Source organism: Melitaea cinxia, chromosome 9, assembly GCF_905220565.1.
Source record: "Melitaea cinxia chromosome 9, ilMelCinx1.1, whole genome shotgun sequence".
Classification (NCBI taxonomy): Eukaryota; Metazoa; Arthropoda; class Insecta; order Lepidoptera; family Nymphalidae; genus Melitaea; species Melitaea cinxia.
Genome location: NC_059402.1, coordinates 3690516 through 3762604, shown reverse-complemented (window position 1 = coordinate 3762604; position 72089 = coordinate 3690516).

Below are 72089 nucleotides of genomic sequence, written 5' to 3'. Positions count from 1 at the left end.
TATCCCAATGCTCTAGGCCTCTTACCCCATGTAGGAGACGGATCAGAGCTTAATCCACTACGCTGCTCCAATGCGGGTGTGCGAATATATTCCTGACTATGAGTAGCGATCGCTATCAGGTTTATGATAGCAAACGGGACCGATTAAATATTATGTCATAAACTAATTAGAATAATAAGATTGAACAGTTTTCTGTAAGTATAATAAATAATATTGGCTTTTGAAAAAGAGTTCTTATACAATGTAATCATTTTGGACAAAGTTACTGAAGTATATAAAATGTGTATTGTTAATTATGTTACAGCAAAAGCATTGTTACTTTTGAATAAATAATGTGAAAAACAGCGGTTAGTGTAAATGTTAAACAAAGCGCTACCTTGTGGCACTCCCGTCATCCTTACTAACGTCCTCGTTTTACCCGCAATTACAGTTTTTCATATTATTTGACGTTAATAGCCTCTGCTTTACTTTTACAGCTGTTAATTTATTAGAACCTTCAAGCTCATTTAAAACAAGTATATTAAACCGCAAATATAGGTTTACGATTTTGCAGTGTAAAGTTGTCTTATCATACTGTCATATGTGTGTTTTAAACATTAAGAGCCATTTCACAATTTTACGCTCTGCAAGTTTAGGTAAATTTGGTCGCATCGCGCGAGTCGTACGAGCCGCGCGATCTTTGTGCTAGTACGTATAGTGTGACAACCAAAAGACCATCGTGATCATTTTCTGATGTATAATAAAAATTATAACTATGGTATAAAATGTTTTTTACATAATTAATTTGTTAAAAATTTCAAGTATGTTATATAACAACAGTCAATAAATTTAAAATAAAATTAAAAAAATCAATTTTATGAAACAATTTTTTTAAATTGATTTAGTTTTTTCAATTTACGAATGAATCTAATATTTACGATATGAATAAAAAAGCATTTAATGACATCGACACCGACAAACATATTAATTAACAAATAACAAGACAAACAGATTGAAATGCCTATTTGTATTGATAGTGTGAGAAAAGAAAATTAAACTATCCATCTGTTTACAGAAATTATCATTATATTATTTTACAGTCATTTTCGTAATATGTTTATTTTATTTATATTTTATTATGAAAGTATCAAATGCGTTTTATCCGCTATAACAACAGGCGCTTGGCGCGTGTGAGCGAAAGAGACGGCTGCGCAGAATTTGGCGTGGACCTTACCTTTAAGAGCGCTAGCGCTCGACTGATTTACCGGGCTTGATGCGTGGCAATATATACTATCTTTTTATTATTTAATATAAAATGTATTAAAAATAATTACCTCTTTTAATTATTTTTTTTGTATTCCTTAATGATGTAAGTTTACTTTGATGAAGATAGTTCGTTAAAATTTCTTAGTTTTCTAAGAGAAATATCGCTTTTAAAATTGTACTTATTTGGAAAATATTCGTAACTTTAATTTTTTTTTATCGTTTAATAGAGATACAAATGGAATAAAAATCTATGATAGTGGACAACAAAATTATATTCCACATATTATGATATTTTTTTAAAATGGTTTCAACGTAGAGGTTATTGAAAAGTAGGACTTCAAAGTATACATTGCGACCGTTTACCCAGGGAGGAGGCTGATGAAAAGGTTAATAATTTTATACACATAATATAAATCAAAATTCTGATCTGACTATGGACTACAACAAAGGTTGCTCTATTATATTTCAAGAATATAAATTACATTATTGCATCCAACACTGAGATTAACGACGTCAAAATATTACAATTTCGCGGATTGTTACCGATTTTTGTGAAATGGCTCTTAATATATGTAGTCATAAAATATGATACACTATAGCTAACCTAGCTAACTTTATACCGTCATATTTTTTTACAAACCTTGTCTTGGTTATAACGAACACAAAAAAGGCTAGTTTAGACATTCGGAAATATTCATACGCACGTTTCAGAGACTCATTTTTATTATCATAAGATCATAAGATAATATAATAAAATGGTAGGAAAGTCAAAACTGTACATTGAATATTATTTTAAAAGAATACTTGGGGTGTGATCTATCGATACCGAAGCCAAAAATATAGTTTTTAGAATTTTTGTCTGTTTGTCTGTTTTTCTGTATGTATGTCCGCGATAAACTCAAAAAGTACTGCATGGATTTACTTCAAATTTGGCACGAATATTATTAAGAAGTCGGGTCAACATATAGGCTACATATTATCACGCTATCACCTACGGGGAACGAGCAGTAACAGAGCGTAATCTAACGACGCATATTTGAATGTTGTTGTTATTATGTTAATAACCCTGCTATAAGCTAGCTTCACACTATATATAAAGACATTTTGTAGTATATTTAGTATCAGCATTGCACCCGTGCGAATCCGGGGCGGGTCGCTAGTACATAATATAATTATAATGGAGTCATACCGTGTTTGGTGTATTTCTTATGATAAAACGGTAAATGTTGTTTGATTTGCACTGTGAATACAAATGCGTGCAATTTGCCCTTGACCTTTACAAAGCTTCCAACAAGGACGACATGAGCTCTTTAACATAGTCTGTATGCATACTTCCAAAGTAATATTCCATGTAATTGTCTTTCAGTTACATCAATGACAACATTTTGAAAGTGATACTAAATTACAATATAATACAATATAAATTACAATATATAGCTAAAATATTACAAACAATATTTGAATGTGTACAGTATTATATTGTATTTTGAACCCACTTCAAATGTGTGCATATTTTTTTTACTGAGTCTACCGATTTCGATGATTTCTTTTTTAATCGAAAGATAATACTCCTTGTGTATTCTCATTTAAATTTAAGCTATTTTATTTTATTCACTCGATTTCAATTTAATAATGCGTATTTATTTGATTATTTTTTCGACTATCTACGTTATATCACTTGTCGATCTAAGTCGAAGTAGTTTTCTTCGTTTGCGAGCAAACACAATTATAAATGTTTGCTGCTGTGTCTACGGTCTTCAAAATTCTATTAAGGTTGTCTCCACAGCGTCGATCAATGTCTTTCGTGTTTACGTGTTTTTTTTTCGTTATACAACTCGGTCGGCATCGGCAAACAAGCCTACGGGTCACCTGATGGTAAGCGATTATCGTAGTTTATAGACGCCTGTAACAGAAGCATCGCGAACATCGGGGTCTTATACATTAGGTTTGAGCTAAAAGGAAGCATTAAGCTTTCAAAATCTTTCTAAATTTCAAAGCTTTTTGTCTTTTAAGAGAGCTGTTGAGTGACATTTCGGAAATATTCATCTTAGACTAGAACATTTTTCCTATAAAAAGTAACCAAAGTTTCAGGTATTAAAATATAAAAGTAACCAAAGTTTCAGGTATTATTAATATAAATAAACGAGATCAAGTTGCTTGTACCTGCACTATGAGGCCAGACTCTTTGAGGTGAAACATATAGACACATCTGTTTGTAAAAATCATCCTCATTTCCAAATCCTGCAACGGCCTTAATTAAAATTTACAACCACAACTTCACTAAAGTTTTGACTACTAAAGTTTCCATTCAAATCTTTAGGACACTAAATGTTTCATTAAAACTTTATCGTTGTTAGCGATTGCGTAACTAACACATTTTTATTTAAGTCTTTTTTTATATTTAAAATAACGTTACGTTTTGTTTACAAACGGCTTAATTTTAAATGTTCTATGTTCGGTTTTTGGGAAACCGAACGGTTTAGACGAATAATTAACTAACAACTTTGCATTGGTGTGTGAAAGTGTGAATAAGTGTGTGAATTCATCCTATCGTAGTTCACTGCTGGACATAGGCCTCCCCTCGCGCCAAACATCCTGGTTTTCAGAAATCCCCATCCAGTCACCACGGGCAATCTTATGTAAATCGTTGACAGTGGGCCGGAGCAAGTCCCAGACTACGTTTGCCATTACGCGGTCTCCACTGCAGGACCCGTCTGCTCTAGCGGTCATTAGTCCTGCGACACAGGTGATCAGTCCACTGCCATTTCACCTTGGTTATTCCGATAAGAAATGACTCGTTTAAAACTAAATATTTGAATATTCAAATAACGATTTGTTTTACTTACGAACTGTTGAATTCCGAACCTTTTTTGTTCAGTTCGCGAGCTAAAAAACTAGTCGTTTTTAATATAGGCATCGGGATTAGAGTAGAAGCAAAATAGCATATTAATAAACTCTGGAAGAACGGCGCGTAATTCATAAAGTTTTATTCCCTCTAATGAGTTGTAGATATGTGTTTGTCGTTTGTCACACTCAATTAAAGATTGTTTGCTTGAAGACATGGTAATGGATACAGTAAGTTTTTGATTGTAAATGTTTAAAGCTGCGAGTTAATTATTCATCTCTGATTTCAAATGAAATCCTGCGTCCTTGTAGTTAAATGAGTGTTTATAAGATAACTAAATATTCAGTATAATGAGAAAAGATTGTTAAGGTGGATTAACCTTCTTACCAATTTGCTCTTTCTCATAAGAGTTGGTATGTTTGACAAACGAGTTGAAAATTCTAGATAGTTTTTTTTTTATAATTAAAATTGAATAAATATCGTTTAAGGTAATAAAAGCATCACACGCAACGGCCTTCAAAATTAGGTATCTGAAAATACAGACACTAAAATCAACTGAATAGAAAAATTTGTCATATGTCGGATCGAATGCATGTCCGTTCAGCAAATTGCTATGACTGCTGCGAAATCGAACATCGGGTCGGGTCGGTCGAAGTTTTGTCTTAGCATTATTTGGCAAATTAATCTACTTAAGTAAAGAAGTGTATCTTTGATCGTTTGGGTTTAATAATTACATCAACATCAAATTAATTTAAAAGATCTAGTTGAAAAAGGATTTCAAACTCTTTTAAAAGTTGCTTTTAAAATTAAAACGAGTTTGAAATCTTACCTGAAATGGTTTCAGCGAGAGTTTAATATAAAATATATTGAGTCATTTTTTTCAACCCGCTTTAGTGGTCAAATTTAAAACTTGGCCTTGTATTTGAATCAAAATCAAAGCCATCCTATTACATTTATTAAGACAAATGCTTTACCATACTTTTTGCTTTAAAAAACCCTTACAAAACCCTTGACGATTCGATCTTCAGAATCGATGAAGTTTTTTTTTTAAATAAAAATATAATAAGGATATTATGTGTTAAATCAATCTCAATGTAACCTTATTTTACAAATTATTAAACTTATTTTACAAGTTTAATTATTTAGAAATAATTAGAATAGTGTTGTAATTAACAGCACGATATACCATCCCATTTTATTAATAATTATTAAGCATTAATTCTATTAAATGTAGGTTTTAGTCATAATATTTTCAAATGTGTATATTTAAAACAGAATTATCGGAATAGTACTGGCAGTATAAAAGTAAATTATGAACGCACCTTGTTTATGACTCATATTTTCTACAGGTTGTTACGTTATTGATTCATATTTCTTACTTATGATGATAAAAATAATTATAATAAAGTGTTAACGAAAGTAATCATAGGGTATTCCTGAAAGTACGCGTAGTTAAGAAATAATAACAGATGCACATCGTCTGGCGGAGAAGATATTTAAATAGCTTAGTTTTATTATGTTACAATTTTTTACTATCTGTACCATAATAACAAGTCTCTAAATCTGTGTTATAAATGGGATTCCCCAACAAGTGTCCATGACCGCTTACTGGGAAGACTCAACCATTATGTATTGTATTTTTTATATTAATAAAAATATAACAAAAGCAAGTACCTGGTTTTTCTATATGACACCATTTATTTGTATTTTGACGTATATAAAATTGAACAAAATCTCACTCGCGTTTAGTATGCTTATAAATTTTCAATAAATAAATATACTCCAAAAAAACCAAAACAGTTAAAATTTGTAACGAAACAGATATATCTGTAAATATTTATAGAATATTTAGTACGAGCTAACGTCATAAAAGCAGGTGCAAATGGATTAAAACATTTAACTTTTTACCGATGTACGGTAAAAACAAACCCATAATAGCAGTAAAAGCTTTTAACAGCGATCCACAGCCGTGTTCACATTGAATGTAAAATAAAATACACACGTTTCTTCTTTGTAAATGTTAACCTTTTATTAAAATAATTATAACTAGATATAATTTTTTTAACAATTTCCTTATTATTTTATGACATCTATACTAATATTATAAAGCTGAAGAGTTTGTTTGTTTTTTTTTTAGCTTGAACGCGCTCATAATCTCGGGAACTACTCACCACTTCGCAGTAGCCTTTCGCAGTCCACTACTGGATATAGGGCTCCACAAGTTCACGCCAAAAATGGCGTGACGAAGACACAGGCCGAAGACGCTGCTGCATGTCTTCGGCCTGTGTATTTCAAACCCAGCAGTTGGATGCTTATCCCGCCATCGGTAGGCTTTTTAAGTGCCAAGGTAGTAGTGGAATTGTATTATCCCTTAGTCGCCTCTTACGACACCCACAGGAAGAAAGGGGGTGGCTATATTCTTTAATGCCGTAACCACACACTAGTACACTACTAACTAGTAGCACTACTAGTCCGGTTAAAAAAAAAACAGTGTTAGAATGGCCCATTTATCGAGAAAGGATATAAGCTATATATCATCACGCTAAGACCATTAGGAGCGGAGCACCAATGAAGAATCTTTCAAAATCGAGAGTGTTATTCAACAGTTAAAGTTTCGCAAAAACCATGTATGACAGAACTGTTCCCCTTTAAACGTTTCACGCGGACGATGTCGCGGGCAGCAGCTAGTCTTTTCATATAAATACTGATTATAGTTTCAGATTTCTGTAGGGTTAGTCTGGTTCTCTCTGAAATTTGTATCAGCTATATTAAGTTAGTAATTTACATTCCCGATGGCTTTGCGTATTCTCAGAGTAATATACATATATCAACCAGAACAAATGTTTGTGCAAATAAAAGTAACCAAAGTCCCCTAGCGGGAGTCGAAATTGCAACAACTGACTTTAATTTACCAGAACGGATGTAATATAATAATAATAAATATATACATCATTTCTAAAACATGTTATATTACAAACTAGCTGCCCGGACAGACTTTATTCTCTCAGAAGTTAAAAGTAAAAAAAAAAACTGTATTAAAACCTTCCGTGGACCTTAAGGAACATACAAAAAAGTAAATTAGCCGAATTGGTCGAACCGTTCTCGAGTTATGCGCTTAGCAACATTCATTTTTATTTATATATAGATAAAAGCAATATGTGTACTATTAAAATGTTTGATTTTAATTGTTGGTATAAAAAGTTGTACTAAGCTATAGATATAATTTTGACGGACCTAATGAACACAGCACAGATTAAGCTCTCACCCTTCTCCGACATGGGGAAAGAGGCCTATACCCAGCAGTGGGATATTACAGGCTGAAGCGAATGCTGAATGAAAAAACAAATCTAATGTTTGATTAAACATACTGGTTTGGGGCCATCTATCTATAATACATCATAAGAATTTCACAATTATTGTCACCGATGGTCACATTAATGTGACCTCTCTACCTAGTGTGACGCGATTTAGCAATTTTACACCTATACATTTTTATTAATAAAACTAAAACATGAGTGTTGACATTGTTTTTATTTCCGTTTAACTAACAATTACATATATTACGCCCTTCGTCCCGCTGGACCTAAGATCTACGTAAGATAACGTGGTGGCTGGATGAGGATTGCGGAAAACCGGGATGTTTGTGCGAACTTGGGTAGGCCTATGTCCAGTTGTGGACTGCAATAGTGTGTAAGCGTACATACATATATTATAGTTTGAAATGCAATGTCATAAAATTTTAGACCCCTCCTTTGTCAACCCTAACGTGTGACGTAATTTATGGATCACCCCATAAGACCTAACTAAAAAGGAAATAAAATATCGTTGGTGTAAGCGGTTGTCACTCAGTGATAACGTAGCACTCTCCTGTTTTTAAAAACAGTCCAGTAGTTAAGTTTCCACGTTACAAACATTATTTTTTTTTAATAATATAAGTATAAATAAAAATATATAAAGAAAAAAAAAAAACGAATGATGAAGTAAAAAAAGAATAAGTAATCAACCTGTATAAGTATTAGAAGGCACGCCTCTGACTGTCAAGAGAGTCGTTAGCCAGAAGGGAATTGACAGGTATTACAGTTTAATTATTTTTTTAACAACGTACCTTGTTAATTAAACTTTTCGAATTTAGGTCCATTTATGAAAATGAAAAATTTAATGTAAAAAATAAAAAATAATGTAAAATTTAATTTTAATTCAGACTTATTTTGTGACGACTATAATTAGGGATATTTATGAAAATTTATACTTCAAAAGATCACTGCCTGCCCTTTGATCTGACATCGTAAATCTTGTGTATCTTTGTAACATTTGCAACAGTTAGAAATCTATCTAATCACTGGTTATTTATAACTGCAGCCATAATTATAATAAACTATTTATTAATCTGAGGAGGATTGCGGAAAATCGGGATGTGTGGCGCGAACTTGGGAAGGCCTATGTCCAGCAGTGGACTGCTATAGGCAGAAGTGATGATGATGATGATGATTTATTAATCCATTTTAATTACAATAAGCTAGTTTTTGCATGAAAGATAGACTAAAGCTCTCGTCTAAATACATTGTACATAATTAGGTTATAACAGACTCGACAGTTCACTTGTCTTATGATTTAAAAACGCATAATATTTAAATATACGTTAACATTTCTGAAAGTTTCCAGTTTCACTTTCTACAAAAATAAGACCATAAATAAAAATTGAAATCGGTAAAGTAATTCTCAACCTGTCACGGGATTGAGGCAAATTTGTATTCATTTTTTAATATATGTATATAAATTAATAATACAATTATGTAACAAAGTATAGGTTTCCATATGACCGTTTCTTTTTTTTCCGTTTTCTTGTTTTTTAACAGTGTTACTGTGATAGGATATCCTATGTTTGGTATTTTATATATCTGGATTCGATTTAATTAACACCCATTCATCAGTTTTTCAATTCCTACTATTATTTTGTTCACACTATACTCAATAAAGTTCTTTCAAATGTTGTTATTAAATAAATTTAGGAATATATTTTCAAAAATAGTTTTATATGAAAGAAATTGATGTGAATGGGAATAACTTTAATTTTTTTTATTGTACGTTACTTGTTTATGATACAATTGTATTATTTTCATTTATTATGTATTTTCAAATGTACCAAGATAATGTAAAATTCTGGCAACGTCTTCAAACTGTGATCGAATTCAAGTTTATATATAATTCCGAACTTCAATATCTTAGTTTCGTTATTAGATTTCAACTTTATCTTATCGGTAGAGCAAGGGAGCGGGAAGGGGGTACTTCAGACGGAAAGATAAATGAAACAAAATTCTGAAAAATACTTTTCTGCTGTTTCCATGAAATATTTATTTTGACGTCATGCGAGATGTCAGCAGTAGATTAAAAAGTAAGTATTTATTTACCAATATTTAATAAGGGTTTTTACGTGTATGAAATTGTCTGAACTGCATCAGCTTGTGTTGTTATTGTTGTGACGACCGTTCTGGTGTAGGTAATGGCACGTGTGCCGTGTGGCGCCTAAACACGGCGGTCGTGGATTCGATTCCCGCTCGGAGTGGATATGTGTGCTTATAACTTTATACTCATATTTAGGATGGAGGGTCTGGTTGGCTGTCCTTGTGGGTTTCACGCCGTGCATCGGAGAGCACGTTACGCGGTCGGTCTCGTTTCAATCATAAATACCTAATAGAAATCGTTATTTATATAATAGGAATTTACCGCTAACCCGCAATGAAGGATCTTGGTAAATTAAGCTCCAATCCTTCTCTAACATGAAGAAAGAGGTTAGGATCAGCAGTGGCGAGTAACAGGCTGAATTGTGACATCGTCGAATCATCTTGTAAACATTCCACCGTTGACAAAGTCTTCTTCTCCTTCTAGGAAATTAAAACTTAATCCACCACACTACTTAAGTCTCGATTAAAGAATTATTTCCCTATCATAAGTAATGATCGCTATCAGGTACCTTTTCTAACAACTAGAACTGAAAATTACGTGCTTTGCAAGGAACGGCAGAAACAAGTATAAGGAAGGACACCTTAACTAATAATACAAATTTTAAATAACGTCATAGTATACTATAAAATTTTATCAACTAGATATCGACGTCAGTAAAATAATATTCGGCAATGCTGAAATAAAATTGTACTGTAATATACGTGTAAATTTTTACCAACTAATGTAATTTTCTTGCAATATCTCTGCTTAGAAAATTTTGATAATAACTGAATTGACATTATTTTATTAATTTGCGTATCTGTGAATCGAATCATACAAATTTAAAAAAAAATTCAAAATCCACACAGTACGGTGAATTAATCTGTGTACCAAATACTAAGTGTTCATATGTACCTAGGCATATTAAATTGGTTATCTTATGCATTGTTAATCAGACATATTGAATCTATTACTGTTACGTCTGTAAACCTAAGAGGATTAAATCAAATCAAATTAAAAATTAATTCATACAAGTAGCAGTTTTTCATGTGTATATAAATTTCTTTAATATATTAATTGCAGATATTGTGAAGGTACTTAAGGTTGGAATAATCTACATTCCACTTTGAAGAATCAACAGGAAATTCAATATTTGCTTTTTTGACAATTGTGTTTGCTCGCAACCGAAAAAAAACCGACTTCAATTACATCGACTAGTAATACAACGTAAATAGACAAGAATAAATGCGCGTCATAAAAGATTACTCAAAATTTTATTTTAATATTCATAAGATATCAATCAAATTATCACTATCAAATTTTAATTGAACTTCAAGACAAGCGATAGCTTTCGATTAAAATAAGAATCACCAAAATCGGTAAATCCAGTGAAAAGTTATGCGGTATAATAACAATGTAGGCCGACGAAAAATTGGTAACACGTATTATAAGATATAACTTAAAAAGTACTTGTTCGATCTTAATTTTTAAATTAAACCACTTGACATACACCAATTTTCGATTAAAATAAAAATAACCAAAATCAATCGAATTGAGAACCTCCTCCTATTTGGGAAATCGGTTAAAAACTGTCAATATTATTACTAAAACAAATAATTCAAGCATGGAATCCAGCGTCACTAAAATATCGCTAAAATTTTTGAATGTATATATTATAAAATAAGTAAATGGTTTTTTTTTTTACCTTTTTGTTCAGTTTTTTTTTTACTTTATCACTCTTGCGCTTATGAGTCCCGCGGTAACGTCATTTCTCACCACCACGGGTAGAGTCTTTTAGAGATCATCTCTTTTAGAGAGTTATATAATTCTATGTAAATAATTTGTAACACAACTACTTAACAATTATAATTGTGATTGCTCGCAAACAAAAAAAAAACCGACTTCAATTACATAGACAAGTAATACAACGTAAGTTGACGAAAAAAATTAACAAACGCACTAGTCGTCACTACGATTTTCGAGGGTTTCCCTCGATTTCTCTGGGATTCCATTATCAGATTCTAGTTTCGTTATCATGGTACCACCCCTGGAATATCCCCTTTCCAACAAAAAAAGAACTATCAAAAACGGTTTATAAAAGATGCAGTTCTCCCTGAACATATATGAATATATATATATATATACGATCGAATTGAGTAACCTCCTCCTTTTTTGAAGTCGGTTAAAAATAATAAATATCTTCAACTTACAGTATATTATAACAAAATATAATATACAGTATATTATATTTTGTTGATAAATAAACTGATATATTTAAGTAGTAAACACACAAATAAATAGAAACTACAAGTAGCGCCAATGCTGTAGTCAATTATAATTATACACACAGTAACTTGATGATTGTAATAATAATAACAAACTACATAATTTCTAATTATATCGCACTCGCTTCCTCCAAACATTCAATCGATTGTACAAATATTGACGCCTCGTTTCAAAGTCTTCCGGACCGTTTTTGGAAAACAAAGTTAAGTAACAACGCTGATGTTAAACATTCGAAGTAATTTTCAAGTTCGTGAGCTCCACACTTATGAAGATAAATATTTAATCTTTGTTAAAATTTCAAAGTTCGAATATGTTTCGATTTTGATAATAGAGACATTTTGTTTTTTTTTGTGTTTTTGTATCTGTTTTTTTGTCCATGTTTAATAATCTTTATTATATTTTTATTAATTCTTGCTTTCAGTTATCATTAGTTTTATTTATCATTAGTTTTTTGAAATGTCATAATTGTATAGATTAATAAATAGTGTTAGAAAAGGCTTCTTATGTTGTTAAAGTTTTGGCTATAAAACGTTACGCTATTACTGATAGTAGCGATTAGCAGTCATGACCATTCTTTGACAATGGTTCGAGTAGTCGTTATAACGCCGTGACCGCTCACGGGGTCTGTACAAATGTTTATTAAGCACAAACCTTTCTTCTATTTATAGCAAAGGCTTTTTAAGTGGGGTGATTATATATTATTAAAATCGCGAAAAGCATAGCTTTTAGTTACATCATATAATAAAAATATTTTTAATAATTTTTGTGCGGAACCATCGGTGCGTGAGTCCAACTCGCTTTTGGCCGGTTTTTTTTTAGATTCTTATTCTCCGAACTGAAGATTAGCCTAGAGAATAGCCTAAATACTTTAAATTATAAAGTAAAGTTAAGAAAAAGACCACATCTTCACGTTTACATACGTATATTCCAAAATGTCTTTAAAAGCTGAAACAAATATTTTGTTATACACAGAAACTTTTATCCAATTATAAAATTACACAACATATTGTTAAATAGCTGTACGAAACTTTTACTTTAATGACCTGCAACAGAATCCTTTCCTCCTATGATCTCTAATGACGGCAATTCTTCGGAAATGCGATTTCAATAACGATTTTCCTAACAAATAAATATTTACGTTCATTCCATTGCGTTATCGTTGTTCTAAAGTTTATTACTACGTTACAGTAGCAGTAATGTATTAGCTTGTAAGGAATATTTCCACATAAGACATAGCAACGGAAATGTTCTGTGGTGAGCGTATAAATTCAATTCATCCTGTATCTGTGTTCCGTCCAACCAGTGGAAAGCAAAAGAGAGATCGCGCTAGATATCCTTCAAATGTTTAACATTCCACGCAATCTAAGTTAAACTTTATACCTTAACCGTAGAGTCGAAACTACAATGTGTGTTATTGTACTTACAGTGTTTTTATCTGCATCAAATCGTGTGTCCTTTTCACCCCGCTTTCAGAGGGTAAGCGATCAGTCGCGAATATACCGTCCCGAGCGTCGCTCGTTCCCATTCCACAGAAAATATTTTACACATAAATAAAAATCAAAAATTAATATATATTTTATAGGTTATATTATTGTTTAGATATAACTGCATCTGAATATTTTAAAATATATAAAATCTTCGCTTCGTGTTCGCTTATATGAAAATAAATATAGAATAATATAAATATAAAGAAATAAAAAAGTGCGCGTAAGCGGTTTTTATTATTTAAGTGTGTGTATTCGTTAGAAAAATAAACATGAAGGCGTCGTCGTTTTCCCTGCGTGTGATGCGAAGGGTGAGTTACATTTGTTTACAGTGAAACGTCAATTGCAGGAGAAATATTTATGTAAATTTGGTTTTTAATGGTGAGAGTAACAGGTTGCGACCGCCCCCGCATCCGTCGCTCTACAGGTTGGTCTGCGAATTCTTGTGTATTGACGCTTTCCCGACCACACCCTGGCAATGTTATCAATTAATTATTGTCATCGTCTTATTGACTATATAAGTTAATAATTATTTATACGTAAAATTAGTTGTACGGCGCAGTGAGCGCCGACGATATAATCGTCTGTCACACGTCTATAGGATCGGGAGTTAGGGAATTGAATCTCATTGTTTCGCTTCTTTTTCAATTTTCAAATATTAAAATAATACATAAAAATTTTTTCAAAAAAAATTAAAATAGATTTAATAGAAATAAAAAAAATTCATTAAAATAATATTTTTTACGTATTTGAAAATATTCTTTACATCAAATTTATTGTATATGCGTCTTCGAACGTGTTTTCATATCCAAAAATATATTATTTAAATTTTTATGTGATTTAATTATTTTAGTAATTTAATGTTGGTTCTATTATTAAATTGATTGAATGGAAGTTTGAGAAAGTTCTATTAATTACATCGTTATTGACATTTTATTGACATGGGGGTCGTAAATTATGATTTTATGAGTATTATAAGCGTTACGCGTATAAATACAATTATTTTTGCTATTTACATAAATACTAAATGGCTAATACGTATATATCTAAAGGTAGTATATATATATACGTATGGCTTTTCGTAACTTTTATATACTAGCATACATACATGCTTCAAAAGTAATAATCTCTCCAACGATATTGTAACTACAGATTTAATTAAATAATATTTTAATAATATAACTTGGCCCGCAATCAAGCATACGGCTCGCCTGATGGTAAACGATTCTCGTTTCAGTCTGCAATATTTCACTATTGGGCATAGGCCTCTTTCCTCATGCAGGAGAAGGATCAGAGCTTAATCCACCACGCTGCTCCAATGCGGGTGGGCGGATATATTCCCTACTATGAGTAACGATCGCTATCATGGTATCATAGGTGTACATGATAAAAACCGGGACCGACCGCTTAACGTGCTCTCCGGGGCACGGTGGGGAGACCCACAAGGACTGCACAAATACCCAGACCACGGCAAACACCTGTATGGCCAATACAAAATGTTTGTCATGTAGGGGGATCGAACCCGCAACCGCCGACGCAACAGGTACAATCCATGGCTGTAACCGTTGTGCCAACGCGGCGTCGTAAACGCGATGGTAAACGATTACCGTAGCTTATAGACGCCTGTAACCCCAGAAGCATCGCAAGCGCATTGCCGATTCTATCCCCAACTTTCCCCAGGAGCTCTGGTCACCTTACTCACCAACAGGAACACAATACTGCTTGAAAACAGTATTATTTTGCTGTGATCTTCAGTAAGGCCCTACCTCAGTTATATTAATAATAAACTAATTGTAACAAATGGTACGTATTAAGCATTAATATGTACTAATAAGTATTAATATATTACATAACATTTTAAGAATCATAAAAATAAATTACTATTTGTATTGTCTTTCGTTCACGATGAAAATTTTAATAAAATATTTTAATATTTGATGATTATTATTTTATTAATAGTAAGACTTAGTTAATGTTGCGAAAATTTAACGGCTAAAAACATGCGCTCTTGTCATAAAAAAACTTGTAATGGTGATAATTATGTTTACTCGAAAAAAGAACATCACGATAAAATAGTCAAGTAAATACGCAATATTAAAGAGAACTCAAAAACTAATTGTAAGATTTCGATCAAATTCAAATAAGACCACATGAAAAGTAACAGCTTTCGCAGCATTCATTAAAAGTTCTGAGGTAGCACACACAAAAAAATACAGTCGAACTGAGAACAACTTGCTTTGGTGTAGTGGTGCGAATAGTGGTCTTAACACGCTGGTCTTATGGTCTTATGCTGGTTCGATTCCCGCTCGGGATGGATATTTATATTTATACAAATATTTCTTTCCGGTTGGGATGTCTGTCCTAGTGGGTCTCCCCACCGAGCCCGTCAAGCCGTCGGTCCCGGTCATTATTATGTACTTGATAGCGATCGTTACTCATAGTAGGGAAAATAATTGCCAACCAGCATTGGAGCAGCAAGGTGGATTAAGTTCTGTTCTCCTACATGGAGAAAATGGCAAGTTGTTCCCATCTATGGGATGTTACAGGCTGAATGCGAATTGAGAACCTCCTCATTTTTTGAAGTCCATAAAAAAGGTTCAATTTATTTAAAAAGTCACGTTTACTACATACAGTATGTTGTTTTTTTTTTTTGCGAGAAACACGTATACATTTTGACCTTTAATTTATTGTGGTGCCTGTATTTTAGTAAAATAATAAAATATATAGTAAATATTTTGTCAAACAGGTGTAATTTTATTAGCTTATTGAAACTCCTGCTTTATTAAATATATGTTAAATGAACGTTATATAATCCTTATTATATTATTAGTGAAACTTTATAAATGCGGAAATTTTATAGAAGTTTCAAGGCATTTACGTTAATTGTGATGGAAAGTCATATTTTTTTATGTAAAAGCAGTCGCAAGGTCGGGCGTTCCAGCGGTTCGTGTAGCGAATGCAAAATAAGTTCAGAATAAACTGGATGGGCTACTCTTTTGTGATGAGCTACTTTTTTGGTCAGATTTCTATCTACATATTCATATTATTATTATAAAAGTAATATAAGAAGCTGATTTTGAAATATTCCTACATTGCGACTTTTATCGAAAAAGGTTGTAGGCTTAATAGTGTATCATACGTTTGCTGCACCAATAATTATTAATTATCAACGCCAAAGACAGAGTAAGTAAATTAATAATATACTAGGGGTCGCTCAGAGGTCGAAATTCGACCATAATTAAAAATTTAAATTAAAAAAAACAAAAAGTAATGAAAATAAAGAACCTTTTTTTAATTTTTCAATTTGACTACAGACTGATTAATCAACAAAAGAGTACAATATGGTAGTGTGTGTGTAATGTTTTTTTATTGATTTAATATATTTTTATGCATATATAAAAAAAAATATTAGCATTCTGCACTCCTTCTCTATATAAACTATAAGTGTACGAAATTTCATACTCTTCGTATATATTCGAAAATAAATAATAATAATAAATAATTATTTACACAATACACACACGGTCGTCTGTTCCTAAAGTAAGCAACTTAATGCTTGTGTTATAGGTTACAGCCGACTGGTATATAGCTACATATTTTTTTTTTCGATAAACATACTTATAAATAATACATATATAAATATATAAATAAATATTTATATTACACCCAGACTCGGGGTGGGAATCGAACCCACAACCCTCGGAGCAGAAAGCAGGGTCACTACAAACTGCGCCAACGGGCTAGTCATTTTCGAAAATTTTAGTAATGTTGGAGATCTAGAAACTTAAGCAAACTACACAGAAAACTACGATCTGCATGATCTTTACACTCATCTGTCGTAAGCATTTGCTGACGACACATGACACATCGAACTTAGCACTAACGCAATAACCTGTGCTGTAGTTACTTTACCATGCGTCGTTATAATATTCTATATTAATATTGTACATTACTTTTATGTAATATATTTCACATAAAATAAGTAAATATCAGAAAGCAGTTAGCAGAAGAGAATAAGAATAGATTGTGACTTCCATTTTGAGTTCAGTACAAACTCAACTTGTTCAAATCTTTTTGTACAAATGATTTTACATTATCCTAAGTAAATAATTGAGTAGCAAAATTCAACAATTATTGAACGCTTTAAACACTCTTCAAGTGAAGGGGTTTTTTATTGCTCTAGATTCTAATGTTTTTTATTAATAGATTTCTTTTTAAATTATTGCTTAATGTCATAAATATGACCTTATTAAGAATTCCAGAATTCACATAAATCTGTTTATCCAAAATTTTAATATATTTATGTATCGCTGGATGGTAACATTCAATGTGTAAATATAATAAACGTTTGTAACGAAATTGCGTATCACAAATAATCTTGAATAATCTCCATATAGATAGGGGAGATATATTTTCGTTATTATTAAATATTCCTAAACTTCCATTTATTCACTCACTACACTCACTGTATCTTTTCTATTTTAGTACATTTGAAAGCCTTTTTTTAAAGGTCAAATGTGAAAGATCTCCTATTAAGAGTATTTGAAACAGGAGAGTATTTTACTCGTCTTTCCCGCTAAGCTGGCAGTTTTTTTCATGATGTTTCCCTTCAGTATAAATACAAAACTAAGTAATTGAAAACTCTACAGTAATTAAGCAAAGTTGCAGTAATATTGGCTCGCTATCTAAATATTTTCTGAAAGTTGCCGACTCTTGTTCGAAGGCGTTTTTGGTATCCGCTCCACTGCCTCGAGTGTTAACTTTATTTATTTATTTTTATTCGAAATAATTGTGTTTGCTCGCAAACGAAAAAAAACCGACTTCAATTACATGGACGAGTAGACAACGTAGATTGACGAAAAAATAGTCAAGTAACTGCGCATTATCAAAGATTACTCAAAAAGTAGTTATCAGATCTCAATAACATTTATATGTGACCATATGACAAACATCAGCTTTCGATTAAATTAAAAATTATTAAAATCGGTACACCCAGTAAAAAGTTATTGCGGATTTTCAAGAAGTTCCCTCGATTTCTCTGGGATCCCATCATCAGATCCTGGTTTTCTTATCATGGTACTAAACTAAGGATATCTTCTTTCCAACAAAAAAATAATTATCAAAATCGGTACACCCAGTAAAAAGTTATTGCGGATTTTCAAGAATTTTCATCAATTTCTCTGGGATCCCATCATCAGATCCTGGTTTTCTTATCATGGTACTAAACTTGGAATATCTCCTTTCCAACAAAAAAAGAATTATCAACATCGGTACATCCAGTAGAAAGTTATGCAGTATAATACAACGTAGGTCGACGAAAAAAGCGTCAAGTAAAAACGCATTATTAGATATAGCTCGAAAAGTAGTTGTTAGATCTCAAATAAATTTAAATAGGACCAATTGGCACACACCACCTTTCGATTAAAAGAAAATTTGTCGAAATCGCTCCACCCAGTCAAATGTTCTGATGTAACATACATAAAAAAAAAAAATACAGTCGAATTGAGAACCTCCTCCTTTTTTGGAAGTCGGTTAAAAAACTTGATATTTATTAAAACGATGTCTTTATAATTTTACGACAATTATTTATACAGCAATAGCTCTAAGTCTCAAAATGAAACCTACATCAGTTTTTTTTATTTCTTTTTATTTATTTATTATTACTTTTTATAGGAATATGTCGTTCAACAATCATTCGCAACACAAGAATCACAATACATTTCGCCCGGCAGCTCAGTAAATAAAAATATACATATACATACATGTTAAGTTTACAAAACAATATTTAGACAGCCTGTTATTGTTTATTCAAAAATGCATCTTAAGTTTGTATTTTATATTTGTTGGAGTTATGTCTTAATTCTAGATCGAGATCGTTGACTAAAGCCGGAATCAGATAGGCGCTGGTACGTTTGCCGTATATATATATTTTTTTGTTTGTGACTTGACGTGTGGCAATTTTGTGTTCTTTTAACTTTTGATTATTGAGATATCCCTAGTTTGGTACCATGATAAGGAAACCAGGATCTGATGATGGGATCCCAGAGAAATCGAGGGAGACTCTCGAAAATCCGCATAACTTTACTGGGTGTACCGATTTTAATGATTTTTAATTTAATCGAAATCCTATGTTTATCACATTTAAATTTCATTGAGATCTGATTACAACTTTTGGAGTAATCTTTGATAATGCGTATTTACTTGACTATTTTTTCGTCTACCTACGTTGTATTACTTGTCGATATAATTGAAGTCGGTTTTTTTCGTTTGCTTGCAAACACAATTATTCTTTGCTTCATTTATATTACTATCGGCAACGAGTAAGCAGGTATCAGTTAGATGCGTGCAATATATTTTATGTAATATTTGAACAAACATGGACAGACTTAGACAAAAATACTAATCCAACAATAGTTTTGGTTTCCATTGCTTGGATAAAGACCTTATTTATTAGCTTATAAATATCCTTCTTCTAATAATATATAAATATATATAAGTCGGAAAGGATTAACGCGTTGAAATAAATAAGCAAATAAAAGACCTAGAGATAGAGGTCACCCTTACAATAAATTGAAATTAAGTAATAACTTAGACAAGCCTGTTGTCGCCGTTTCCATGACCCTGTTTACCGTTCTAGGAGGTCGTAAGTTCAATTCCCGTTCCAAAATTAGGTGTAACTTATATATTTATTTATATGTGCATCATTTCATATGCGTTCTTATTTTTTTCATATGTGTATTTATCGTGAAAAAATGTGTAGTTCAATTTATTGCAGTAATAAAATTTAGTCAGCTTTTGCCTTGAGTTGTCAGCAATAACCTCTTCTTTTTTTACTTGGGAAAAATCCACCATGGATACCACTCCGGCACGGGGGTACCGACGTCGTTATGCCACACTCCTACTGGCTAGCCTACGTGACACTACGTGGTGTAGGCAGTCGTCCACCGAGGTGGGGTAAAATGGGGTCGCGCTAGCATTCGCCACCTTCCCCGGAAGATAACCTAACCTAACCTATCTAAGCCTACCTTAGTAACAGATAATCGTGTGTCTATATAACATATTTATCTATTTATTTTATTTAAATATCTCTCACAAAAGCGTATCCTTACGTTAGTATCCTTACTCATTTGTGATATAATACTAGATGTATGGAATATCTAGTGAATGTAATTGCTTAGAAACTATTCGGTCCGCTAGATATGGTTCTGACTAGATTTGCCAGCGAAGCGAGAAATTACATCGCGTTACACTCGTCCCTGGATTTGTATTTATTATTTTGTTATATAATAAAATTTATTCCATATTATATGAAACTTGACCAAAAAAAAAAATCAACTCTTTTTATTAGATAACGTAGAGCCAAAATGTGTGTTTAATAATGTTATTTAAAATGTACACGTAAATGTCATAGGCAAGAAAGTTATATTTGGCTTATTTTATGTACATTTATGTAAAATATTTAAAACTTTACGTTATTTAGTGTTCTTGGTACAACCAGGACCATAGATTTTTACGAGCTCTTTGAAGGACGGTGTAGTTGTTTTTGTTTGAAGCGACAAACACCCACATGAAAAACTATTTATTGTCACACAAATATCTGGTTCGACCGAGAACCGTCAAGATTAATAAAACTTTCTTATGCCCATACAGTTAATGTTAGCAACCAAATTGGAATTCAGACCAAACTAGTTTGTCCTAAGCTCAAGTTTTATTACTGCAATAAATTGAAACTGAAATGGAAAAAAATGACTGAAAATCTAATTCCGCACATAGTATTTGTTGGTAATTTCCCGAGAGTATTTTTTCATCAGACAATTTGGTCCTGCTAAATTTAAGTAGTTCGGCTCAGGATAAACTAGTTTGTTCTAGACCGACAGGGCTGTTTAAATGGCTGTATATTCGTTATTCAAAAGTTATTGAAGAAAATAGCACGTGTATGTACCTATATTCTATTTTCAAATTAAAATTAGTAAAAATAAAACGACTTTTGAAGAAACTTTTTCGTTCAAGCTCATTGTTATTTATCTGAATATCCTAAACCTTTTGAATGCTCTAATATAAAACAATACGTAATACGTATTAATATGTTTTTAAAATATAACTTATAAAATGTGTAAGGTATTATTTTATTATTCCCAAGCAGTAATGATCTTGAATGACTTTTTATTTACTACGTTTTTTGAAGTTTTTTGATTTCTGCTGATTTCACGATATAAAACCTCCTACTTTGTAGTTGAAAGGATTATTTTTAACCGACTTCAAAAAAGGAGGAGGTTACTCAATTCGATCGTATAGCACTCGTGATCGTGTTTGAACCGATTTTGATAATTATTTTTTATTGGAAAGGAGATATCCCAAGGGACGTACCATGATAAGGAAACAAGGATCTGATGATGGGATCCCAGAAAAATCGAGGGAAACCCTCAAAAATTGTAGCGATGACTAGTGCGTTTGTTAATTTTTTTCGTTTATTTACGTTGTATTACTTGGCGATGTAATTGAAGTCAGTTTTTTTCATTTACGAACAAACACAATTATTTATTAAATTAAAGGTCAGCGCTTACTGCCTAACTATGGAATTGTGCATTGCATGGTAAAATGCTGATATAACATAAACATAAATAACGACTCGTAAGACCACAGTTATAGAAATGGCAATAAAAACTTTTCATTCTATGTTTGAAGGATTTATGTTTTTGCATATCGCACGTTTTTAAAATGTAGTTCATGAATGAGGCATTTCAAAAATTAAATTAGGTTAAAAAAAATGGTTGTCTATAAAGTTGGTTTACGGACGATAGTTTAACGTGACAACGTCATAACAAAACATCTCCACGGACGCATAGGCCAATCGAGTGGAAGAGAGATAGATGCGGCGCGAGCGTACAATGAGCTTAAGGGGACAATAAGCGTAACGGGACAAAGAGTTATCCTTTTTCGTGCATGCAGCAGGCGTACATCGTTCACTGAGGTAGGGCACAGCAGGAATTTCCTGCTCAAAATATGGAGCAGCTCGACTGGGGTAGTAACTCGACCTTACAGAAGATCACAGAAAAATAATACTGTTTTCAAGCAGTAGGTATTGTGTTCCTGTTGGTGAGTAAGGTGATCAGAGCTCCTGGGGGGATTGGGGATTGGGTCGGCAACGCGCTTGCGATGCTTCTGGTGTTGCAGGTGTCTATAAGCTACGGTAATCGCTTACCATCAGGTGAGCTGTACGCTTGTTTGCCGAGTTAGTGAAATATAAATAAAAAAAACATCGATTTATTAGACGTTGTTACGTCAAAAATTGTGACTTTTATAAGAGTTAGATTTCATAAAATAATGTTTGGAGTGGTTTATTGTTTGATTGTAAACAGAAACTACACAAAACATTAGCTTGTTTTTACTATTATTTATCATAATTGTTTTCGTAGTCTCTTATTACATTTTTACTTAACTTATGTTTTACTGACAATATACGTAGTAATAAAGTAAACAGATATTCTCCTCGTCAGTAAATATAAACTAGAAGCGGCGGGAACGGTTCGAGAGCCAGCACCGAATGGATTCATTATACAAACGTTATTTTGATTCATTGCATTTTCTGTGGAGCTTAGGATTTACGAGCAGTTTCGTCCTCGTAAAGAGGAAATGATGATGCCTTTTGGGGCTTATTTGAATGAGAATCGATAGTTTTGTAAAATGTAAATGAAAACTTAATTGATTTGTCGCTTTGTATGCCCAACATTCAACTTGGAATAGTCGTTCAGAAGTTGTACCTACACACATTCGTCGATTCATTTTCATCTCTATTTTTTTTTGGTCACGCATTAATTTGAGAATGACTTTACCGATTTCATTCGTCTTTTTTAGATTTTCATTAATACAAGGCTCTAAGGAAATTAGATTTTTTTTTAGTTTAATTTTAACAATAGTTTATTAAACATTATACATATTTATAATTCACAACTTAAGAACTAAATTTTTACAGATAGTTTTGGTATAAATCATGTCCGCGTGGAATTGTGGCAAGAATGCTGGCAGCATTTCCCCGTTGAATCGCTATACCGATCCTCTGGGCAAAATTGGAATTGAGAACATTATGCACAAAATCTTCAAATTAAAAAAGTATTTACAGTTATTTAAAATTAAAGTGTATGACAGTTCGCAAAAGAAGACAATGTGTCTGTCAAGTGTCATGTCAGCTAATAATATAATAAGTAGAAATGTTTCATACTTAATGACCCTTAGTAACTTATTCGTGTCTGGATAAAAACACAACCGGAAATAGAACAAAATGAACCAATGCAGTTGTTCTATAATCAACTTGTAGTAAAGCCATTATAAATATAACCATTTTTCATTCAGATTGTAGTCAACAAATTACTAAGAGTTGTTTTTGTTTTAGACTTTAAAGCATTTGACATAAAGACGATATTTGTGTGTACGTATGTGCGTGTCCATGTTCACACACCTGTGCACATAAAGCGGCTTTGATAATGTGATTGATTTGCAGGAAAGTTTTATCGCTGATAGCTGTATTATTAAGATGTATGACTGTATGTGATTTAGATTTAAGGGTTGCGTATTAAATAAAGGCATATTGAAAGGGCGTAATGAACTAATCTGGACTATATAAGTCTGTTAATGGTCTGCTGCTAGGCAAATGCCGGCTTTGTATGAATAATTTTGAAGTTTAACTACCACCACGTTTCACTATAGTGTGGTGAATAATTTCTTTTGCCTGAGTAACAATTGCTATCAGCATTTATGATAACAACGACTTTACGTGCTCTCCGAAGTACCACAGAGATACCTACAAGTATATAAATCCAGATTATACAATTATGTGCTCCAAGCGGAAATCGAAGTCACTACTTCCGTCTTCGTCTTCATTCCATCCTTAAAATTGCCCATTACACAAGAACTTTTCTCAAAAGAACAAAAAATAGTTTTAAATCAAGATGTAAAACTTCAAGGTTTGAACGAAGAGCGCTTAGTGGCAATTAGCAATTATGTGGCTGTGCAGTTTGCCCTATAAAACAAGACTGGTCATCTTTAAAATTAATTCGTTGAAATATTGAATGGTAGAGCGGTAGATAAATTTGACTGAAGTTAAGCAGCCTGGAAAAGGGTGTTTAAAAGGGTAACTATAAGTTGTAGATCTTTTCTTCCTATGAAGGAGAATGTTTAAAGTTAAATCTTTGCGTGTAGGTGGATGTAGGTATGTGTTAGATTTTTACTTAATACCTTTCTTGTGATAATTTTCTTTCCACATTAAATTACATTAAGAAGTATAATTGTGGAACTTAAAAACTGAGCTATATTTAAGTATCGTGTTTTTGTGATTGTAATGTGAGTAGTGTTGCCCAAATGCAAGAACAAGACGAGACTTAGCCAGTCTTGGTCTTGGTCTTGCGCCAATACACCTGGTCTTGGTCTTGGTCTTGGTCTTGGTCTTGCGCTCCCAGTCTTGGTCTTGGTCTTGGTCTTGCAGCAAGAGTCTTGCAAGTCTTGCAATTACCTATTAGTCTATTACTATTTATTAAAGTTTACTTTAAATCTTAGAAAAACGTATTAGAATTGGAACATTGTGAGCTTGAATTAACATAGCCATAGTAAAGATCAAGCAGATTAATAAATAACTGAAGATTTGATAAGAAATTCGAAAAATCAACTGACCTATATGTCGTTTTCCATGGAAGTAACTGTTTCTTAATAAACATTTATGATTTATAAGCTTACATTTGCTAAAACATGTAAAAAAACAAATTAATTACAATAACTTGACTGTATTTTAAAGAACAATACTTATCTGTCTAGAAAGAGATTGAACCCTCAACTTATAAGAAATTTAATAAAAGAGTTTTACGATTTATCATTTATTTGAATAAAAAATAAAATACAACACAAATCAACAGCTTTATCATTAGGTTATGATACTTTATATCAATTTTTTTGACCAAGAATTAATACAAAGTAACCATCTGGCTGACTCATCACTTAACCTATTTCTATGTTTTCTAATTACTAATGATGCTTTAGAAAATAACCTCTCAGCAGGTACTGAAGTTGCAGGTATTGAGAGAAAATCACGGGCCATTTTCGATAAAATCGGATACTCTGTCTCATGCGTCCTCCACCAATCTAAAATGTCTTCCGAGCTGGCAGTTCTTGGTTTTCTCAGGTACTCCTCCAACTCGTCTATCACTAAGCCTTGAAGACAAGATCCAGATGACGTCGAGGGACATTCATAGAGTTTATCAAAGTCTATTACGTCTTCATCTTCATCACATACTTTATTTTCTTTTTCTGGTAATTCCAGAGGTTTGTTCAGTGAGTGTAGACTTTTATATTCTTCATAAAGTTCATTGAACTTGCGCAGACTTTCTGTTTTAAGTTGCTTCCCCCACATTGTCAGGTCAAAAGTCTGAGCCTTATGCCTTGGGTCTAAAATTAAAGAAGTACAAGTGCTCGAAGCACAGCTCAATTGGAAATGACTGGAATTAAAAAAATTCCTTTATTTATAGTACGTTTCCTTGATTTCTACCGCGCCGCCTCGCCACGTGCCGGCTCTATGAAAAGGATGCCGCCGCAAATCAAACAATGCCGCGTGCGGCGTACAAACACACACTAAATATTACCTACTTGTACAGACGCGACGCGTGAATAAAATATATGTAAAGAATTAGTGCCAATCACTATTCTTTACATATAAGTGAATGTTTTGGCGTACATCTATACTAATATTATAAAGCTGAAGAGTTCGTTTGTATGTTTGATGACAGAAGTTTTAAAATAAATAAATAAGTCCTGAACGTCACTATACCTCCAAAGTTACTATTCCTCGTGGACGAAGTCGCGGGCACAGCTAGTAAATACTTACTCTCATCATCTCTCTCAGAGATATTCGGGCTGGTAAGTAATACAAAACTCTTATCGCAGGCTTTTTATTTTATTAGTAGGTAAGTACCTACGCTTTTTATATTATTTTATTAGTTTTGTAGAATTTTTTTACACGTTTCAAGTATATTTAAAAGTGGCTACAATATTTATTAAACGGGTGATATTTGAACACTTTTTGCTATTTTTTCTTGTAAAAACTTAAGAAATATAATGACTAAATGTACAATAATAGTACCTAAGTAATTAGTTTAAAACCATATAAGTAATCAATATTATAATATATACTTACTAGAATGAATTAATATGACATCTACTACCTATCCTTACCATTTTATCCTAATCATAATACTACTTGCGTGATCAGTATAATGTATTCATTTTCATTCTAAGCACTCTGAAACTTATTTATTCTTTGGAACACCTGTAGGTACTCTTAAAATTCGAAATTATTTTGCATGAGTATACCTACGCCCTATGACGGCAATCAAATAGTGTCAAATGTTATGATTTCGGCGTGGCGGCAACGATTGTTTTAGATTTCAAAAGAAGCCGCCGGCGCGTGTATCATAACCATGTACTTCCGAAAAGCGGCAAATTTCTTTGAGAAGTAAGTACAAAACCTTTGATGCCGCATTATCAAAGTGCCGATGGTTAAAACATAACTATGCATGCACTCAGTTTGATTTTAATAGATATTTTTTTATTCGCTATGTTTATGGTATTAGTCGTAATGCGCATAGGTCCAGTTTTTCATATTCTTTGATACAGTTTTTTGCGTCTCATAGAATTCCTAAGCCTACCTACCTATACACCGAACTGTTACACCTAACTACTCAGTGAAATAGCGCTAAGTCCTAGCTGCAAGACGCAAGAGTCTTGCAGGCTATGTCTTGTTCTTGCTCAAGTCTTGCACGGTCAGTCTTGGTCTTGGTCTTGCTAAAAATACGCGGTCTTGTTCTTGGTCTTGGTCTTGCAAAAACGCAAGAACAAGACCAAGACTGCAAGACCAAGACTGAATTTGGGCAACACTAAATGTGAGCGATGACTTTATTTTCGATGATTGAATGCGATGAATATTTTTATTTAAAAAACCAATTGAGAAAGACCCTTTAATAATATTTTAAGGTAAAAAATTAATTACACTAAAATCTCTGGTTCTTTACACTTTGTCGACGAATATAGGCCAGAGTTCACTTGTTTATACCAATTACGTATATTGTAGTAACTAGCTAATATTTTAAGCTAATGGACTTTACGTGTTCCACGCGGTGTTTCTGGCCAAAGAAAATAACTCCTTACTTTAAATATAGGCGCTTCCAACTGTTGATTTGATACCAGGTGGGGTATTTGTACACAAATACTTATTTCCATTACCTTGATGTTACGATGATGTTGCTGTGTGGTTACGGCAATGAAGAATATAGCCACCCCCTCTCTTCCCGTGGGTATCGTAAGAGGTGACTAAGGGATAACACAGTACCACTACCTCCTTGGGACTTAGAAAGCAGACGGAATGCGGGATAACCATCCAAAAAAAAGGCTTTGAAATACACAGGCCGAAGACGGGCAGCAGCGTGTTCGGTGCGACAAAGTCAGCCCAGCGATCACCAACCCGCCTGCCCAGCGTGGTGACAATGGACAAAACACATGAGTTCGCGCCATTTTTGGCACGAACTTGTGGAGGCCTATGTCCAGCAGTGGACTGCGATAGGCTGAAATTATGATGATGATGAATGATGATGTTACGACTCTCCTTACAATACTTATAATATACATATGAGAGTATTATTGAGGTAGTGCAAAGCAGGAGTACGTTATCACTTACCTCAAAATCTGGAAGAACCGGACTTTGGATGTACCTCCACTATACAGACGATCACAGCTAAATAATTCTGCTTTCAAGTACAGTTGCGTTCCTGTCGTGAGTTAGTGAGTAGGCAGAGCTATTAGCTAGGGTCAGAATTTTATTTTCTTACCAACTGTCGATGTATGATGTATTGATTATTGATGATTGCGACAACATTACTTCAATAGTCAGTACATTTTATTGTTATGGTTGGTAACGTGTTTTTTTTTTTTTTTTTTTTTTTTTTTTTCTCTAAACCTCCGATATGTATGGTCGGAGCCTGTATCTACGTCGTACTCTTTCATTCCAGTTCTATCATTTATGCCTCTCGTACTTTCATTCCTCATACTAATTTCTTTCTCACGTCCATCATCTTTCATACTCAGGGTGGGTTCCCAAACTAGGTGCTTCCTACTCTACACTATCTTACATATATTTATTTCTTATGAAGCTTATCAGGGTAAAGAAAACAAATAATTTACTTTATTGTCTGCTTTTTTACAATTGTAGGCTTATATGTTTTAACTCAGTGACTTTCTTGAGATACTTTACTATCTCTCAAAAGCTACTATATTATACACTTGTGTTATCTCAGTTATTTTTACAATTTTTCCCATTATCTTATTTCTACTTAATACTATTTTAATTTAATTACAAAGTCTATTTTTTGTCAGACAGTCTTTAACCTTAAACTATTTTACAAATTCCTTATCCTATACTTAATAATCTATGCTACCTAACTATATATAATTATATAATTGGAACATTAATATGCTCGCCATTTTGTGAATATTGCGTTTCAATAGTTTGCTGCTGTTTTTAGGACAGGAATCGGTGTTTAAGCTACTGCCTAAGTTGGCTGCATTCATCCTTCCATACATCCGCATTGCACGATTCGGAGGACGCGCGGCGTATTCTTGTTCTGCAGGAACTTTGTTTCACAACAAACTTATAAGTTTCTTCCAGACCCAGAGTCCCTGCAGAATGTCTCGCGCACTCTGTGCCAGGGATACGGAGACTTCTTTTAAATGCACCGCTGTGCCGACTATCGCACTGTCAGCAATAAGCGACGGACGATCGCGCCAGCTCGTCCCACCTCCCTCTCACCGGACAGTCACTGCTGAAAGCATTGTGCTGGACACTGTCCAGCTTCGCTCTTCGGCAGTTCCTGCAGGAAGGCGGGATTGATGCCGCGAGGTCCACGCAGTCCACCTTTAGGTGCGGGCCGCCACAGTGGCTGCACGCGTCCACCGTTTCCACACAAAATCTTTTGCTATGTCCGTAGGCGAGGCACCTCGAACACTGGACCAGCGGGGACTGGTCCTCGGCTTTTACCCTCTGGAGGTCTATATGCACGTACCCCGCGTTGGTGATCCGATTCCAGAGGGGTGGTGATGTTTCCAACACCACGTGTGCCGTGTGCGGGTTCCTCGCCTTACGGCGATAGCGCACTTTCACTCTGCAGGTCTCCTGGTCGAGACCGTCAAAGAGTTCCCGGTTCTGGTTCTTTAGGGCCTTGAGTATGTCCTCGTCGGTGTTAACCGCAAGGACTCCCCGTAGAAGTAGGAGCGGGTCCCTGTTCTGGACTTCCTCGACCAGAAGACCCTTCCCTTTTGCTTCCACTCACTCTCTCACTTTCGCTCTTTCGGTGGTGGTGGCGAAAGCCATCACCACCTTCCTGTCTTTCGCCTTTCTTACACGCTCGACCTTGGTCCACCCTTCTTTGGCGTCAACTGCTTCCCTCAATCTGGCGAGGACTTCCTCCCCGGTCATCTGATCGTCCTCCGATGATATCACCAGAGAGTGGAGAGCGGCCGGCGCCTTTAGTGAGGGCCCAGATGTTATCGCCTCGGCGCCAGTTTTCGGAGCAACTCCCGCCTCCTGCTGTTTTTCAATGTTGGCTTTGATGTCCTTAACCATTTCTTGTGTCTCAAGCAGGAGACGAGATTGCTCCTCGACCTTCTCTATAATCGCGCTATTCTGACACTTTTCCTGTTCATCAAGCTGGGCCTCTAAGGTTGTGATCATTACCTCGAACAATTCGTGGGTATTCCTTAGGCCTGCTTCTAATGTTTCCCTTATTTCTTTTTTCAAATATTTTGCAGCGCCCAGGGCTTTTCTGGTCTCATCGAGATTTTCCTTCTCCGCCTCCCTCCATGTCGTGAAAACTCTTCTCTTCGCATTGTAATAGCTGGCTTTTGGAATCTCTTTTCTCTTTATAAGGGGAGTCAGCCTTGTGTCCAGAGATTTTTGAACACTTCCCAACGAGGGCTTAGGAGTTCGCGGAGTCATCGGAATGTGTGTCGACACTTGGGCTCTGCCTGAGACGGTTAACCCTGAGCCTGACATACCGGAGGTGCGTCAAATATTTTTTTTTTCTAATAGATCCAATATATAAAAGTCTAGAGAAATTTTCGTCAATTATTAAATCTGCAATAGCAGGGGTAAATGATTGGTCAACCACTAAAATGACGAGCAAATATGCCCGTATCTTAAGACTATACTAATATTAAACTTAAAACTATCAAAAAGTAGAGAAAACTCTACTTTTTGTCAAGGACTCTAGATAGAGTTACCACAAACGATCAGTTCCAGAGCCCTTTAAGAGAGCTTGTCAATGGTGAAAACCACGTCGCTCTACGACCAGCAGTTCCAGAGATATCCCATCTTCTAATTTTGGTCTTCCGCGCTCCAGATACCTCTGCGTACTTCTTCAAAAAATAGAAATTCGATATCTCAGGAACCCCTGGCCGCAGAATAGCATGCGACGGCTCTCCGTATCGGGCCTTTCGAGATCTTTGACCTCCTGGTCTCGGATTCCAGATTTGAGGGGTCGACTCTACCCAGAGTCCCGAGCCCCACCACCGGACAGAGAAAATCGTGACCAACACAGTATGAAAGTCCCGACTCTCTCCGACTCTTAGAACAGGAGTTATCTGGATTTTTCAATTTCCAAGATGGCCGCCAATATGGCCACCTTATCACGTCAGACGTCTAAAATCGGCTGTATTTGCCCGAATCCTCCCGTTCTTGGGCTCGTTGAAATTGTCTCGACGAGAGCTAACAGCTTATGTCTACCAGAAATTTTTTAAAACAACCCCCGATTTATGGGGTAGAAAAAACCTAGTTTTTATTACAAAAATTTATCGAAAAATTAAAAATACAACATTAAAAAAAAAAAAAAAATACAAAAATTTTGAGGCTTAAACTAAATATTTATAATATGTGGGAGTGGATTCCGGAGAGATCAGGCCGGGGGTTGCGACCCCACGTGCTCACCCTAAAATTTTAAAAATTTTGTATCTCTGAAACTACTAAGCTGAAAAATCTGAAATTGGGTATGCAGCTAGAAGTTATTAAACGCTATTAAATGAATAAAAAATTTGGGGGTGTCGTCGCTTTTATTTTTACAAAAAATAATTTTGAATTTTGAAAATTCACAATATTCCTGATATCTCCGGAACCACTCACCTGATCTTGATGATCGATGCGTCGTTTTGCTGGGTTCGCCGAGACGCGTCGAATGATATACAATACTTGTCTGTAGGCCTTCCGGATCACAAACCACGTGTCCACGTGGTCCGAGGTTTTTTCTTAATAAGTCCGCGAGTTTTTCGCGGAAAAATCTGATCGATACCTCAAAATGTCGGGCTTAATAAGCTCCGTCGGATGACGTAAAAATATTCATATGTCCTCGATTTCCTTTCCGCAGCGTTTCAAGTTTTATGTTTAAAATTTTTGAATTTTCACGGTTTTTCACTTTTTTCACTAGTGAAACGTCCAAATCTTGGAAAACAAAATGCACCACCGTGAAGGGCGTACGAATACGCAAATTTTGGTGTATAATTTGCATATAAATACCCACTTTTAACCACTTTTTAGAATTTTCAAAACTTTTTTCTGCACGGAGCAACAGCGAAATCGACCGTTTCCGATGGCGGGAGGCCGGATCACCCCGGTAACGTGTTTGAGATGCAACTAATGTTGCAGGTCCATACGCTACGGTAACCGATTAGCAGCAGGCAAACCGTGCACTTGTTTGTCTCGCTTGTCATTCGCAACAAAAAGTATTATTTCCCGATGCGGTCTTATCCAAAAACATCTTATAATTTATCTTTACTTTACTTAAAAGGTATCCTTCTAAAAATAAGTAAGATTGAATAGCGTTTTTTCTTAGTAAAAACAAGTAACAGGGGAATAAGCAGACACTATAGTGGCATTTACGTTATTAATCCTATTCGTTACTCCAATACCTATATAAACATGTTTTACTTTATTTCTAGAGATATTTAGTTTTTATTATGACATGTTTTTTGCCGCTGAGCAGAAAATGTGTTTTAAACATATTTCGCACTTAGGTATATCGATGTTAGTCCAAATCAAAATGTTTTTTTTTTCATTTTTCATGTAGGCTTCAATAGCAAATTTGAACATTTACTTTACAAAATATGTATTAGCATTTTAGCTTTGTTAGAGTTGATATAAAATAACTATTCTATTATTATAAATTCTGCTGAGAAATGTCAAACAATTCAACGATCAACTCATTAGTCAGTTTTCAACAAATATTTTAACAGTTACATATTGTCATATGTCCTGAACGAAAAATAGCATAATTAATTTAAATAAAGTTATAATTCTTATGTTAATTTTTAAGAAATTGTATTTCGATATTTTCAGCACCACTTAATTTCGCAAACATCTTATTTTGAAAGTAAACTTAAATTGGAATCAAACTTTACAATAATTACTAAATATTCACATAGGGAATTTTATATGTATAGTTGTTTGCCATATTTGTTCAATCAATTATTCTCACTTTAGATCGTCTGTAACAAGTTGCTTAAAGCAATAAGATCATTGAATGCGATATTTGTATTATTTTGTTGCAAGTATTTTTTTTCGCTTTGAATAAATAATAAGTAAAAATTCTGTCTCGAATTTAAAGCACAACAACATATCTTCTATTTTTTTTTTATATTTTCGCTTGTTTTTTTTTAATATGTACACTTTATAAGTACTTATTTAAATAGTTTTTGAGAGAAATGAGTTTTAAAAGAGAAGTAAAATAATGAGTTATTTATGATTACTTATTTAACAGAAGTGGGTCAAACAAACAACACTTTTTTATCGTTTTAAGTGACAATGATACGCAGACATCATGACGTGCTTCACTTTATCGTTTTCCACATTTATTTCTATCTCGTAACGAGGCACCGAATGTGCGAGGTTAACGGTGTAGAAGTTATGGTGTACAGAGGAATAAATTTCGAAGTGCTGGTGATTCATTTGTATAAATAAAATACTTTGTCTCCTTTCATTCTTACAAAGTACGTTTCGTTGCAGTAATTTTGTATTCTGAACTTAACTGAACTGAACCATGCCTAGATTGTCTACACGCTAAGCATAGTCCTTTTTTCTAGAGTTAGAAACTTGGAGCTTAATAAACTTCTTATTCTGAAGTGAACAAACTCAGCTCGTAACTATCACATGGCTGGGTAAAGGCCTCTTCTCTTATGCTTAATCTATCACCATTCACCGTGTTTCATTACCAGTTGGCGAATAATTTTTTCACTATGCATAAATTAATAACGATTTTTACATTAATAACGATTAAGTGGCTGTGATAACAACCGAAACAAAAAAACGAGTTAAACTTACATTCAGACCGGAAACAAATGTTTTTCATGAATAAATATTTAGCTTCAACCGGAAATCGAAATCACGACTGCCGTGGTGATATGACCACTCACACAACCAAACTAAAACGTTTGTAAGTTTTGTATTCAGTATCAGTTTAATTCGCATTATTATAAAAAAAAAACCTCTAGGTAATCAAGTAAGGGTCGTTACCAATATTCTAGCAATCATCAGTTTTTATCTTATAATATATAGAAATCTCAATCTACCTTTACACCTGTTACGCTCCAAAAAACTACTGACAGGTAATCAATCTTATCGGAGAACCCTATCTATCCTTTAAGATTAAATAGATCACTGTCAATATGACTTATTGAAGAAAGAAAGGTGTCTTTGTGATAGAGACAAGACGAGATAAAAGATGTGTCTGTTACAGAGACTTTGAAGATAGACAGACAGTAACCTAGAATTTGTTGCGGTTTACTATTTATTTTTAACAAAAAAAAAATATTAGTAAGAGCTGGTAATAAAAATAACATAAAAGGCAATATAACTACATTTTGTACGATGAGCGAAAATCGGTAGTCAACATATTTTTTTTCTCCTTAGCTTCTTGACATTGCTTTTTGTGTTTTCAGCTGATGTCAGAGCACGCTATAGTAATTACTTAGTATTATATGCTTCGTATACTCGTTTGTAGCTATTTCCATAAAAAGAAATGATGAATTTCTTTGTTTGTTATATTTCATTTTCTTCTATTTTATCTTTTTATTAAAATGAATATATGTTTTATTACATTTTTTACTTTTAAGAGTTGAAGATACTTAACCTAATTATTTTGTATACATATCTTTGTATACGTAATAATATATAAAAATATATATGCAACTCTAGTACGTAAAGTATACGGTTATACTTGACGTATAAGACTTGAGGGAGAGTGAGTGGGAGAGAAAGAGAGGGAACTCCCGGAGAACGTGCACTATCGCATCTGATACCTAACAAGTTTTTAATCGTAGCGGTTAAAAGTTAATGTCTAACAGGTCGGAACTTTCGATTGACTAAACATCGATGTTTAAATATTACATTAATAATTTAAAGTTCAAGTTAAGTGTTCAGTAACAGGATGCAGATTCATGTATTTGTCACATTTGATAAAACGAATTAGAACTGCATCTTAATGTTCGGTTAATACTATCTAATATACGTTGAGTTTTTAACCGACTTCAAAAAAAGGAGGAGGTTACTCAATTCGACCGTATATATTTTTTTTTTTTTTTTTTTTTATGTATGTTCGGAGATAACTTCTTCGTTTATGAACCGATTTTGATAATTCTTTTTTTGTTGGAAAGGAGATATTCATAGTTTGGTACTATGATAAGGAAACCAGGATCTGATGATGGGATCCCAGAGAAATCGAGGGAAACTTTCAAAAATCGTAAGGGTGACTAGTAAATTTAATCATGTTTTCATTAAGTACTATAAAGCATTACTATTTAATAAAGGTCTGGAGTCGATCTGATGATGGAGAAGAAAAATAGTCGAGGGAACTCTTCAACAATTTATAGCAATTAACTTCTGTTTGAATTTAATTCGTTTCTATTGATGAGAGCTTTGCACCTGTATGAGTTATAAGTGCCATTACAGTCTGATGATGGAGACAAAAGTTAGTCGAGGGAACTCTTTAACGATTTATAGCAATTACCTGCTTTTTGAACTTAATTCGTTTCTATTGATGAGAACTTTGCATATATATGAGTTATAAGTGCTATTTCAGTCTGATGATGGAGACGAAAGATAGTCGAGGGTACTCTTCAACGACTTATAGCAATTACCTGCTGTTTGAACTTAATTCGTTTTTATTGATGAGAACTTTGCACCTATATGAGTTACAAGTGCCATTACAGTCTGATGATGGAGACAAAAGTTAGTCGAGGGAACTCTTTAACGATTTATAGCAATTACCTGCTGTTTGAACTTAATTCGTTTCTATTGATGAGAACTCTGCATATATATGAGTTATAAGTGCCATTTTAGTCTGATGATGGAGACGATAGATAGTCGAGGGTACTCTTCAACGACTTATAGCAATTACCTGCTGTTTGAACTTAATTCATTTCTATTGATGGGAACTTTGCACCTATATGAGTTACAAGTGCCATTAAAGTCTGATGATGGAGACGAAAGATAGTCGAGGGAACTTTTCAACGATTTATAGCAATTACCTGCTGTGTGATTATCTGTGTGCAGAGCCAGGTTTGATGATGGAGCCCATAAACACTCGAGGGAATTTCTCAACAATTTACAGCAGTAACCTTTTGCTGTTTGACGACCGCTTTGATATAATGGTGCATGTGCCGTGTCGGCGGCGCCTAAACACCGACGGTCGCGGGTTCTATTCCAGCTCGGAGTGGATATTTATGTTTATACAAATATTTATTTTCGGTCTAGTTGTTAATCCTTGTGGTTCTCCCAACCTAGCCTCGGAGAACACGCTAGGCTGTCAGTCCCGGTTGTTATTACGTACACCTGATAGCGAACTTTACTCATAGTATGTCGACACGTTAGCGCAGCGGTCACAGCACTGGCTGTTGGGCTGGCGTTAGTGGGTTCAATCCCCGCGCACGACAGACTTTTGTATTGGCCATATAGATGTTTGTCATGATCTGGGTGTTTGTGCTTGTGTATTGTGTATGTTTCCGAACAACCGACATAAGAGAAAAAGCATCCTTGTTAGGTCTACCCATCACTAAAAATTGTAAAATAAAATAATTTTTAACAAAAAAAAAACCGACTTCAAACAGGAAACTAAAAAGTGAAAAATAAATTTACTTAGTACAAAGTAATTCGTATTTTGATTTAGTTAATCAGAAATGATTAAATAAATATTTTATAATTTTGAAGTTGGTGCCAAGTAAATACTACAACAACCTGGCTACAAAAACAAATACAAACAACACACACACACAACAAACAAGTACAAAAAATATTATTAGATATGTCAAAACAATAACAGAATAATAACAGTATTCAACCTAATAGTCAATGAAACAAATTATGAAAGAAAACTGAATACAACTTATGAGTAGATACTAGAGTAGTTATTGTTTTACTTGGCACCGACTTCAAAATTATAAAATATTTATTTAATCATTTCTGATTAACTAAATCAAAATACGAATTACTTTGTACTAAGTAAATTTATTTTTCACTTTTTAGTTTCCTGTTTGAAGTCGGTTTTTTTTTTGTTAAAAATTATCATACATACCACTATCTCTATTACTTAACATTGTCTAAACTCCATACCACTGGCAATGAACGAACATAAGAGGTTCTTTGAGTTCTATTGTAATGGTAAAATGCTTTCAAACGGAGTCATGGAATATGACGTCCACGATCCGACCCAGAGCTGAGTACGCATTCAATTTAGCTGAAGTATTGGCGGTATAACAACAACAAAGGGATTTTAACAAAAATAAAGAAACACAGTATCAAAAATTAATCCAATGACATTAAAATCGTGACATTTTTCTCAGTAATATAAAGGCGTTACAACGTAATATTTTTAAAAGTTAATAATAGAAAAATAATAATAGAAATGCTATTAATGCTAATAATGCTATGCTATAATATTAAATGAATGTTATTCTTGGTTATTTCTCGTACTTGTTCTAGTTTCCTAGGTAAAACCCTAATGACCTAGTCATTAGTGTACCATAAGCAGCTCGTTGCTTTGTGATGTCTTTGAAGCTCATACAACATGTACTACTAGAGTGACATTTGAAGATAAATAAGTACTATTAATTAGTTATATTGCCAATCATCTTTCTAGAAGTTAAATGTTCAAATGAATGTGTATATTTAAAAAAAACACCGGTATCTCCATTCAATACTAAGAAACAAAAAGTTTTTATTCATAATCTAATATTAAAATATAATCTTAATTATCATTTCTATGCCTATCAATTAAAAAAAAATGTTTCATAAATGGATTGGAACATAATAAATTTTCATAAATAATGACACAAGAAGTAATTTAAATAATATAAATATAAGGTCATTGGTTAAAAAAGAAATGTTTTTTGTGCAAATCAATACTGATCTAATAAATGTATAGGATACAGTATCGCCTTTCAAATAAAGTAGTGTCACGTGTATTTTCCACATTTCTACCTCTCTCTGCTATATGTAAAAGGTTATCTGATATGTTGAGGTCGGAACTAGTCTGATCTAGAGCTGGTATCGGAACGGATTCCTGTATTCTAGCTCCAGATTTCATCCAAAGTTGTTAAATTAATTATTCATTGGTTAGAAGGAAGCGCTCTGCTTTGAAAATAACATTTTTTCAATACTAAGACATTTAATTAACGTCAATTTAATAAGCAAACAAAGGATTTATGGAATGAAAATACGTAAATTAGTTAGAAACTACAAATTCATACATTAATAAAATAGTTTTTAAATATTGTATTTTGATCAGAATTCAGCTGAAACATAGTAAACGGCATAAAAATATTTAATTTTAAAGTTACCCATAAAAAAATATAAAAATGTTTATTGTATTTAGTACTAGCTGCCCGTTGTTCTGTCAAAAGTCAATAGTTTTTTTTTTGTATTAAAACCTTCCGTGGCCCTTAAGTAACAAACAAAAAAATAATTATTCCTTTCCATGCCATTCTCGAGCTATGCGCTTGGCAACATTCATTTTTAACCGCCTTCAAAAAATGGAGGAGTTTACTCAATTCGACCGTATATATTATACATATTTTTTTAATGTATGTTCGGGGATATCTCCGTCGTTTGTGAACTGATTTTGATAATTCTTTTTTTGTTGGAAAGGAGATATTCCTAGTTTGGTACCATGATAAGGAAACTAGGATCTGATGATGGAATCCCAGAGAAATCGAGGGAAACTCTCACAAATTCATATAACTTTTTTACTGGGTATAGCGATTTTGATGATTTTTAAATTAATCGAAAGCCGATATTTATCATGTGGTCACATTTAAATTTCACCGAGATCTGATTACAACTTTTGGAGTAATCTTTGATAATGCGTATTACTTGACTATCTTTTGGTCTACCTACGTTGTATTACTTGTCGATATAATTGAAGTCGGTTTTTCTTCGTTTGCCTGCAAACACAATTATTATTATTTACATAGATTAGTATATTCCATTGTCAATTACTTTGTAATGTTGTGTTGAGCTTATATATATGTATATTGGATTGGATGGCCAATATTTGAGTGTGTAGCTCGCCCGCATCGATACAATCACTTTGATAAATCAAAACTATAATAACTAGGTTTACTGCTAACACGAACATAGATATTTTACATTGACTTAATTGACTTTTAATTTGACTTTATTGAGAGTAATGCTTTTAGAAGTTATTAGATGGAAAAGAAGTTTTTATTGATAATTGATGAGTGTTCTAGAATATTCTTTTATTAATATTATGTATCAGTATGCTGTGTGGTTACAGCATCAAAGAATATAGCCACCCCCTCTCTTCCCGTGGATGTCGTAAGACGCGACTAAGGGATAACACAGTTCCACTACTATCTTGGAACTTAAAAAGCCGACCGATGGCGGGATAACCATCCAACTGCTGGCTTTGAAATACACAGACCATAGACGGGCAGCAGCGGCTTCGGTGCGACAAAGCTAGCCCTGCGGTCACCAACCCGCCTGCCCAGCGTGGTGACTATAGGCAAAACATATGAGTTCACGCCATTTTTGGCGTGAACTTTTGGAGACCTATGTCCAGTAGTGGACTGCGAAAGGCTGCTGTGATGATGATGATGATGTGATGCATCAGTACTTCATAGCGTAATATAAAAATAGATTCAAGAAAATTACAATATACAAACGTTGTCAACGAATTGCAAAGACCTTATCGTTGATAAATCATCTGAATGGAAATAGTTTTTAAGTCTTACTGCAACACTTTTTCAAAAATGCCTTCTTTCATAAAGTGTTTACAACAGAAAAAGTTTGGAACTTCAATCTATGTACTTCCATATGTGTACTTGTAATATAATTTTCGTAATTCGAGTTGTTATCAAAATCAGGTATTTATAAATAAATAAACGCTACACACTCAACGGCCCCCCGTAGGATGTTCTCCTGTGTCGGGGGTCCGGAAATACACATAACACAAGATACAAATGTCTGTCGTGAGCGGGAATCGAAACCGCGACCGCCAGCGCAACAGCCACTGTTATGACCGCTGCACCAACGCGTCGTCAAATTGTGTGTCGTTTATAATTATAAACGACACATGGCATCGACGCTTTGAGTTTATAATATGTAGGGATAAAAAATTAGACCTGTTATATACTCGCTCCTAGTCGGTGTCAAAGGAGCAACAAAAGCTAGTTAATGATGTTGATGAAAAGAAGTCATCTATTAATGAACTAAATTCCTGCTACTTGAAGTACCAATACCAAATCGTAGTAAAAAAGTATGTATAAAATTGATTTATTTAATAACATTCGCTATAAATACTACAATTGCCGATTTGAGAACAAAATTATTTCATAATAATCACCGTTACGAACTAAAATATTGATTTACACTTTACAAAATAAAGCTTTTTTTACGTAAAAATGAATATTGTTTCAGTGTTAACAGCGTGAATTCGTAATATCAGCGGTCATTAGCGCCACACCAGCGGCTTTAGCGCTGACTTGTTAAACTTTAATGTGTTAAATAGCGAACGACTGCAAAGCGCCTTAAGCGATGCCCTTTAAAAAAACACACCTTTTAAATTTAAACGATTAAAAAAGTTACTTTATTTTGCAATATTTTTTAGTATTTACTTTGTTTTTTTTCTTTGTTAAACGCCTCTTCTTATATAAGCACATATACATAGTCAAGAATAGTCTAGAGTTAAACAAATAAAAATTCATATTCTATTATTTATCGTTGTGTCCATTTGTTATAAGTATTCTTTGACGGTTTTGTACAACTTTCTTCAATGTTTGTATTTTGTAGATGCCTGATGATGGTCCAATAAAGGATCGAAACGTCGCATGAATTTGCAATTAGTGGTTTGATTGGCACATTATGTCCACTTTCCTGCTAACCGTCAAAGAATTCATATTCTATTTTTGAAGTCTAGCGAAAATATATAAAATATTAAGGAAAAACAGCTAAGCAATCCAGTAGGTAACCAAATAATTCTGATCTCAAGTAATTTTGTGTTTCTATGGTGAGGAAGATAATCAAAGCTCCTGGGAGTCACAAGGGTCACATGTAGGGTCGGCGAAGTGTTTGTTATGCTCCTGATGTAACAGGAGTCCATAAGTTACGGTATCTACTCACTATTAAGCGGACCGTAGACTTGTTTTCCACTAATGATATAAAAAAAATATCGCATGTAATTGAAGATATGGTTCTTAAAATTTTAGGTTCTGTTTAAAATGTTTTTTTTTTATTTTGATTAAATAAATTAAAAAAAAATTACAGTTAAGTTAAATGAGTTTTTTTCAAAGTTTGATGCTGTAACTAGTTTGTCTAAAAGCTAATTTAAAGTACAAAAACAATACGGTAAACTCCAGTTTCAACCAGTTAATTCTAGTTCTAACATACTGGGTATTGCAATAAAAGTTTTTCCAAATAAAAATTACTTTAAACTAAAACCAGATTTAAAGGTAACAAGAACAAAAAATTATTAGAAAGTTTATTCATATATACATATTTGAAACTATTACTGTAACTTTGCCATAAATATTTATATCAATGTAAGAAAGAGTATGTATTTTTTACTATTAACAGACTTTCGAAAAAGGAGGAGGTTCCCAGTTCGATTATATTTTTTTTCCTAATGTATGTTATTAACCTCAGAACTTTTGACCCGGTAGACCAATTTTGATGACTTTTTGATTTTTTTAAAATTTTCACAGACAGACACTTTAATTTTATTTATATGTATATTATAGTTATATGATTATAATTTCACGCTTTATATTTATATACTAACACAGTTATATTAATGCGAGTATGTTCTAATGTCAGACATTTCACATTATTTTCTTATAAACGAAAATCTATCAATATTGAGTTTTATTAAATCAAAATGAAGCATAAAAATCAGGTATTTTCAAATAACTCGAAGTAATCACGTCGCTAATAAAAGAAATGACAGAGTAAATCGAGTTTCATTTTTATTCATTTTGAACTCCTTTCGATACCTTCAAACAGAACTTAATTGATATTTCTGTTATTACATTTTTAAATAAAGTTGCTTCCTAAACCTATAACTTATATTATATTATATATACTTAACTTATCCTTAAATAACAGAAAAATAATCAAGGACTGGCACCTCCGTAGATAACTGGGTTTGATCGCAAACGAAATAAATTGACTTAAATTACAGCGACAAGTACTACAACGCAGTTAGACGAAAAAATTGTCAAGTAAATACGCATTATCAAAGATTACTCAAAAAGTAGTCATCAGATCTAAATTAAATTTCAACGAGACCACAAAACAAGCATCAGCTTTTGATTAAAACAAGAATCATCAAAATCGGTACACCCAGTTAAAAATTAAGCCGTATAATACAACGTAGGTCGACGAAAAAATAGTCAAGTAAATACGCATTATTAGATATAACTTGATAAGTATTTTTTAAATCTCTAAATTTAAATGGAAACACATGACACGTAACGCCTTTTGATTAAAAAAAAAAAACAAGTGTACTTGAAATTTGTGAGACCACACGACCGAAGTAAAATTTCGTTAGCTCCTACAGTAGAATGCGAAACGCAATTCTCTCTATTTAGAATAGTCAAAATTATTATTTCTGATTTAAAATTCGCAAACTTTTTTGTTTACTTTTTGCAAAAATTTAAAAACTGGCTACCTGAACAACTACTTACTAATGTTTTCGAAAAAAATTATTTCATTTGCGTAAAATTATTTAATCTACGCTTAGGACTATCATTGTTGCCTTGAAGAAAAATGGATTCAATTTTTACCTGTTCTTCTGTTCACTTATTTTCATTCCAGGAACAAATTGCTATCATTACTTTTTATTTCGTTTTACATTGTCTAGAAGATCACGACCTAAAAATATGAAGTGTTAAATCGTGAGATGAAATTGTTTTGTTTTATCAAAACCTAATTTAATCCAGTTGTTTAATTAGGTATTATGCTTTGTATTTTTTTTCTCTTCAATGTATATGTTATACACTATGTCTCAATATGAATATTTTTGTGAATACTTCCTTTTTTATTTATTACAAACTGTCAACCGATAAACTAGTAGAAACATATTAATAATACAGATAATAATCTACTTAAATGTTACTTTATTCACAATTATGTTGTTTTGAAATAGATGGATTGTAAACTGACAATGTTTAAAATATTACGGTGAGGTGTGTTTTATTTATAATTTACTGTTAACCTTACTACAGTCTAAATATTAAGTAGAAAAGTTCTTTTTATCTATATGTACTGATTAACCAATTATGTGTTTTGTTTTTCGCGTCGCAGTTATTCGGTAACCAAGCAATAAACTTTTAATAATATCACGCTGCTTAAACATGAAATTAATTTTTAATTTAGCACCAAATCCCCAGATTTAGACGGACAGAGCTGATCTTTGATAAACGGTAGGTATATTTAACAAAGGATTTACGCCAACACGCAGTGCTCCGATCATTCTCCTGTAAGGAAAAGAGCACAGAGCCTGTGCTCAGCAGTGGGTTGTTACACACTGAATCGTCAGTCGCCGCTAGCCTGAAAGTTATTGTAACGTTCCACGCTTTTTTCTCTTCGTTTTTTCTATTTATTTGTCTACTTCAAGTAAGGACTGCGCTCTCCCAAAGATAAATCATATTAGTTTAACGAGACACACACATGCTTTATTTGCTATCTATGTAATAAAAAAAATGCCAAATATGACAAACAAGCGTACGATTCGCTTGATTATAAGCGGTTACCGTAGCCTATAGACGCGTGCAACGTCGGAAGAATTTTAATTTTAATTACTCAACACAGAAAGACAACACTGCTTGAAGGCAGAATTATTGAGCTGTGATCTTCTGTAAGTTCGAGATACTGCCCTAGTCGGCCTTCAACAAACTGTTCGCATGGTATTGCCTGCTGTACTGTACTCACATACTCAATAGAATTATCGAGTTCAGTTTTATAATATAAATAGTTTTATTTGTGTCTTGACATCGTAAACAATTTGAAACATAAACATTAATAAAAGACAATGAAAACTTGTTACCTGTTTGTTTGTTCACGGGAAAGAAAGAGTTTTTAAAGGATAACCTTATCTCGGAAAAGGGTTCTTAGGATCGCTAGTCATAAATTACACGTCCATACATGACGACGGCCCGGTCATTCATACCTAATAAATTCTTGGATTTCGTACACGCTTTTATACCTTTTTTGGTTTTATATCGAAAACAATATTGCTTCTCGTGAAAGCGTAAAGAACCGATAAAGGTTCTAGTTCCTCTCCCTAGGGATCTTTATATTTGAAATAGTATGAGATATTGTACGGTAAGATGCATGATGGTTATATATATGCTACATGTGGTAGCTTGTTATCAGCTTTTTTTTAATTCATATTCTGTATTAGTTATAGTTATAATAAGCTGTAAGCTATCCAAATAAAATAAAATAAAATATATTATTATAAAATAAGTGTAGACGGTCTCTTCTTTATTTTTGTTTAATATTTTTTAGTTGAATTAAATAAAGTATTAGAAGTAATTGTATTAAATTCTGATATAATAATTTTGATTTTGAAATTATTTTGTCGTGTCTGTGGAACAACTGGAACATATTACTTTTAAGTTAACTAGTTTCAAGTAGTGTTACGTTCCTGTGGTAAGCCAGAGCTAATAGAGTGGGTCGGGGGTTGGGTCGGCTTCAAGTTTGTTAGTGACGTTAAAACTGATTGCTGATGTGATTCATCATTACAGTGTACAGTCCACTGCTGGACATAGGCCTCCACAAGTTTACGCCAAAATAACTTGAACTCATGTGTTTTGCCCATAGTCACCACGCTGGGCAGGCGGGTTGGTGACCGCAGGGCTGGCTTTGTTGCTGATGTGATTATGACAATCAATTTCATTTTTGAAATAAAATAAACTAAAAATGTAATCATCATCAATACATATAATAAAAATGTAAATGTAATATGTTTGTGCACGCTAATCTCAGAAACGGCTTAGATGCGGTTTTCATTAATATATTGTGGTAGGCTTCACTTAATATTTAATGTTTTTTTCATGTCAATCGGTTCATAAGTGAAAAGGTTATGCCCCTTTAAAGAATCACGTTGAACATGTAAATATCCAAACGACAGTGTTTATAAATGATCCAAAACAAACAAAAACATTTATACCAAAATGCTGTCCAAGGTCACTATTCCACGCGGACGAAGTCGTGGGCTCAGCTAGTGAGTAATAAATATTATATTAAGTAACCAAGCAACTAATCAAATTACTTTCAGGTCGTTAAAATAGTGTTGTTTTATCTTCGCCATATTAAAGTAATTAATACATATTTTTTGGAGTATTACAAAATTCGTGATACGTTTCCAAAACAGATTTTAACACAAGTATGCATTTAATTGTATGATTATTTCTATTTTAATGTATTTTTAAAGACGAATTTTATTTCTCATAAAGAATTACAGATATTCACTTACACGAGGAGGTTACTAACTGAAATTATTGTTTGAACATGTAGTTTTACAAAAATATCACATTAAGAATAAAGATGCATATTTCTATCGACGCCTTACTCCCATTTAGGACGACCAATCAACTTTAATACAGAGTTTCCTTACTGTTTTTAAATGTTACAATTTTATATTAATATGTGCAAATTGGTGACCAAGAAGAGCTTTAAGAACTTATTTAAGCACATATAATTAGGTTAGTTATATTACGAAAGTTAAGGGCTAAACTTTCGGAAGTTAGCTCATTTCCTCCGACTACCTGTCCAATGTAATCTCATTAACCTTTCTAGTTTCGAGTTTCCAGTCGCAATATATATCTAGTTATTTTTACTAAGTCTTTCCAATGCTTTGAATTACATACCACTATGTTCAAAATACCGTAGCAAAAAATACAATATTCGATTATTATTTTTAAATGATAGTTATCGCTTGCAATTTCATAAACATATATACAATAATTATGTAGATAAATATTACAATATGTAGAGTAATTGTAAATAGCAATGCTTTTTCACTGTGGTCAAGTGGCTGATGCGCTAATGTTCACGGATTCGACCACACTCATGTCAAACGTGTATGACATACAAACCCTTGTAGTGTACGTTTGTTAACGTGTTATATGTGTCCAACGGTTGTAAAAGCTTTGCTTATCACCGTCAACGAAGTTTTTAACAAACTAATTTTATGTGACTAAAGTGTTAAAACAAAGTGTTAAATAAGATATCATGGAAATTATTATAGAATATTGTTCCTTTTGTAACTTCCAGTGTATGTAACTTTCGTGACCCGGAAGGGATATCGGTCGTCTATCTTGTAGTTGTTGACAGGGGCTCCTAATGTTGACGTATCTGTTCCTGGCGCGGGAATGCGGAACTTTCCACTAAATGGGCAATAAAATGGGTGATAGAGTGGAAATGAAGTGAACAGAGATGAGATGTTAAGCGATGTGAATGAAACAACGAGAGAATGAGAAACAGGTAAGATAAGTAATTATACCAAAAAATATAGGTATTAGACACAGTAATAGGGGAAACTGCTTCATGTTTTTTTTGTACGTACCTTATATTTTTTAAAATTTTAATACAAGCGCAATTAAATTTTAATCATTTACTTTCAGCCAGATTATTTCTACGGTTGACCTAGTGCAGGACTAGACATTAATACGTGACAACCGAGTACATGAAATTGCGAAAGAAAGTATTCATTGTAATAACTACTAGTACCAACTCAAATCATTGTCAGTTTTATTTGAATTCATTTACCAGTTTTGACGTTATATGCGGTCTAGCTATATACAGATTTACAGACGGTTAATTATACAACAATGGAAAAAAAAACATAATTGGTTTTTGTATTGGTGTACAGAGTACCCTTAAAAATCTGCTCCGATATATTTTCAACGTACAGAATTAAACCTGTTACGGTGTCATTATAACCATAGATAGATCTTTATAAGGTTTAAACAAATATAACTGGACTTGAAGTTTTGATGTTATCGCATGCGAATAAACTTTTTATCTCTATTTTATTACAGACATATTACTAAGTGGTTTATTAATTATTTTCATCACGTAATTTCGCATTTCGTGCCAACGGTAGCTTGACATTAAACGAAACGGGTCTCCTAAAATGACGGTACAAAAGTGCTCGTAGAAGCCTCCTCGAATAAAGTAGATTTTAATTTGATTTCATATCTTTACACGTTGGGAATATTGAACGGGTGATAACTTTGGAAGGAGTATTGATTTCACGTTGATGACACTTGGGGGTGTTATTATATTGGTTTAATATTGGATCAACGTCTGAAATAACGATCCAAACAAATTGTTTACTTCGTTAGTAGGTGTTACATGTTAACATTATTATAAGTAGCGCCTTTACTTAACCTTTTTGGTTGATTTTTGTTTCGAATTTTGAAAAACAATATAATAATTGTACGAGTACCTTAAAATTAAATTGAGATGGATGAAGGGACTTGTCCGCAAGTTTAAAATCGCTCAACGTGCAATGTGAAGCGTTGGTGCAACATACAAACACGACAAACATTTATTATGGCCATGTAGATGTTTGCTGGGGTTTGGGTGTTTGTCCAGTCCTTGTGAGTCTTTCCACCTTGCTTCAGAGAGCACGTTAAGCCGATAGCGGTCGTTACTCATAGTAGAGAAAATAACCGCCAACCAGCATTAGAGCAACGTGGTGCATTAAGCTCTAATCCTTCTCCTACATGGGGAAAGAGGCAAGCTGTTCCCAGCAGTGGTATATTACAGGCTGAAGCAACATGTGCAAAACACACGAGTTTGCGCCATTTTAGGCGCGAACTTGGGGAGGCTTATGTTCAACAGTAGACTGCAATAGGCTGAAGTGTGTGAAGCAACGTGCAAGGTAACGAGCTATGCTTGGGGTTCTATCTAAATATAGAATTAGAAATGAGACTATCTGCGAGAGAGCGAAAGTAATCGACATAGTTCACATAATCAACAAGTTGAAGTGGCAGTGGGCTGGTCATCTGCGTCGCAGGTCCGATGACTGTTGGGGCAGACGTGGAGTGGACACCGCGTTTTGGCAATGGGACGTCTTCTGGCCCGCTGGACCGATGTTCTAAGTAAGATTGCTGGTGTAGGCTGGATGAGGATTTCGGAAAACCGGGATGCCTGGCGCGAACTTGGGAAGCCTATGTCTAACAGTGGACTACAATAGACTGAACTGCAGCTGTATCTTAAAATTGTATATCGTTTTTTGCGTATATCTGAATTTTGTATCAATACATATTTTCTTTCACCAAACCGCTAGCCCAGCGTTGTGGGTATGGTGCGAACTCACTCTGAACGAATGGTCCATAGGCAAAACACATGAGTTAGTACCATAATGTCTGGCGCGCACTTAGGCAGGCTTATGCCCATTATTATGTATATTGTTAAGTCTAGAAAGAAAGAAAGGAAGAAATACGTTTGTTTAGGACATCACAGAATATAACAATGTAGGTACAGTATAATGTGTCTGAAATGATTATCAGTTAAAGTTTTTAATTAAATTTAACTTATAAGATACATTTGTTAATAAAAAAAATATTACTTTATCCAAAATGGCATCAAAGGTAATTTGATTGTTATTTTACAAATATAAATTATAGTTAAAGTTAAACTATCAGCAATCTCTTTTAGATAACTTTCTTTAACATTTATATATAATAAATTAAAACATAATTTTATTAATCTTTGTAGCGATAAAAAGACCATAAATATTAATTCAATTGGTTCCATGACATAGTAATATAATTTCACGTTTATTACCATCTCTTAACACTGACAATGATTAATGGAAAAATGCCAAAAATAATTTTGAGGAAAGAAAAAAGACATTCTCCTTTAGCCTTTGTTACTATGATAGCTTTAGTTTTATTTTTTATGTAATTAATATTTATTACAGACTTGTCAACTCTATTTGTTTATTTTTAAATTTGATATAATGGGTATATCAAACGTAAAACCAAAAATTAGTTTTATACTAGCTGACCTGGCGAACTTCGTATCACCTTATTTTTTCCTGAAATATAATAATAACATAATATATCAAAATAAAATATAGCCTATCTTTTAAGTTGGATCAAACTGCACACGGTGTGCAAATTTGACTAAAATCGGTTAAGCAGTTTAGGAGTCCATTGAGGACAAACATTGTGACACGAGATTTATATATATTAAGATTATATTTTAATTTCTAGGTATGGTTCCAATATTAAATAAGTAATTGTTTATATTTTTTTATGTTATCTTATATATATATAAATCTTGTGTCACGATGTATGTTGCCAATAAACTCCAAAACTACTGAACCGATTTCAATCAAATTTCACATGTACCCGTATTTTGATCATAATAATAAAAAAAAATGTTGTACTATTTCTGTTAGAGAATTATCAAAGTCTTGACAAGATAAGAAAAAACAAAATCTACATTTAATAAATTATAGTTTGAAAAAACAAAAAAACACGCTTTTGAAACTAATTGATCTGAAAATTTAAAAATAAAACTGGAGTACTCTATTGAAAAATTCATATTGTTGTACAAAAAGCGTGGGGGGCTTGATTTTCATTGCTGTAAATATTTTAACGATAGTTTAGTATACCTGTAGTAATTATAATAAGCACTCCACGCATTTTGTACAACAATATGAATTTTTCAATTGAGTACTCCAGTTTTATTTTCAATTTGGCTAATTCGATTTTACCGGAAGGGTTTTCTTTCCTCAGTTGCGATTAGAGAAATAAAATATGGCGGTACGAAGTTCGCTGGGTCAGCTAGCATACCAAATATAAACAATATACCAGCTGTGCCTGCGATTTCGTCCGCGTGGAATTATAAAAAATATTGTTCAGTTCGCCGAGTCCCAAAATAAATAAATTTCTATAATAAAAGTAGCCTAAGTTACTCCTTATTACATCAGCTATCTGCCAGTGGAATTCCCGTCAAAACCAGTGCAGCCGTTTCAGAGATTAGCCGGAACAAACAGACAGACAGACAGACAAAAATATAAAAGTGTGTAATACATGTAGTACAAGCTCCTTTTTACTGCTTTAGCTGATAGTTAAGAATGTGTAGTATATACAACAAAATCAAGTAAGACCTTATTAATATTTCAATAAGAGAAATGTAACCTTGAACACATTCACTTAGAGTCTAAAATTACAAAATCTTCGTAGTTTATTGATAGGTAAATAATGTCTGGATTTTCACACAATCTATTTACTATTTCTATTATATTTTTCAAATGAATTTCAACCCCATATCTTCTATTCTTAAGGTCGAAAACTTGTTCCTTTAGTGTTTACGTCTAATATGTACATTGCGCTGTCAAAATTTGCGAATACATTGAGTATCTAGTAAAATACTACTTGAGTTTTTTACGATTTCAGTTTTGTTAAATTTTACGTTCTTCCAGAAATACATCTGGAGTTATGCAATCTTTATCTCTCCTAACTTCTAACACTTGAAAGTTTAATCGACTGCGTTGTATATGAGCTCAAGCTAATTATGTTTACATTTATATAGGCTCGTCATAATCCATTGTGCGGCTAATACTGGTTGATGCATGTTGACCTTTTATGTAATCCTTCATAAGCCCTTATTTTGCATATAAAGCACAATAATTGCTTTCAAAAACTTTATGCAGTAGGTTAAAATGTACTTTACTTTCGGACGTAAATGACTTGTCTTCATTCTGCGCCCTGCGGATTCTGCTGAGTGTAGGGATACTTAAAGTCCGCTGACTGAAGGTTTAACGATCAATTACTTAGGAGTAATTTATCGATAGAATCCTTCAGTAAAACGTCAGACAAAGAATAAATGTAGAGCTAATTTATATGATTTAGTTACATGCTATTACAGTATTTGGTCTCACTGAGTGTAAGGAGCTGCTGCTTTGGTCTTATGTATTACAGTAAAATATTACGTAGTCTGTAGCCTTTTTTAGTAGAAAGAATACTCTATACATAATATTACTACTAAATCAGATTGACAGAAATTGTTGTTTCGAAGGAACAATGTGATTTGTTTTACAATAGTTGCTTAGAATCTTTTGGTTTCGTTGATAAAATTGCATGAAACTTATAATATGATCAACTATCGATTTTTAAATGCAAAATTAACCGAGTTTTATGTTTTTTGTTCTAAGCAAAATATATTTTTTAACTTAGTTCCACAAGCAAACTTAACAGGTTTATAATATTATGTATATACGTAGGTCAAAGAAGATTTTATTAAGATTGTGTAGACTTTGATGAAAATAGTTTTCTTTTAGTAGAACTGCGTAAGTTTCGATTAGGTCTAAAGATTAATCCTGCTAAATGGTGAGAAATATAATCTTTTAACACTGATTTAATTTATATGATACATTTAAGTAAAACAATTACCACACTATTACATTCATGAATTCAAACTAATAAAAATAATCTTTTAATGTGCTTAAATGAAAATAAAAAAAAATTAAACATTTTTATTTTTTATAAATGTAAAATAAATAAAAATGCATATTTATAAAAATTTATTTTATTAAAAAAAGTCGACATTCGACGTTACAGATGTACCGTTTTCACACATTTTAGTACTTTGTGTTGTCTTTGCGAGCTCGCAATACTGCTGTTATGCGATTTAGCATACTTTCTACTAGGATTTTGAGGCGATATAAATGCAAAAACGACAACGATTTTTAACCGATTTCAAAAAAAGGAGGAGGTTACTCAATTCGACCGTATATATATATATATATATATATATATATATATATATATATATATATATATTTTTTATGTATGTTCGGAGATAACTTCTTCGTTTATGAACCGATTTGGATAATTTTTTTTTTGTTGGAAAGGAGATATTCATAGTTTGGTACCATGATAAGGAAACCAGGATCTGATGATGGGATCCCAGAGAAATCGAGGGAAACTTTCAAAAATCGTAAGGGTGACTAGTAAATTTAATCATGTTTTCATTAAGTACTATAAAGCACTACTATTTAATAAAGGTCTGGAGTCGATCTGATGATGGAGAAGAAAGATAGTCGAGGGAACTCTTCAACAATTTATAGCAATTACCTGCTTTTTGAACTTAATTCGTTTCTATTGATGAGAACATTGCACCTGTATGAGTTATAAGTGCCATTACAGTCTGATGATGGAGACAAAAGATGGTCGAGGGAACTCTTCAACAATTTATAGCAATTACCTTCTTTTTGAACTTAATTCGTTTCTATTGGTGAGAACTTTGCACCTGTATGAGTTATAAGTGCCATTTCAGTCTGATGATGGAGACGAGAGATAGTCGAGGGTACTCTTCAACGACTTATAGCAATTACCTGCTGTTTGAACTTAATTCGTTTCTATTGATGAGAACTTTGCACCTATATGAGTTGCAAGTGCCATTAAAGTCTGATGATGGAGACGAAAGATAGTCGAGGGAACTCTTTAACGATTTATAGTAATTACCTGCTGTTTGAACTTAATTCGTTTCTATTGATGAGAACTTTGCATATATATGAGTTATAAGTGCCATTTCAGTCTGATGATGGAGACGAAAGATAGTCGAGGATACTCTTCAACGACTTATAGAAATTACCTGCTGTGTGAACTTAATTCGTTTCTATTAATGAGAACTTTGCACCTATTATGAGTTACAAGTGCCATTAAAGTCTGATGATGGAGACGAAAGATAGTTGAGGGAATTTTTCAACGATTTATAGCAATTACCTGCTGTGTGATCATCTGTGTCGCAAGACCAGGTTTGATGAAGGAGCCCATAAACACTCGAGGAAATTTCTCAACAATTTATAGCAGTTACCTTTTGCTGTTTGGCGACCGCTTTGATATAATGGTGCATGTGCCGTGTCGGCGGCGCCTAAACACCGACGGTCGCGGGTTCTATTCCCGCTCGGAGTGGATATTTATGTTTATACAAATATTTATTTTCGGTCTAGTTGTTAATCCTTGTGGTTCTCCCAACCTAGCCTCGGAGAACACGCTAGGCTGTCAGTCCCGGATGTTATTACGTACACCTAATAGCGAACTTTACTCATAGTATGTCGACGCGTTAGCGCAGCGGTCACAGCACCGGCTGTTGCGCTGGCGTTAGTGGGTTCAATCCCCGCGCACGACAGACATTTGTATTGGCCATATAGATGTTTGTCATGATCTGGGTGTTTGTGCTTGTGTATTGTGTATGTTTCCGAACCCCCGACATAAGAGAAAAAGCATCCTTGTTAGATCTACCCATCACTAAAAATTGTAAAATAAAATAATTTTTAACAAAAAAAAACCGACTTCAAAAAGGAAACTAAAAAGTGAAAAATAAATTTACTTTGTACAAAGTAATTCGTATTTTGATTTAGTTAATCAGAAATGATTAAATAAATATTTTATAATTTTGAAGTTGGTGCCAAGTACAACAACTATATAACAACCTGGCTACAATAACAAATATAAACAACACACACACAATAAACAAGTACAAAAAATATTATTAGATATGTCAAAACAATAACAGAATAATAACAGTATTCAACCTAATAGTCAATGAAACAAATTATGAAAGAAAACTGAATACAACTTATGAGTAGATACTAGAGTAGTTATTGTTTTACTTGGCACCGACTTCAAAATTATAAAATATTTATTTAATCATTTCTGATTAACTAAATCAAAATACGAATTACTTTGTACAAAGTAAATTTATTTTTCACTTTTTAGTTTCCTTTTTGAAGTCGGTTTTTTTTTTGTTAAAAATTATTTTATTTATATTTTCAATTTTTTATACAAATATAAAAAATAAGTAAAAACCTTTTATATATTACTAGCTGACTCGGCGAACGTTGTCTTGCCGCTAAACGCTATTTAAAAATAGGGGTTGGTGGTAGAAGGCTGAAAATTTAGGGTTGTATGTATTTTTTAACGCCAAATCATAATAAAATAAAAAATAAATAATTTTTCTAAAAATTATAAAAAAATTTTTGGGGTGGACTACCGTTAATATTAAGGGGGATGAAAAATAGATATTGTTCGATTTTCAGACCTACCCGATATGCACACAAAATTTCATGAGAATCGGTCAAGCCGTTTGGAGGAGTTTAACTACAAACACCGCGACACGAGAATTGTATATATTAGATTTTATGTGGTATTAAGTATTCTTTGATTTAGTCTTTATTTCATAAACCTAGGTCGGGTACTTTTGAAGATATTAAAGATTTTATAACCGACCCTTTTTCTTTACGGTCCAGTGCATAAATAATAAAATTCAGCTTCAACTCAATTTCTGTTCAGAAATTAGACTATTCTCTCAGTAGTGAATCGTTTCAGGTTGAATTATTCAATATAATAGCATAGAACTATAATAACTTTAAAGGGTAGCTTTAATATTTGTCTAATACTTATTTACTGAGCTCTAGTACTTATTTACTGGGATCTAGGTATGGGGCTGGCAGCGCGCTTGCGATGTTTCTGCTGTTGCAGATGTCTATGAGCCACGGTAATCGCTTGCCATCAGGTGAAACGTACGCTTATTTGCCGATCTAACTTAAATGGCTGATTGCTCTGTACTTTTTTTTTATATTAAAAGAGTGGTAAACAAGTAAACATCTCAATATTGTGTCAAGTGGATACTTCTACACAAATATATTTGAAATATAAGATGAAATGCGAATGCGTTTCTGCCTTTTAGGCAAAAGGTGTCCTTGCAGTCGATCCTTGCAAACTCTCTAAATAACAGTATAAATACTTCATGCAGAAGTAGATTTTTCTACAGCCTGTATATACGAGAAAACATGGATATAGTACATTGGACGTGGTCGAACCATTTCTCAATGGAAGTAGATGCATCGGGATAATCATTATCAAAAAGTTGTCCACTTTATGATATTGAGCAGTATGAGATTATCTCCTCTTATATTGTTTTATGAGATATCTCACGGAGCTTGGAGTTTTAAATTTTATTTTATAAAAACTCATAACTCTCATACTGTTTACTGATCTGATAACCTTTATTACCAGTTTATTACCATTCTCGGATGTAACTTTGCCATTATAATAAAAATCTAAATTTTAGATTTCCATTTTGTTGAGTTTGCCATTTTAACGTCCTTTTTATTACTTACACTGGCTTGTTCTCGTGATTCTTTTTTGTGTGCCATCAATTTTTTTCCTGGATTCTTTCATATTTTGATAATAAATTAAAAAATATTGTTTTGAGAGTACGTTTATATTTCGCCAAGAGTCTAATTTTGGTCTTTACTTTTTATCTTTAAATTTAAGTTTGGATTAATTGATATGATACATAAACAAATCTATTGAACTGAAATAAATGAGCTTTTGTGCTAATGTTTATCTATGCACCCAAAAAGATTCGATTATTTTTTTTGTACCACTAGGAGGCAAACCAGGGTATTGTGAACCCAAGGACCAGGAGTATTGTGAACCCATTGCCAACCTTAATCTCGACAATTCAAAGGATTTCATTTATTTTACTCACAAAAATACATCGCTACTATATAGCAGTATTACCTGTATTTGATTTTCTGAGAGGTTAAGTTACTGCTCCAGTAGAGCTATTACAGATTACCAAATGCTAACCACCGTCCCAAATGTCGTATCACAACTCATAGTTTTTTGAATATCATATCCAAAAACCGGCTTAAACCGAAAATAAAACCATCAAATCAAAAATTTCGATCTAGGGGGTACATCGTTCCATAGCTTAATTGGTTAGAGCGCCGACACGGTCAGTTGGAGACGCAGGTTCGATCCCCGCTGGGACGGTCAATTTTTGATATGATATTCAAAAATGTTTAGAATTGTGTGGGTAACACAAAAATAAAATTGTACACAACTCATAGTTCTGCTCAAAGAAACTTTTCGTAATTCGATTCGAATTCATAGTTAACATAGATTAATAATATAAATTACATTCAGTAAATCTAAATTTCCCCTTTCTAGTTGCACCCCTAAATCTCAAAAATGCAATGAAGTTAATTGGATTTAAATCATTGATAGACATTGGTATACAGTTTTAATTACATTCGTCAATGGCTATAATAGAAGGGATTGATTGCTGAATCAACAACTTGTTATACTCGAAAGATTGGAACAAAATGAAATTAAGCGCAAAACAATTGACACGGTGTAATTGGAACTGTATCAATTTCACATCAATAGTGATTGTGAATTACGTCATGCGTTCTTTTTCAATCATTATTTCAGGGGCGTTTGATAAATTGTCTACACCTGTGACTGGAGGTCTGGTTCGTTTTTTGTTCAAATAAAATCGGAATTTCCATTAAACAATGAATTGCTGCTAGTATTATTGCCATTCCACGAGGACATGATTTATTATCTGTAAATAGTTATATATTTTTTACATATTATATGTTTGAAATAAATGTAAACTTATGTTAGTCTACTAAATTATTATTTGAAACATTTGTAATAACATTTTAAGAAAAGTACTTTTTTGGTCACTATTTCTTTTTTATCTTCTATCGCAGTATTGATAAAACATGGTTTATAAGTCTACAGGAGAAAAATATTGGTTAACAGATTTTTAAAAAAGAATTGGTATTCTTTATATTTAAATATGGAATAAGGAAAGGTAAAAACTTTATACTTTGTACCACTGGGCCCTTTGTACCACTGGGGTACCTTAGGACAGCAACAACAAAAACTTTATACTGCTATAGACAAATTCAGCCAGTGAAAATATATATATACTTATATATTATACGCTCGCTAAAATATGTGTTATGAGCATGTCCTTAGCGTAATAAAGGTCCTACGATACAAACGAATAGCTGGTATGGAATTTCATCCCCGCATTATGTCCTTGCTAAATTACAACGTCGCCGTCAAAAAAAGGTAATTTAAACGTCTTAGTAATTCTTTTCAGGCGTAAAATCTGTCACCTAATGACTCAATTTCGGAATTTATTAGGACGGCTATTAACTTTATAAATATAAAGTAAGTTTAATGGCCCGGAGATAAAATTGTAGCTTAAACTTTGTACAGGGTATTTTCTTTACATTTAGAGGAAGGGCGGGAGAAACACGATGAAGATAAATAAACGATCTTTACCATTAGTTTAGTACTTTAGGCTTAGACTTTATGAAATATTTACAGAAAAAAATCGATATAGGGATAGCGCCTGTAATGAAAATTTTTCCAGCAATAAGGATGATTTTATGCTTTGGCATAAAACTGCGTACTTAAACATAAGGCGTAGGTGTAGGTATAAAAAGTTATGCTTTATTTTAGCACGTTTTTATTATCTATAAAAATATGAAAGTTTTTTTGTATATTTCAAAGCTCATCTTTCATCTTTCTAAGCTCATCCTACTCGGCTGAAGTCTATATGTCAAGAAAATTTACGAGTTGTAACCAGTTATGATCAATGAACAAGAATCTAGGAAATATCTTACTCAAAGTTTGGAGCAGCCCGAATTCGAAAGTTTCTCAACTTTGGCGAAGATCACAACTAATTAAGACTATGTATCAAGTTGTGTTGTGTTCCTATGGCAAATAAGGTAGCCTGATGAGGTTCCGTTAATAGACTACGTTACGGTACATTACGGTACCCGCTTGCCATCAGATGAACCATATAAATAAATAAATAAACGCTTCACACTCAACGGTCCCCAGTAGGATTTTCTCCTGTGTCGGGAATTCGGAACAATAAACAATACACAAGCACAAATACAAATGTACGGAGATCGAATCCGCGACCGCCAGCGCAATAACCAGCGATGTGACTGCTGCGCCAACGCGTCGTCGTATATATGCTTGTAGGTTACACCTTAGTAGTTTAGCGAGCACAAAAGTCAGTGAAGGTGAGACCGCGTACATATGTTATCTAGTCTTTTATGTAATACGAAAATAAATAGCTTTTTTTATAAAAGAATCCCCTTTAATAAATCATGCAACAATTATTTTGACCTAAAAAATACTTAATACCATTGTCCTGCCAACGGTTCAGGTATCATCCTTTAATATAAACAACATATACTGACATATAAAAAAGGTAATAAATTCTCGGGACACCAGTGAATGTGGGCGTTAAATATGTAGCTAATATGAGGTTTATGGTCTTCTTGATATCTTGTGGCAAAAGTTACTTTTATTACATCAATTTTAGGCACACATTTTGAAAGAAAAATATAAATTATAACAGCCAAGTAAATGAAAAAAGGCGTACGCTAAGGTTTCGTATAGTATCTGGTTCATATCCATCTATTTAAAGGAGGTCAATTAGTTGGCAACTCTGAGTTACGAAGTGCTAAAGTTTTATTTGCACATTCATGCTATGCAAATAAAATTGAAAAAGAATCCTCTATATTTAGGAGATCAATTAAATTTTTTATTTTTCAATCCCAATTAAAATCGAAAAACTCACAAAACCGTAAAAAAAGTTTGATCCAGGGCAGCGAATGGTACCGCTGGCGGATTTTTTGTTTTATTTTTTTCCACTGTCTCCATAAAAATGAAAATTCTTTTGTCAATCATCAATTTCATAAATTTCGTCAGATTTTTATAGCCTTCAAAAGTCGCAATTTACATTTTAAGCTATAAAACAATTATAAAAATGAAACGACTCATAATCATAAATAGCTATTACGATATTTATGTAAATCTAATACTTCATCTATATCGAGAAAAGTTCTATACCCCATAGTAGGACTTTTACAGGCTGCTTAGGCTTCGTTTAGGTGCTTATGTGATTACAAAATATATTATATTATATGTCAACTATGGAATAATATGTATAAATTTTATTGAAAATATAAAGTAACATTTCAAGTTTCAACTGACTAACGAGCTAGAAAATTGAAACCTGATTAAGTTGAAGCAGCCACACTAATTGACTACCGTCCTGGATTAATTAATGAACGTGTAACTCAATATGTGGCAATTGTAGAGAAATTCGTACTACTGCAAAAAAATTGAGCTTAAGAATTTGTCCATACTCATTGTTGTGATTCTTGAATATGGAGACCATAGAAGTAGATTTAGACACCCGAATGAACAATCTATTAAATTTTTTGTAGTCATGTTTCGATTTTACTGCTAATTTAATTTCATGTCAAAATTTAAGTATTTAGTTCAACTCATGTTAAGTCACTATCATTTCTCATTGTTGCATCGAAATATGGAGCTCATTAATTTTTTGTCATTTTTATTGATTAATACTTCTCATCGTCTAAACGAATATTCTGCACCTCTATAAATTATAGAATCATGTTTGATAGATTAGAAAGCCATATTTATAGTTGTACAGTAAACTTTTGGTACAATACGTTATTGACTGTATTGATTTTGCTACGTACAAGTATTTTCAATACGCCCTCATTGCAGTAGTCTAGTTGATTATTTTCCAACCGTTTTTTGACCTTTCTTGGATAGTACAGGTCTTGGATACAATAGCACGAGAAGAGGACATTGCACATTACCTCAGTTCAGTTCTGTATATTTCAAGATTGCGTGATTGCGTGAGCCTTTTAAACCAAATATACTCAATTTTAACTTCGAATAGACTGAACTTATTTTGTGCACTACTACTTGATGTCACGCATTCTAGTGTTGAAATGCTGTCGCTACATACATTAATGTCTACCCTATCACGCGACCTGCATTAGGAGCTCCAGTTGTATGCACTGCAAGACGTGCAAGCATTAGCTATTTATTTTTCCATTATATAAGGAATGCTTGTATCTCTTTCTTAATAATTAGACTTTTTAATGTGATTCTTTTATTATTTCGATTGTATAGTTCTTAGTAATTACTTATATTGAAACGTTTTGTACGTTTGATTCTGTCATCATTACAGCCTATACAGTCCACTGCTGGACGTAGACCTCTACAAGTTTACGCCAAAAATAACGTGAACTCATGTGTTTTGCCCATAGTCACCACGCTGGGCAGGCGGGTTGGTGACCGCAGGGTTGGCTTTGTCGCACCGAAGACGCTGCTGCCCGTCTTCGGCCTGTGTATTTCAAAGCCAGCATTTGGATGGTTATCCCGCCACCGGTCGGCCTTTTAAGTTCCAAGGCGGTAGCTGTGGAACTGTGTTATCCCTTAGTCGCCTCTTACGACACCCACGGGAAGAGAGATCTTCTTTGAGAGAGATTCTTTAGTACCATAGCCACACAGTACAGTTTGATTCTGTAATTTAAAGATATCTTGATTTGTGTTGAGGACATTATATTATTGATACTACCAAAAATGTATGTATTCATATTTTTGATGTAAAAATAATGATTAAATTTAGACAAAACCGTCTACGACTTGAGTTAATATTGCGAGCGATTGGTTAATTTATATCTTAAAATTTCGCTGTTGTTGCTTTTGGAGAAGGAACGAAAGTAAATTTTGTTGATGAAGATGTAATTAAATTTTATTCTACAAATATTTAAAGGTTTTTAATTTCTCTGTTGAAAAATCACAGTAATTATAACGCTCAGTATTAGGTGAAAGTAACTTGAAACTTGAAATTTACAGAAATCTTTGAACTCACGAGTTATATTAACCTGGTGTTCACGCTCTATTTAGTAAGTTTAATTAATGTAATGAAAGCGACGACACACGCGAGCGAAGACGTGGGTAGAGCTAGTGTTTTATTGGAATGTCGTACAAATTCGAATAATATATTACTGTATTATTTATTAATGGTGAATAAAATTATTATTACATCCAATTTATATGAATAATTATATATTCTGTATTGAATTTGAGCTATTAATTATACACGTAAGTCAGTAATATTTTTATTCACTAGGTTAAATGATCAATTAATTTCTATATAAAATAATTTTTAACAAAAAAAAAACCGACTTCAAAAAGAAAACTAAAAAGTGAAAAATAAATTTACTTAGTACAAAGTAATTCGTATTTTGATTTAGTTAATCAGAAATGATTAAATAAATATTTTATAATTTTGAAGTCGGTGCCAAGTAAAACCATAACTACTCTAGTATCTACTCATAAGTTGTATTCAGTTTTCTTTCATAATTTGTTTCATTGACTATTAGGTTGAATACTGTTATTATTCTGTTATTGTTTTGACATATCTAATAATATTTTTTGTACTTGTTTGTTGTGTGTGTGTTGTTTGTATTTGTTATTGTAGCCAGGTTGTTGTAGTATTTACTTGGCACCAACTTCAAAATTATAAAATATTTATTTAATCATTTCTGATTAAGTAAATCAAAATACGAATTACTTTGTACTAAGTAAATTTATTTTTCACTTTTTAGTTTTCTTTTTGAAGTCGGTTTTTTTTTTTGTTAAAAATTATTTTATTTTACAATTTTTAGTGATGGGTATGGGTAACAAGTATGCTTTTTCTCTTATTTCGGGGGTTCGGAAACATACACAATACACAAGCACAAACACCCAGATTATGCCAAACATCTATATGACTAATACAAATGTCTGTCGTGCGCGGGGATTGAAGCCACTAACGCCAGCGCAACAGCCGGTGCTGTGACCGCTGCGCTAACGCGTCGACATACTATGAGTAAAGTTCGCTTTCAGGTGTACGTAATAACAACCGGGACTGACAGCCTAGCGTGTTCTCCGAGGCTAGGTTGGGAGAACCACAAGGATTAACAACTAGACCAAAAATAAATATTTATATAAACATAAATATCCACTCCGAGCTGGAAGAGAACCCGCGACCGTCGGTGTTTACCCGCCGCCGACACGGCACATGCACCATTATATCAAAGCGGTCGTCAAACAGCAAAAGGTAACTGCTGTAAATTGTTGAGAAATTCCCTCGAGTGTTTATGGGTTCCATCATCAAACCTGGTCCTGCGACACAGATGATCACACAGCAGGTAATTGCTATAAATCGTTGAAAAGTTCCTTCGACTATCTTTCGTATCCATCATCAGACTGAAATGGCACTTATAACTCATATATATGCAAAGTTCTCATCAATAGAAACGAATTAAGTTCAAACAGCAGGTAATTGCTATAAATCGTTAAAGAGTTCCCTCGACTAACTTTTGTCTCCATCATCAGACTGTAATGGCACTTATAGCTCATACAGGTGCAAAGTTCTCATCAACAGAAACGAATTAAGTTCAAAAAGCAGGTAATTGCTATAAATTGTTGAAGAGTTCCCTCGACTATCTCTCTTCTCCATCATCAGATCGACTCCAGACCTTTATTAAATAGTAGTGCTTTATAGTACCTAATGAAAACATGATTAAATTTACTAGTCACCCTTACGATTTTTGAAAGTTTCCCTCGATTTCTCTGGGATCCCATCATCAGATCCTGGTTTCCTTATCATGGTACCAAACTATGAATATCTCCTTTCCAACAAAAAAAGAATGATCAAAATCGGTTCATAAACGAAGAAGTTATCTCCGAACATACATAAAAAAAATATATATACGGTCGAATTGAGTAACCTCCTTCTTTTTTTGAAGTCGGTTAAAAAATATTAAAAATAAAGTGGTATCATATATTTGTACTTTGTACAGCTAAACTTACTCTATTTTTCTAATTGTTTTGTAAATAAAAAGTGTTTGTGAAGTTGTATCGTTTTCACAGACCACGTTTTGTGTGCAAGTTTTCAATTTGTCGACTATGTATATGTATTCTTTTGACGGCGCAAACTAATTTACATAGTCAATATTAGTGAATGCACATGATCTGACATAAGTATTTATAAATATTATTTATTACATATATTTATTATTTATTTATTAATATTATTTATTATATATATCATACTTTACTTTCGAATAAATACGCTTTTGATATTATTTTTTTTTTTTACAATACTCTATTATACACCCTAGTAGTATAATAATAATGAAGTTGTGAGAGAATTTAAGGTACAGAGGTATATTGTATATATTATTACACGCAAAGAAGCCTTCTCACTAATCACAATATAGCAGTTTCGCAGTGCACAAGGCTAGAGTTTTCATAAAACATAAAAGTCTGACATTAACCTTGTGGGTACATTCATTATTTAATTGTATTTTATTGTAATCGACCGTTCTGGTGTAATGGTGCGTAGGTCGTGTCGTCGGTGCCTAAATACCGATGTTCATGGGTTCAGTTCCCGCTCGGAGTGGATATTTGTGTTTATATAAATATTTATTTCCGGTCTGGCTGTTAGTCCTTGTAGGCCTCCCTACCGGGCCTCGGAGATCACGTTAAGCTTTCACTCCCGGTTATTATCATGTATATCTGATAGCGATCGTTACTGATAGTAGGGAACATATCCGCCAACCCGCATTGGAGAAGCGTGGTAGATTAAGTTTCAATCCTTTTCCTACATGGGGAAAGTGGCCTATGCGCAGTAGTGAGATATTCAATGTTGAAGCGTAAGGATTTCTCAGATACAAGGGAACATTTTTTTATATAACTAATTGTATAAAGTAGTTTTAGTTGTGACATATGTGTGCCTAAAACGATTTTAATTCGATTTTACTTTAATTGTTTCATCATCATCTCTTCAGCCTATCGCAGTCTACTGCTGGACATAAGCCTCCACAAGTTCGCGTCAAACATGGCGTGAACTCATGTGTTTTGTCCATAGTCACCACGCTGGGCAGGTGGGTTGGTGACCGCAGGGCTGGCTTTGTCGCACCGAAGACGCTGATGCCTTTCTTCGGCTTGTGTATTTCAAAGCCAGCAGTTGAATGGTTATCCCGCCATCGGTCGGCTTTTGAAGATCGAAGGTGGTAGTGGAACTGTGTTATCCCTTAGTCGGCTTTTGCGACATCCACGGGAAGAGAGGTCGTGGTTATATTCTATACTGCCATAACCACAGAGCCAACTTTAATTGTTTACATAATTACTTAACTACTAGACGCTGTATGATAGTCTAATTTACGTCATTATTAACTTAGAATTCTAGGATTTACATTCTCGTTCGTGTAGCAGATAATACATGATGCAAAAACCAACATACATATAGATAAAAATCTGAAAAACTTATTATTGTTTTAGATGCTATTTACTTTCATAAATAGAACCCGTATATTGTATATCTAAACACCTCAATTACGACAATTTTATTTTGTATTTTAGATTATTATGCCAAACCCACTTTGGTTCGTAAGTACGAATATAGAGTGATCATCCTGACAGCCCTAGGGACTATCTGTCGAGGTATAGAGTACGGACCTGTAGGCTGTGCCTTTATGCTCGGGCGTATTCTCAACGGAGTTCCTACATCCGTGAACATTTTATTTTTGCCCACTGGGCTTAAGCCATTCTTAAATGGAAATGCCTTTGTCAGTAATTTGTGTCAGTTCAAATGGTTTCTGTTCAAATTAGTTTGAAACTCTCTACAATTCTGTTTTTCTCTAATTTTTTGTACTATTGAAAACGTATTGTTTACTCCAGTATACTCACTACTACTATATAGTACTATTTGGTAAAAAACTTCAGGAAATTGAAGTTTTATGAAAACCAAATAATACAATATCACACAAATCGTTTTAGGTTATTTAAAGAGATAGGTACCTAATATTGTCCCTTGCAGAATGCTTGTTGCTAATTGTGTACGAACGGTAATATTGATAAATATGGTATTCTAAATATTTTTAAATTAGTGCAACACTTTATTCACTATGTTTAAAAATGTGCTAATTAATAAAGCAATTACAATAGTAGCAGTGTACTCATTACAGGTTGATACTGGATATAAAATTTGTTATAAGATTTTAAGTCACTGGGTTGAGTCGTTACGTTTAAAAGTGCGTTTGAGATCTAATTTTTAGTTATATTTTCATGATATATAAATATACAAACTGTAAAAGAATAATAATTTTTTTTATTCATATAGACACAAATACAACCAGCTAATAGAAAGAATAAAAAAAATGTATTTATTTTAATTTAGATGCCTAGAAAAAGAGACCGAGAAGTACCTAAAACAAATGTCAATATTAACATTATTTTGTCTCTCTAAGTTAATTAAGAGAAGCTAGAATTCATGTTACCTTATCCTGCGTCGAGTAAAACATTTAACAGTGACAAAATGAAACCAATTTTGAATCTCCGCGGCGCTGTTACAGAACATGGTTTAACATTTTAATGCGTCCAGGGACGTGCAAATTATACCGCTAACGTTATAATTGTATTCCAACTTCAACGCAATTGAGTTATGTTTTTATGCTACATTTGAACTTTTACACATTTTTTTTGGATTTAAAATGTTTTTGTTACAATCCACTGTTTTTTTTTTTTTACCTGCTAATTGCGGACGTTAAAGCTACATCTGTATCTTGGAAACTGTAACGGGTAAATATTTCTAAGCATGATATGTGTTAATATTGTTGTTACAATGAAAATCCATAAGTGGTGTGTTTGGGAATAAACAGCGGTTTTTTTATTACATAGTACGGATCTTGATGTGAATTCGGATCCGTATTCCGCTTCATTAGAAAATCACTGAAATCGATATTCCTCTTGTAACCCGTAGTAATTACATTTGTTATTGTTTAATAAACATTAATTTGTTTTTTCTTTTTCTTGTTTTTTTTTCTCATTTATGAGATATAAATTTTAGGTTTCCATTGAGAAATATTGGACAAAAATATATCGCAAAGTAGCCCAAACCTGTCTCAGAAAGCTGGCCTCAGCGGTCTTATATACCGTCTACCGCGTCTATACCGTATATAATATATACGGTATAATACGGTCGGTCAGCAAAAGTACTCTGACTTTCAAAAATACTGTTTACTTATAAAAAGCCAATAATAATGTTTCTAATTTTTTGCCTTAATTCTTTTAATATTGGCAGGGGACCCCCACACAAACTTACACGCCGTATTTTTAGCCCCTCGAGTTTAAATATTCTGAAAAAATTGAAATACACAGTATATACTTAATTTTAATCAAGAGTTTAAAAAGACGTTTCATGTTTCTAGCCTGAAATATAATGGATTTTATACAAACTTTCATCTCCTTAGGGTTCTAAATACATTATTTTTGCCTATTGACTTCAAATAAGGATAAGTATTCTAAACATTTTTGAATATCATATTCGGGTTCGTATCGGGGTTTGAACCCCGCTGGAGCGGTCAATTTTTGATATGATATTCAAAAATGTTTAGAATTCCTAATGTTTGGGTAACAGAAAAATAAAATCGTAGATATTAAGGATAAGTATTTTGGAGAATACACACGTGTATATATACACACACATATATATTATTAATTAGTAACTTGAAACCCTTCTTTGATTAGCTTGTTTACTGTCTTACGAAAACATTTTAAATAGAGCAGCAAGATTTAAAAGAAACACATTTCGTTTGCATTGAGATTGAAATGTAACCAGTGCTTTTAATTTAATGTCACTTCATCATTATCTTACACAGACGTGGTTGTAATATCTGAACGACAACTTTTTAACTCAATATATTATTCTTGAAAGATGTTTTAACCTTTAAGTATGGACGTGGAGTCTCACAGGCTACTCGATGTTTTCGTTTTCCTAGTTTCACCTATTTGCCCTAACTCCCAGCGCTTAAGCAGCTCAGTAGCTTTTGTTTTAGTTCTAAAACTACCAACGAGAGAGAGGGTTGCGTCTTCCAATGAATATCACCTAAGTTATGCCCATCAAAATATTGACCGGAGCCTGTCAGGCTACACGTCCATTTTTGCCCTATGATATATTTTACAAGAGCGATTACGTTTGTATCAGATTTTGAAGTACAAAATGTCAAAAAACAATAAAGCTGGTAGTTGTAAATCAAAACGACCATCTACGTGTTCTGTTCAGGACCCTGTGAGGAAAAAATTTGTGCAGGAGATCCACTTTTGTGGTGAAGTGAGTTAGTTGTTATTAGCTTCGGATCAGTCTGACAATGAAGAGAGTACTGAAGATTTTTTTTATATCGCAGTCCAAACTGATACAAAATCCTGAAAGTGACAGTGATGATGACCAGGACCAAGACCAAGACATAGGAGAAGAATCTTGTAGTTATAGAGATAGCCTATGGTGTTGCTATATCGTGTCTTAGACTTGAGTACCATGAATGCGTACATCTTATACAAAATGCACCAAACAAAAGCTGCGGAGAGAGATTTAAAAAATTAGTTCATGTGTTTGTGGTGCCTTATGTGCAAAGACGTTTTATACATACACGACTGCCAGGAGAGCTGAGGTTGACCATGGCTCTAGTTTTAGGTATTTATATGGTTACAGAAGATGTCTAGGATCAAGAAACCAGTCAAGAAACCAGAAGAGCATATAAAATCTGTTCCACGAAAAAAAATAGGATGATTATCCATGTTTGTATTGGGTGCAACAAACCTGTGTGTCTCCAATGTTCTAGACCTTTGTGCACTGACTGCCAATAAATTTACGTTATTTGACTGTTGTCAAATTTTTTTATATTTGTTATATGAAGTAGTTCTTTTGTGTTTTTGGTTTGTAATACATTATATTTTGAGAAAAAAAGACTTATTTTGTTATAGGAATAAGTTTGGCTGCTTTTATTACCTAAAAATGTAACCTAAGTAAATTTCGATTGAAAAGAGCCATAATTTTGGATTTTTAATATTTCTATAATTTTTTAAATAAAATTTGATTATATAAGCACGTTATTTAATTGCTAAACTACATAACTTTAATATGTAATTAGTTTTAAAGCGATCTTATATCAAATTCTCCAAAAAAAATTTGAGTGTATATAGGAGCCTGTGAGACTACACGTCCACAGTAGAGTTAAGAAAAAATGACGTCCATACTTAAAGGTTAAGGATACCTTTTTATTATCTGCCTGTCAATGTTCTTTTTCGAGGACTGAAAGGTATTATTACTAACAATGTACCTTTCTTCATTTTAATTTTCATCATATGCTTTTTATGTCTGTTCTTCAACCTTTTTGGTGTAATTTTGTGATGAGTCACCTTAAAATTGACAGTCGAGAGAGTACGGCTGTCGCTTGTAACGGAAATTTTAAATTTTTTAAAAATATTATTTATGAGTAACGATCGCTATCATGACAACAACCGGGACCGACGGCTTAACGTGCTCTCCGAAGCACGGTGGGGAGACCCACAAGGACTGCGCAAACACCCAGACCACGGCAAACACCTGTATGGCCAATAAAAATGTTTGTCATGTACGGGGATCGAACCCGCAACCGCCAGCGCAACAGGTATAATCCATGGCTGTAACCGTTGCGCCAACGCGGCGTCAACGTTTTCTTGTTATAAATATATTAAATAAATAATAAATATATTAAATTTATAATATTGCATTTTTGTTTGTTTTATTTTCCATTAATTTATAGTCATATATATTTATACACGTACATGACGAGTCCGTTAGCGCAGCCCTGCTTTCTGTTCCGCGAGTTGCGGAGTCGTTCGAGCCTGATTCTATGAGTAATATTTGTATTTATATGTGTATTTTTTCTATGAATATTTATAAAAAAAAAGATTTAGTTATATCAGTCGGCTCTTACCTATAACATAAAAATTAAGTTGCTTACCATAGGAACAGGCGACCGAGCAGAGCCGGCTGAACTGAGAAGTTGTGGATCTGTGACTGAGGAAAAGACTGTAGGTTCGAATTCGGGATGTTCAATAAATCTTACAATAAAGACGGCATATGACAGTAGATATTTTTTTTAATATTAAGGTGGTAAACAAACGTATACTTCGCTTGATGGTTTCGTAGCCTGCGAATGCTTACAATACTAGGAGTATTTCAAGCGGGTTGACAATCGTAATCCCTTGCTTTCGCCCAGAGCTCGGGCTATCTTACATACCACAAGAAACCAATACTACTTGAAACCAGTATTATTATATAAGGCTGCTATACTTCCCCAGTTGGGTTACTCTAAATATCAAGAGACTGCTCGTAATTTTGAAGATATCTTTCGCTGTGCTCTGTCTCAAAAATAATCACACTCATACATGCTCTTATTCCACAGTTACTTACACTTTACGATCCTATTTACGATCCATACATACATAAACATTCTTTTTTCGCTTCCTATTATCATAATATATTTAAATATCATACATTGAGTTATCATTTTGATTAAGTCTGTTATGAATTTCGTCTCAAGTCTAAGAAAGAGGAAATTCAGACTTTACTTAGTATTAATTAATGCAATTAAATTCAAATCTAATTTTAAGTAATGAAGTGTTAAAGTTTGCGATACCGCAGCAACTAAGTATTATCATGGACCCGAAACTTTAGGGATTCTCATTTGTCATAACTTGTATTATGACTCAGTTCCAAATCTTTAGTTGGACATGCGAGGCAAGTAATATTGTCATGCTTAGTAGGATATAGTTGTTTACATATTATTATGTCTTTATAGGATTTGATGAGGTTGATATTTTTACAATATTGATATTGAAAAACAGAGTAGTTAAATCTTTTTACAGGAATTTATATATATTTTAAGTCTCCAAAAGGTGAAGGTTTTAGAATATTCTCAACCAAAAACCTTCTTTTCTTAGAAGTCGTTTAAAAATAGCGTTAAACTTTATATAAATATGAAAAGCTAAAATAAATGCGTAATACCAGTTCGTTACCTTCATAAAATAGATGAATATTTTTAAGGGAAAGGTATTAGCGTTTATAATTAAATTCCAGAAACATTTTGACATTTACCACCCTCTAAATTTGATGTCTATAATAAATATAATTAAGCTTATTGAACAGCTATTAACTTATCAAATATATATTTTTACTAAATAGCGTGGGGGCCGTGGAATACGCCTTGCTTTTAATAAGATAAACGTTGAAATAAAAATCATAAATATAATTTAAATAATTAATATAAAAATTATAACTACTGAGTCCTTGCGTGTTTTTATCAATAGAAACAGCATTTTAAGTAGGTAGGTGGAAGCTTTAAACCCTTTAAAAGCGAATTTGGATATTTTATATTTTTAGTAAGAATTAAAATTCAAAGATAGTATAAAATCAAATTGCAGTTTATAAGAGCAGAACAACAGCTACAAAGGTCAAACAACGAAATAAGTATAAAGATTTAACTGAAATATAATAAAATGGCTAGACATCTAGATAGTCTGTTTATCAAAGCTTGATAATTTACGACAACAATAGGCAGTTCTTAACTGAAGTGTTGCTTTGAATACTTCAATACGAGTACAAGTCTTGATTCTCTTCTGTTGGACAATTCTTAATTTGTTTATTTTAAAGATAAAGGATTGGCGTTAATTTGTTTTAAATTTGATTATCTTCGCTTTTATTACGTATTTTCATGTTGTTGAACGATGTTTTATTAGTAATGAGGTTACTGAAAAATACGAAAGCAGAATGTGACATTTTGTTGAGTTCATATTACGCATAAAGGGTCAGAAAAACAAAACTTAGACCGATTTATTTTCTGAGTGAAAGGGACTCTTACTTTATCTTATAATTTAAGACCAAGGTCTTTTGCAGTAAAATTAGATTCAAGTTATTTTATTATAGTATTATAAATGATTTACGGCCAAAACAAAAAAATAAATAAAAAAAGACTAATCTAATCAAAAATCTTCAGAAGTAGCATGTTAAAAACAATCAAATCTTATACTATTAAACGAGCAATTCTTGTATATATATATGTATATATATAATCTGAATCTCGGGAACGGCTCCAACGATTTTCATAAAATTTAGTATATAGGAGGTTTCGGGGGAGATAAATCCATCTAGCTAGGATTCATTTTTAGAAAATGTCGTTTTATCCCTGTTTTTAGGGAGTGAAAAATATCGTTAGAATGCGAAGGTAAATTTCGCACCTGTCAGTTTAGTTGTAATAGCTCGGTGGGAAATCGGCCGGTCGGGATCAACCGAGAAGATCATGGTTCAAATCCCCATGTCCCTTATCAATTATTTTTTCTTTTTTTTTCTAATTGCAGTTGTTATTTTTTATTTAAATAGGCAGTTCTTATTTTTTATTACTATGTCGGTAAATCGAAAAATATTATTCATATTTTAACATTATTATTTTTTAATTATTTTTTATTTTCGATTTTTCATATTTATTTATATTTTTTATTATTGTCGGTAAAAAAAAATATTATTCATATTTTATAAATAACGTAATTCGTATTTAAATATGATTTTCAGAAAAAACACGATTTGTTGGAGCGCCTGTCAGTTTTGAGAAACAATTACTCTCAATCTTGTAATTGTGTGTGACACGCGTTGGCGCAACGGTTACGCCATGGATTGTACCTGTTGCGCTGGCAGTTGAGGGTTCGATCCCCGCACGTGACAAACATTTGTATTGGGCATACAGGTGTTTGCTTGGGGTCTCCCAACCGTGCCTCGGAGAGCACATTAAGCCGTCGGCCCCGGTTGTTATCATGTACACCTGATAGCGATCGTTACTCGCTTAGTAGGGAATATATCCGCCAACCCGAATTGGAGTAGCGTGGTGGATTAAGCTCTGATCCTTCTCTCCTACATGGGGAAAGAGGCCTATGCCCAGTAGTGGGATATTACAGGCTGAAGCGTTGTAATTGTGTCTTTTGTATCAATTTTTAATTTATCGTTATTTTTTATTTTTATTTTGCGTTAATTAATTATTAATAATTGTGTTTGCAGGCAAACGAAAAAAAAAACGACTTCAATTATATCGACAAGTAATACAACGTAGGTATACGAAAAAATAGTCAAGAAATACGCATTATCAAAGATTACTCCAAAAGTTGTAATCAGATCTCGATGAAATATGACCACATGATAAACATCGGCTTTCGATTAAGTTAAAAATCATCAAAATCAGTACACACAGTAGTATGTTAAGTATTATGTAGTTAATGTAAAGTTATGCGGATTTTCGAGAGTTTCCCTCGATTTCTCTAGGATCCCATCATCAGATCCTGGTTTCCTTATCATGCTATCACACCAGGGATCTCTCCTTTCCACCAAAAAAAAATTATCAAAATCTTTTCATAAACGACGAAGTTAGCCCCGAACATACATTAAAATATATATATACTAGCGACCCGCTCCGGCTTCGCATGGGTATAAAATATAATTATAGCCTATGTCATTCACTGAAAAATGATTAAAATCAATCCAGTAGTTTTGATTTATTCATTACTGCCCGTGGCCCGCACGTGTTAACTTTAGAGTAAAAGCCGGCCGGAACTACAGCAAACGCTACGTATCGCAATTTTTCAATCTATAATATCTTCAA